Raw genomic sequence first — 72089 nt, forward strand, 5'->3', positions numbered from 1 at the left:
ATAAAGGGTATTCAAATAGGAAGAGAAGTCAAATTGTCTCTGTTTGCAGATGACATGATTGTATATTTAGAAAACCCCATTGTCTCAGCCCAAAATCTTCTTAAGCTAATAAACAACTTCAGCAAAGTCTCAGGATACAAAATCAATGTGCAAAAATCACAAGCCTTCCTATACACCAATAATAGACAAACAGAAAGCCAAATCAGGAGTGAACTCCCATTCACAATTGCTACAAAGAGAATTTAATACCTAGGAATACAACTTACAAGGGATGTGAAGGACCTCTTCAAGGAGAACCACAAACCACTGCTCAAGGAAATAAGAGAGGACACAAACAAATGGAAAAACATTTCATGCTCATGGATAGGAATAATCAATATGGTGAAAATGGTGATACTGCCCAAAGTAATTTATAGATTCAATGTTATCCCCATCAAGCTACCATTGCCTTTATTCACAGAATTAGAAAACACTACATTAAATTTCATATGGAACCAAAAAAGAGCCCATATAGCCAAGACAATCTTAAGCAAAAAGAACAAAGCTGGAGGCATCATGATGCCTGACTTCAAACTATACTATAAGGCTACAGTAACCAAAACAGCATGGTACTGGTACCAAAACAGATACATAGACCAAGGGAACAGAACAGAGGCCTCAGAAATAATGCCACAAATCTACAACGGTCTGATCTTTGACAAACCTGACAAAAACAAGCAATGGGGAAAGGATTCCCCATTTAATAAATGGTCCTGGGAAAACTGGCTAAACGTATGCAGAAAGCTGAAACTGGACCCCTTCCTTACACTTTATACAAAAATTAACTCAAGATGGATTAAAGACTTAAAGGTAAGACCTAAAACCATAAAAAACCCTAGAAGGAAACCTAGGCAACACTATTCAGGTCATAGGCATGGCAAAGACTTCATGATAAAACACCAAAAGCAATGGCAACAAAAGCCAAAATTGACAAATGGGATCTAGTTAAACTAAAGAGCTTCTGTACAGCAAAAGAAACTATCATCAGAGTGAACAGGCAACATACAGAATGGGAGAAAATTTTTGCAATCTTCCATCTGACAAAGGGCTAATATCCAGGATCTACAAGGAACTTAAATAAATTTACGAGAAAGAAAACAACCCTATCAAAAAGTGGGTGAAGGATATGAACTGATAATTCTCAAAAGAAGATATTTATGTGGCCAACAAACATTTAAAAAAAAAGCTCATTATCACTGGTCATTAGAGAAATGCAAATCAAAACCACAATGAGATACCATCTCATGCCAGTTAGAATGGCGATCACTAAAAAGTCAGGAAACAACAGATGCTGGAGAGATGTGGAGAAATAAGAACACTTTTTACACTGTTGGTGGGAGTGTAAATTAGTTCAACCACTGTGGACGACAGTGTGGCCATTCCTCAAGGATCTAGAACCAGAAATACCATTTGACCCAGCAATCCCATTACTGGGTATATACCCAAAGGATTATAAATCATTCTACTATAAAGACACATGCATACGTATGTTTATTGCAGCACTGTTCACAATAGCAAAGACTTGGAACCAACCCAAATGTTCATCCATGATAAACGGGATAAAGAAAATGTGGCACATATACACCATGGAATACTACGTAGCCATAAAAAAGGATGAGTTCCTGTCCTTTTCAGGGACATGGATGAAACTGGAAACCATAATTCTCAGCAAACTAACACAGGAACAGAAAACTAAACACCGCATGTTCTTGCTCATAAGTGGTTGTTGAACAATGAGAACACAGGGACACATGGAGGGGAACATCACACACCCGGGCCTGTCAGAGGGTGGGGGAATAGGGGAGGGATAGCATTAGAAGAAATACCTAATGTAGGTGATGGGTTGATGGATGTGGCAAACCACCATGGAACATGTATACCTATGTAACAAACCTGCACTTTCTGCACATGTATTCCAAAACTTGAAGTATTAAAAAAAAAAAATTAAAAAAGCCTAAAATAAGATAAAATTTTTTAAAAAAGCAACAAAGTATGAATAATTTGCACTATTGTCCAATTCTACAATAATTTCCCCATAGAGAATCCTCTGACAAAAAAAAATCCCATTAATTTTTCAATTCCTCATTGTAGTTCTTCTTTAAAGAATATAATTTACGATACAATAAAACAAATGTGTATGTTTAAAAGTTTAAACCTATCTTCAAAGTTCCCTGAAGATTCATTCTCTTGTTTGACATTGACTTGACTACTGTAAGTAAATATTTCAAAAATTTTAAAATATCTTTATAAGGAAGCACATGAAGTATCTTATCTTAGCCCAAAATGCAAACTAAAAAGCAGCTCCATGCCATGTTTTTGCTAAATGTCATCACTTAGATCTCTAACTCACCAACCAAGACTTGAGCAAAAACACAAATAGACCCAAACAAGACTTTGTAAAGAGATTCAAAAAATATTCAGGCCTGAAAAATGTGTTCCTGCCCACATTATTGGCCCAGCAAATACATCCCATCTGGGCAAATGATCAGAGAAGTGCTAAAAAGAAAAAAAAAAAATTAACCTCCTCAAATGTCTATAATTCTGAGCACTGAAAAGCTTTTTTTGCTTAAACCAAAGAAGTTTGGCTTCTTAAGGTTTTTATGCAAGCCTTGCAGGGTACCTAGAGACTGAACCCAGAATAATTCACCAAAAGCAAAAATTTCTTATTTTCTTATGTTTTATTTTTAAGATATGAGAAATTCTGATGTCTAGTGTAATCTGCATCTTTATTTCTTCTAATGTGAAAATAATGTGAGTTTTTCCTTTAAGATTCTTAAGGTAAATGAGAAGCTCCAGAAAAATGTGTTGTGCTTATCCTGTGACTGTTTCCCTAAGCACAGGCCAGACTGGAAAACTTGGAATTAATTGTATTAAAGACCCCAGTCAGATTAGAATGGGAATGGGTTCTTAGGGGAGGCATATTTGGGGTTGATTTTGATCAACTATTAACAGCATCGCATGGACTGGTTGATCAGAGGAACTGGCAAATCTTCTAACAAGGCCCTGAGGCAGTGAAACCAAAACAGCAAGTTTATATAGCAGAGGTGCCAGGAAAGCCAGGTGAGGAGGTTGACCCACAAGCTATGGGGTGGTCTAGGTGGGAAGGGCAGAGGAGACAGTCATGCCACTAAGAAGTGGCAAGCCTGGAGTTTGAAGGAGTGGACAAAAAAAAGAGAGAGAGAGAAAGGTTTCTGAAAGAAGAATAGAGGACCCAGAAATAAATATTTCCCACATCTTATGTTTATCAAGAGTATTCCCACCGATATCACCAGGAATGAAAACATAAACATCTGCTTCAAACATAATCACTGCAAAGAATTGGAAAGTGGCTGATACAGGCCCCTTCTAGTGGTTCGCTGGAGTCTATAAGAGCAGAACAAGAAATAAAGAAAAACTCCTCCTCAGGTTACAGTTACATGTTCTCTTTGCCCTTCCCACCAAAGACTGATTTGCAGAGGTCATTGCCTAAGCAGCAAATATGCTATTTGTCAGGTAATAAAGGCAAAGTTAAAGATACAAAGATACAAGAAGCATCTTTAAATTTATAAAATAGAACAAAGAACCACAAAATAGGGTCATCGATATCAAGCAATTAAAAATTTCCTAAACAAAGAGAGCCCTGGATTTCAAAAGCACACTCGTCAATTACAGACAGACTAGCCCAAAAGATGACTAAGGGATAGTATCTGGAATACAGGTTACAGAACGCCTCTCAAATGTCTGAGATACACACATTCCAGAGTATGTGGAGCCCAAAAGATGACTAAGGGACAATATCTGGAATATAGGTTAGAGAACACCTCTCAAATGTCTGAGATACACACATTCCAGAGTACCATGAAAACTAAACAAACAAGAAAGCAACACTTAAACACCTGAGATTTCCCAGAATTTGTACAAAATAGCGTGCTAACTCACTCTGGAAAGCACAGCCTGCTTATCCTTTCAGATATAGAAGGGAAGATGAATCGTTCACTGCTTTCTCTCTTCTACCTCCCCCTGAGTGTTCTCCACATTTAAGAGAAGGTTTTTGCTAAAAAGTAAAATACTCCTTGGCATTAGGAAGAGCAGCATACTTTGCATTCTTTTTTTTTTTTTTTTTCAAAATTGAATCAAAATCTCCTTTGAAAGCAAGGATTGTTCTATTTATTTGCTTTGTATCCTCTATGGTCAGAGCTCTATAAAAGAGAATCCAATCAGTTCTGCAACAATAAACAGAATGTCTCAGAAGGTATCACCAAAATCCTTAAAGCACTGTTAACTTTAAAACCTATTATTATTATTAATTATTATTAGAGAAAAGATCTTGCTCCATTCCTCAGACTAAAGTGTAGTGGCGCGATCATAGCTCACTGTAACCCCACACTTCTGGGTTCAAGAGATCCTCCTGCTTCAGCCTCCTGAGTAGCTAGAACTACAGGTGCATGCCACTATGCCCAGCTAATTTTTTTAAATTATTTTTTGAAAAGATGGGGTTTCGCCATGTTGCCTAGTCTTGAACTCTTGGCCTCAAGTGATCCTCTGGCCTCAACCTCCCAAAGTGCTGGGATTTACAAGTGTGAGCCGTCACACCTGGCCTTAATTTAAAAATTAATGAAAACAATTAATTCTACTTTGGCATCAAAAATAATTGCCTAGGCCAGGTGCAGTGGCTCACACCTGTAATCTCAGCACTTTGGGAGGTCAAGGCAGGCGGATCACCTGAGGTCAGGAGTTTGAGACCAGCCTGGCCAACGTGGTGAAACCCCATCTCTACTGAAAAAAATTCAAAAATTTGGCAGGCCTGGTGGTGCACACCTGTAATCCAGCTGCTCGGGAGGCAGAGGCAGAAGAATCCCTTGAACCCGGTGAGCCAAGATCAAGCCACTGCACTCCAGCCTGGGCGACAGACTGAGACTCTGTCTCAAAAAAAAAAAAAAAAAAAGAAATAAAAGAAAAATTGCCTGCATAACACTTTGTAGAAAGATGCAAAATGTTAAAAAAAAAAAAAAAAAACTGATCTATATTGCCATATTAAAAAAAAAAAAAAACACGTTGGGAATTACCATAGCAGCCTTTACCTGCTTCTCTGTGCAGGGCCCCCTAAGGTAGAATATAAAATGTCATTCACTGTTCCCTGCCTTGAATATCAGGTCACAGTCTGCTGTCCCTCCTTCCCCTAGGGCAGCATATCCTCACCAGCAGCTCAACTGTTCTGGCAAGAGCAGCCTGTAGCCTGAGCCGGGCTTTCCCTCTCATCTCCTCTTCCCCTCAGAAAGGTGTTGCAAGAGCTGCTCCCTGCTGCCCTCTGTCTTCCAAAGCTCAATTTGGTTAATTCCTCCACAGCTTGTCTTTTTTTCCCCTATCTTTACTCACCTCCATAAACACACTTTTTCCTCTTTTCTCCCATCCTTGCCCAGTTACCTGAGAGAAAAAAAAATATGGCGCTATAGTGGATACTGTGATTTCAGGACCGAAACCAATTCCGCCAATGGCTGTGGTGTTGATGGCTGTATTAGTCCATTTTCACGCTGCTGATAAAGACATACCCAAGAGTGGGTAGTTTATAAAGAAAAAGAGGTTTAATGGACTCGCAGTTCCACGTGGCTGGGGAAGCCTCACGATCATGGCAGAAGGTAAAAGGCACATCTTACATGGCAGCAGACAGGGTAGAATCAGAGAGCCAAGCGAAAGGGGTTTCCCCTTATAAAACCATAGGATCTCGTGAGAGTTATTCATTATCACGAGAACAGTAGGGAGGAAACTGCCCCCATGATTCCATTATCTCCCACCAGGTCCCCCCAACTACACATGAGAATTACAGGAGCTAAAATTCAAGGTGAGATTTGGGTGGAGACACAGCCAAACCGAATCGGCGATTGTGGTAATCAGGAGACATCGTCCCTGGGATTTGCTCTCAGCGGGGGAGTTGCATGCTCCAAGTCACACCTCTCCTGAAGTGGCCCCTATCCATTCACTGATCAATGAGGAGATAGACAACTGAAGGGTTGTGCCTGCTTCAGGGCTACCCTGCCATCAGCCAAGTCCTTTGCGGTACCTGCATCTCCTCTTCTCCAGTTCTGCTTCCGTTACTCCACAGGGGTTGATTCTGAGCGGCTCCCCAGTCATCTATGCTATCTCAGAGTCTGAATTCCAGGAAACTGATCCAAGATACCCATCCTCTTTTTTCCCACATTCTTTCTTTCTTGTTGTTGTTTTTATAGAGACAGGTGTCTCTAGGATGCCCAGGCTGGAGTGCAGTCGTGCGATCACAGCTCAGGGTAACCTTGAACTCTGGGGTTCAAGTGATCCTCCAGCCTCAGCCTCTAGAGTCACTGGGACTACAGGCATGATCCTTCACGCTCTCAAGGCTCTGTATTCTTTCTTTGTGATTAAAAATGAACCTTGGGGTGGCTGATCAATGCTAGTAAAACATGGGTGTCAAAGTAAAGTTTTAAGTAAAATTATTCCTTAACTTCTAAAGCCTTCAAATGTGCTGAGAATTTCCCCCTCGATAATCTCCACAAGTCTCCAACGTTCTCCTCTCCTCCTCTAATTAAAAATGCCATCGTCAAAACCATATTGTAGAAAAAAGAAATTATTTTTATTAATTTGGTTATGTTCAGTTATTAATGGATTTGCAAACACAGTCTGCATACCTAAACTACAACATTTGGTTTCTCTGCTTCTTTTCATTGCAAATGTACATTAGTTCATCTAGGTTTGAATTTAAGTTGATTTCTATGAGCTGACCCTTTGTCCCTTTTCTTTTATTATTTTTGGTAGAAAAATTATTTTTAAGTTCAAAAAAACTGACAGTGAAATAAACTGTTGGAACTCAAATCGCCTGAAAGTGGGAGTTCACAATGGCTTCAAGTAATTAGCTTTGGAAAGACAGAGAGGCCTCACACCATAGCAGGGACATGAAATGAAGCTTCAGACTCCCCCACCCCCTCAAAGACACAGCTTCCCAGTAGCTGCACTGTGTAATGGCAGAAGGGTTCCAGCTGGACTGTTGCATTTTAATTTCCCTGCCTCCAGATCACTGCTTGGACCACACCTTCATGACTAAACAGTCCAGCCACTCATAGGGCAATTGGGACAATGAGGTCATATGTACCATGGGCAACGACCAGCCATTCTTCCCTGCTTATCAGGGCATGTGAGGACACCTACTGCACAGTCCATAAGCTTCTGCAAGCTCTTTTTTGGGAAGTAAAATAGGACTGAATATTTCATTACATCTCTGAGTGACTTAAAAAAAATTTTTTTTCATTTATTCTTTTTTTATTATTTTTTAAGTTCCAGGGTGCATGTGCAGGTTTGTTATATAAGTAAACATGTGCCATAGTGGCTTGCTGCACCTATCAACCCATCACCTAGGTATTAAGCCCAGCATGCATTAGCTCTTTTTCCTGATGCTCTTCCTGCATGACTTCCCCTAATAGGTCCCAGTATGTGTTGTTCCCCTCCCTGTTTCCATGTGTTCTCATTGTTCTGCTCTCACTTATGAGTGAGAACATGCAGCGTTTGGTTTTTCTATTCCTCTGTTAGTTTGCTGAGGATAATAGCTTCCAGCTTCATCCATGTTCCAGCAAAAGACATGACCTTGTTCCTTTTTATGGCCGCGTAGTATTCCACAGTGTATGTGTACCATATCTTCTTTATCCAGTCTATCATTGATGGGCATTTGGTTTGATTCCATGTCTTTGCTATTGTGAATAGTGCTGCAATGAACATATGTGTGCATGTATCTTTATAATAGAATGATTTATATTCCTTTGGGTATATACCCAGTAATGGGATTGTTAGGTCAAATGTTATTTCCAGTTCCAAATCTTTGAGAAATTGCCACACTGTCTTCCACAATGATTGAACTAATTTAACTTTAAAAAATTTTTATTGGCAGTACTCTCTGAGAGACTAGAGTTATACATTAACAAGGCCAGACCTTACCATTTACATGAGAGCAAAGACTAAAAATTATAACTGCAGACCAGAGACATACCAGCCAAAATGATGTGGATGGGCAGACCTTTTTCATAGCAAGGCTTCTAGGAAGGAAGCAGCGTGTTCACATGCATTCTGACACAGGCTTCTTATCTCTTCGTGGCTGAGTAGCAAACAATTCAAATACTGGCTTCTTTGAGGAACACTAGTTCAGAGAAACCAAAAGTCACAGCACTACCAAAGCTGCTGATTTTGAGATGCTGACGCAATGTTTTGCTCTTCTTTAAGTAAGGGAGAATTTCCTCTTCCCCTTTGGCATGGATAACAAAGTAATGCTGCCTCCTGCTCCCAATGACCCCTCTCCTTAAGACTCAGTCACAAGCCCACTGCACCTGGGCCCGGGGACAGTCTGGAAAGTAGATACCATGAGTTGTTCCACATCTCTTACACTCCAGCAGCAAGGGGCTTTCTCAGTATAAGCTCCTTTGCTATATTATTATTTCTCTTAGAAAGTGTTGTTTCCCAACCAAGGGTCTGGCCATGCCTGGGATGCCTGGAGGACCATCAAATGTCACCAGCCTGGAATGCCTGGAGGACCATCACCTCTACCTCCCCCCTCAAACCATGGCATTGACTAACATACTTAAGGAAACAAGATGCTGACAATATCGGCTGGGTAGACCCAGTTAATTCCCCGCTAAGTACACCCAATTGATTTCCCTACCTTTGAAGGTGCATTTTATAAGGGCATTAGAAAGATTTGTTGATAACAATAAAGCCTATATTATGGAATTAACTATAGTTTACTAAATAAATAACACAATCATACATTTACACACACAAAAAAATGCAAATGATATAGTACTAGCACCAGGGTATGACACTGATATTCTCTATCAATCCTTCCTCAGTAGCATATTCGTAAATTCCACATGTAGCTAAAGAAATATCTCTCCATTTTTTTTTCAAATTATCTTCCACTGTTCTGCTGCTATGGCGGCATTGCTTACTGACTATCTTTACCTCCATATGAGTTCGCATCCCATTCTGTACCAGACCATTACTTCCTTCTATCAGGGCTTGTATTCATCTGTTCATTCATTCAACAAATACAGTTTAGGGTCTTCCATGTGCTGGAGTATTGTTGTAGGTATTGGTGATACAAAGATAAAGCAGATACAGCCCCTTCTAGTTTCTCTAGGATCAGGCAGCAGGGAAGACTGAAAAAGGAAATGAATCTTGTACTGAGTTTTTTAACTACTTTATTTCATTTTGTGTTTGTCTTCAAGATCATTTTATTGTCAAGTACAATTGTTATTTTTTTTAGACAAAGTCTTGATCTGTCACCCAGGCTAGAGTGCAGTGGCATGATCTCAGCTCACTGCAACATCCACCTCCCAGCTTCAAGCGATTCTCCTGCCTCAGCCTCCCAAGTAGCTGAGACTACAAGCACGTACCACCACATCCAGCTTATTTTTGTATTTTTAGTAGAGAGAGGTGAGGTTTTGCCACATTGGCCAGGCTGATCTCGAACTCCTGACCTCAGCTGATGCACCTGCCTCGGCCTCCCAAAGTGCTGGTATTACAGGCACGAGGATTTTAATTGACATAAGCAAATGAGAGAAAAACAAAGGTAGATTTGTGAAATAAAAGATAAATTTATGCCAAATGAAAGCAAAGGAGGTTCAGGTGCCAAGTGTTTCTATAGTTCAAATGGAGAAGTGGTGGAGAAATTGGGGCCACTCCAATGCCTCGTGCAACAGCATAAGCATGCCAAATTCCATGACAGCCAGTAATACATTCACACTGTGAGTAGCAGAGTAGCAGTTTAATTTTCTCAAAACTTCATCTGTCACACAAATTTATGTTGTTAATTTGAGTTTTACTGGTTTTAGGGTTTTTTTCTTCAATTTGTAAATTTGTTTCAGTTTTATAATTAGAAGAGCTATAAGCATCAGCCTTTATACCTAGTTTTATGTTTGCACTTATGTAAGTAACATTGTCATTAAATTAAGTTAACGATGACACTGAGGAAAACTGTTCCTCATGTTCATATAAGCTTTGGAAACTAATCTTTTACATTAATAGTGGTTGTTCCTAGCCATGGAGTTATCATTCCAGCTCCTATTGATGGAGTCAGCCCTGTTTTCAATTTTTTAGTTGATCTGAGAGATGAAAGAAATGGTCCCTTTTTGTTATCTAGAGGCTTGAGGGGACACTTCTGGCCTTCTATGTGCAGGGACTATAATTTCCCTCAAACTTATCAGTGAAAGAAAATGGTCAGTTGAGAGTTGGCAAACATGCGAAAACAATAAAGCAGAAAAGAAAACCCAATTCAGTCCATTGCCTTAAAAAATAGGGAAAAGGCTGTGTTTTCTGATAACATATCTCGTGGGAGATACCAAGGGACTACTGCAGTCCCCATAGGCACAGGGAGAAGCCATGTTTTACATTACAGGTCTAGAAAGTGAAATTGAACATTGCAATCTATACCTACCCGTCTGTCTCCCTATCTCTAAAACACACATACGAAGAAAACAGTTTTGTTCTAGATGGTGTCCAAAGGTTTGTCTTCAGACCTGCGCTGGTCTATGGAAAAATTTTCACTGGTCTTCAACAAAACGAGGAAGATAAGGTCAACACAGTGTTTATATAAGTATGTTGGTGTAAGGTTACCAGCTGTTCCCAGGAAGAACTGTTCTTTGTTCTAAGATGTGATGTAACCCTAGCTACACACATGCTTAAAGCAAGCATTTCCTCCAGTTTAGGAATCAAACACATTCATGGACTTCTGGCCTTCCAAAATCACAAAGTACTGCAAAATAATGTTACATGCTAGCATTTTAAAATATAATAAAATTATTATATTATAAAATTAAATTTATTTTATAAAATGTTGAATAGATGAGAGTTCATTTTTTATTTATTTGGACATGTAAAAAAATTACTTTTCTGTTTTGTTTTTGCTTTTTGAAGTTTCACTGGTTCGTGAAAGTTCAAGAACCATAGAGTAACGACAAGAGCTGCGACTTAGAGGTAAAGAAAATGGGGTTCTAACCTCAGCTTCACTACCTCGGGAAAGCTGCTTAGCCTTTCAAAGTCTCAGGGCCCTCATACAAAAAAGAGACGATAGCATCTTCCTTCATAGAGCCACATGTGAGGATTCATGAAACACACATAAAGCATCTGAGCACTTAATAAATGGAAGTTATCATCATTGGTAGCTATCAGCTCTTGGTTTTCTTTCTTTCTTTTCGTTTCTTTTTTTTTTTTTTTTTTTGAGACAGTCACTCTATCACCCAGCAGTGGCACAATCTCGACTCACTGCAATCTCCATCTCCCAGGTTCAAGCGATTCTTGTGCCTCAGCCTCCCAAGTACCTGGGATTACAGGTATGTGCCACCACACCCAGCTAATTGTTTGTTTGTTTGTTTGTTTGTTTTTGCTTTTGTGTTTTTTGAGATTGAGTCTCACACTGTTGCCCAGACTGGAGTGCAGTGGCGCAATCTTGGCTCACTGCAACCTCCGCCTCCCAGGTTCAAGTGATTCTCCTGCCTCAGCCTCCCAAGTATACACCTAGCTAATTTTCATATTTTTAGTAGAGATGGGGTTTCACCATGTTGGCCAGGCTGGTCTCAAACTCCTGACCTCAGGTGATATGCCCGCCTCAGCCTCCCAAAATGCTGGGATTATAGGCATGAGCCACTGTGCATGGCCCAGCCCTTGGTTTTTCATACATTCGATATAAATTCAGTGATCAAGATGTGTAACTGAGAAGACTCAACATCCTTTAAAATCAGACAAAGCATAGGACCACACTTCCTAACCTGAATGGTTACTTTATTTTTTCTGAACTAAAACCAGTCTCTATCTACACATATATCAAAATAGATTAAAGAGAAAGAAATTAATACATTTAGTGTCTTTTTTGCCTACAAAAAAAAACCCAGCTACAGTATCGAAGCTGATGTTTTTGAACTTAATTTGACATCACTTCAGACAACAGCTCCCAACATCCTTTGATGAAAACCTATTTAACTGGGCATAGACATGCTGAGACAAAACAATACACCATATTTTTTAAAATAAATTTTCAACATTACAAAAAAACTTTAGAGGACCAAAGGAAACAGGAACTAGGATACTTGCCCAGAACAACAAGAAATGATTACTTAAAATCAAATATATTTCTGTCATTAAAATTTAATGTATGAAGCTCACTCCTTTATATGAATTATTTCAAAACACTATAAGGACATGCTTAATGGGCAGATAATCTTCACTGGTCTTATTTACGTAAAGATTTTTTTTAATGATAAATAGGTCTAAATATAAACTAAGTTCTTAAGAAAATATAGATGTTAATAGATTTAAGTTGAGGAGACTACGTGTTCTTCCTTGTTTGAATAATGTTCAACGACTGTTTTTTAGCCACTGGGAAAATAGCTCAGTTTTATTCTAAACAGACTCCAACTGAGAAAATAATACAAGACACTTCTTTGTTTATCTGGAGATTTGAGAGTTCTGGAAGTTCAGGCAGGTTTCATGAGTGAAAGAATCAACACTCTTTCTTTCCATAGACATGTCAAATTAGTTGCTCCCTAAATCAAAACATGGCATGGTACAAATTGGGGTCTTGATGTGGCACATTTCTGACATGCTCCTCATGAATACATGTTTTTAATTCAGCAAGTTATTCATCTGGGCTCAGCAAATAGGCCCCTTACCTGTTCCTTAAGTCTTTCTACTGAGCTGTGTTTTCTTTTCCCTTTGCAGTTTGCAGTGACTTAGCAACTGATAAATGAGCCCTGGCTTGAGCACCATTTGACCATTAAATAATGCCTAGGGAACTATATTAGGTGAAAATTATGGGCTCTGTACAGAGAAGGCCAGAGAGCCTCTAGATAACTTCAAACAAGGGCATCAGATGGCAGAACTCTCTACCCTCTACTGCATAGCCCACCTAACTTGGTTTTGTTTACCCCTAACCCAAGCCAAGTGACATCACATCGCTCCCCTAAATCAGCTCCAGAGAACTTTTTGATCCCTAGTATTCCCTCATGGTACATCCTGCAAACATATATTAATCTCAAAGAAAAACAGATCCTTGCCTTAGGAAGCTATCTTTTTTTTTCTTTGAAGATAGGCTAATTTCAGATATAATTTCTGAATTGAAGAGTTGAGATTATAATGTTATTTTCTTTTTCAATTTGTTGAACAGCTTCAGTGAACTAAATTTGGCAGAGATCTGGCAGAGAAATTGTTTCACTCAATCCTCTCAATGTGCAGAGGCAGAATTTCCCAGTGTGTGTGTTCTCACTCGTGTAAACACAGATAGCCACTTGTTGTTGCACCCTAAGAAACGAGACCTCTATGTATCCCAAGGATTTAGTTCTTAGAGATAACTCTATCCTCACAGCCCAAATGGACTTAAAATTTGAACTTTTCAGAAGTAAGTTTGAAAAGGTGGAACAATCAAAACCCAAAGCAATGCCTTTCTCCATTCCCATGAGATTGAAAGACGGTAGTCAAGTCTTTTTAATCTTGTAAAATTCCATGCATTAATCCCTTTATATGCAGAAGGTAATAAATCACAAAGTTATTTCAAGCATTCACTTACTAAATTACTTTCTTCTTTTTTCATTTTCCTCCTTAATTTGATAATGCTACCAATTAAAATGCTACCTATTGGTTTAAGAAATCTATAGACTTTTAGATGGTTTCCATTTTGGAAAGAAATCAATACATTACAGAAACAGAGCTCATTAGTGGCAAACAGTCAAAGGTGGATTCTATTGACATTATCCAAATCCTACTCATTCCCTAAGAATAAACTTCAATCCTGGCTTCTCCATGGAAATTCTTCCCAATTACCCAGTTTGAAAGGGTCGCTTACTTTCCTGAAATGCCGAGTAACTTAATATTTGTAATTAGTCAAGAACAGTCTAGGAACATGATTATATTGGTCTCTGGAGGCTTTTTACATTTTGAATGTCATTTTACTTCTAATGTCTTTTTACCTTGTCCCCTCATCTAGCTGGTAAGCAAACTCCTCTCATGCACAGACCACGATTTACAATTCTTTGTATCTCCTTCCCATATAATCTCTTCATCCAAAATAATACTTGTACTATCACATGCCAGTCAGTGTACTGAGTAAAAGGGGCACAAAGACATCATAATTAAGTTTTTTACTTCAAGGGGCTTAAATTCTTAAATTCTGATATGAGAAGAAAACATGCAAATGCAAAAACAATTCAATAAGACAACATGTCAACCCCGTCTCTACAAAAAATGCATAAGTTAGCCGGGCATGGTGGTGCATGCCTGTAATCCCAGCTACTGGGGAGGCTGAGGAAGGAGAATGGCTTGAGCCCAGGAGGCAGAAGTTGCAGTGAGCCAAGATTGCGCCATTGCACTCCAGCCTGGGTGACAGAGTGAGACCCCATCTCAAAAAAAAAAAAAAAAAAGACAACATGTCAAAGAATCCCGAAGGGAGAATATACAGGGAGTGGCACAGAGGTGGAAAGAGTCAGTTTTGTAGGTTGTCTATAAATATATGTTGATATAAATTAATATATCAGACAGACATTTGCAGCAATTTTCATTCATTTGTTCCACAAATACTTATTGAGTATCTAAAATGTGTCACCCGTTGTGCTTAATGTTGAGGATGCGAGGAGGAACAAGACACATGTGGTCCTTGTTCTCACGATGCATAGAACTTTGGGAGTTTAGACAAAATACAAATAAGCAAACAAAACGGCTGTAAATTTTGATAAGTGCTTTGAAAGACACACAAAAATAATTGAAATAGAGAATAATAAGAAGCAAACTCCTTTAGTAAGAGTGACCAAGAAGTGTCTCTCTGAAGGGAAGCCAGGCCAGAAATAGTAGAGGGGAAATTATTCTGAGATGGAGAGAAGCATGTGCAAAAGTCCTGGGGAAAGAAAAGACCAAAGGAAACTCTCTATGGCTGGAACAGGATGTGTGAGGAGGCAAGAGGTTCAGATTACATGGTTTAAATGGAAAAATATGAATAGTTTCTAGATGAGGTCCTAAAAGAAGTTCACTCCTGGGGCTGTCTCCTGTATGAACAGGCTGTCCCATGTTATCTAGGTGAAGAGGTAGGAGGGGACCCATCTTAACATTAACATTAGTACTCTACACCAGCAGTCTTACTTTTAATGCCACATAGGGGCCAGTTTGAATGCTTGCACTTGTATTTCAACCATGCGTGTGTGTGTGTGTGTGTGTGTGTGTGACCTGCATCTCACATTCTTGTTTGGAAGCGAGTTTACTTTTTTATCTAAAGTGTTCCAATGAACTATGATCATCACCTGTTAACTATGATCAGCCTTCTGTATCTGTGGGTTCTGAATCCATAGGTTCAACCAACTACAAATCCAAAACATTTGAAAAAAAATTATGTCTGTACTGAACATGTACAAGCCTTTTTCTCATCATTATTCCCTAAACAATATAGTATAACAACTACTTACATAGCATTTATATTGTAGTAAGTATTATAAGTAATCTACAGATGATTTAAAGTGTACAGGAGGATGAGTTTTGCATAGGTTATATGCTAATACGACACTATGTCATATATGGACTTGAGCATCTTCAGATTTCAATATCCAAGGGAGGTCTTGAAACCAATTCCCTGCAGATACCAAAGGATGACTGCACATCCTCCTTTGGTTAATTTTCTATATTGAGTCCAGGAGTTTCTACCCTTGGTAATAATAAGAGGAATAAACTAAATGGATTATTTGGATAATCCACTGTTATTATCTTTATTCTCTCTATGATATGCTGACTGATGACAGAATTAGCACACCTTCTCTGGACTATTGGCCTCAAGACTGCATTCTGTTTTGAGATTTAAAAAATTTAACTGAGATTTTTCTAAGGGAATAGAGGGAATGCGCTTTTTCTCTTTTCACTCTCTTTTCTTCTTGTTTTAGAAGCCTGAATCTGGCTGGGCAAATCCTCATTATCTGCAGGGGATGAGGCCAGAGTTGGAGGAGCAGGACCTGCCAGGGTAAAAAGACAGGTGGAGGAGCTGGCAGGAAGCTGGGCAGAAGTCAGCTTCAGGAAGACCTGCCAGCGGTTGAGCTCCAGCTGCTATGTGTAGTTCAGGAGCTGGGTGGCTGGATCCAGCATCCACAATTAGGCCTGGGAAGAACAAGGCAAGCCTCAGTCCTAGGGGAATCAAACTATGGGAAAATTATCAAGCAAGAACTGAAGTACAAAAATTAAGGCTTCAGAACTGGGACAGAAGGTTGGGGACAGAATAGTAGTAACGAGAGAGATGTATTCTGAGCCCCAGGGTGCTGGGATGAAGTTCTTTAAATTCTGGAGTGAGATTCAGCTGGAATATTCTGGTTAGTATATTGAAACAGTACCGTCCTGGCTGGCAATGAGCTGCTTCTTGTAGCTCCCCCTTCCCTCTCCTCCACCCTCAACAGGTGGCCCCTTCCCCTCGCTCTGTTTCAACCACCTACAAACACCTAGGACACTCCCCCGACAGCCACTGTCTAATATCCAAGAGTCCCTTCCCAGTACTTCAACTCAGTACACAGGGAGCACCGGCCTTCCTGTGGGCAAATGCTGGCCAGCTCTCTGTCCGCCATCACCACCCCAAGTTGTGGCTGCCCATCAGCCTTTCCCTGGAGTTGCCCCACGTGGTTCTGTGTTGCGACTGCAGCCTCCACCCTAGGCTGCCACCACCTACCCATTGTTCAATATATTTAATATCGCCTGCACTTAAATCTCTACTATTTAGGCCAGGATTAATCCTAGACACACACACACATTCACATACCCCCCCACACACGGAAGGTTAAAACTACAGTTAAAAGTGCTAGGCCAGATGAAGGCAATAAAATAATAACATCAGCTGTGGAGAGAGAAAAAATGAAATAGTTGGAAACCAAGCAAGGTCTGATACAAAAAAATAAAATAAAATCTGAACTTTGTAGTTCTCAGACACAGATATACAGAATAATTACATCAGAGGGCCTTAAAATGCAGATTTCCAGACCTCAAGACCCGGGCTGAATCAGGAACTGTGAGGGTCCCTCGTGGAGACCACTATGCACAGCAGAGCATGGCTCTGCTCTAGATTATTTCTTTAAAAAAAAAAAAATGGAGTCTTACTCTGTCATCCAGGTTAGAGTGCAGTGGTACGGTCTCAGCTCACTGCAACCACCGCCTCCCGGGTTCTAGCAATTCTCCTGCCTCAGCCTCCCGAGTAGCTGGGATTACAGGCGCCTGCCACCACACCCAGCTAATTTTCATATTTTTAGTAGAGACAGGGTTTCACCACGTTGGTCAGGCTGGTCTCAAACTCCTGACCTCAGGTGATCCACCTGCCTCAGCCTCCCAAAGTGCTGGGATCACAGGCGTGGGCCACTGTGCCCGGCTAGCTCTAGATTATTTCTAAAGCATTATCAACCCTGTGCGGATTTCTTAAGACCTGCGGCCCACCGATCCCACCTGCAGACTTTTTTGCTGATTGACCCAGCTGCCAAGAGTTGAGGTAAAACTGAAAAGAGGAAGCGTAAAAATAACCAAGACAAAAATTGAAATAAATGACAAATGAATGAATACTGTATTAAGAAAAATGTAAAGCAATCTCTCTACTGGGTCATATAAACTATTGTCTTCAAATTATTTTTACTACCAAATGAGGTTATAGGTTTAGGGTTTTTTGTTTGTTTTGTGAGGTTTTTTTTTTTTACAAGCAAAGAAACAATGAAATATTATCTTCAAAATGTACTTTCCTTGAGTCCGTATGGCTATTTACTATTCAAGATGACATCACACAGAACAAATGAAAAAGAGCTGATTGTGAAAAATTATCTGTGAGAATCCTACTGGGAAGAAAAGTCCACGTGAAGAAAAATTGTAAAGGGTTTAGAGCTCATGAAGAATCAAGTGAAATAATGTTCAGTGCAAAATTTATCATGTGATAAAAGTTTATGATCATCTGTAATACTCAAAATAAATGGAACAAATCAATGTCAGTATACCTGCTTTCCTTCCTTTTGTAAGAAGTCTGTACTCTCTTCTGTACATTCCTGCCAGCCCGGCAGGGTCTGTGGCCCTGTGACCTCAGCAGCTGGCCTCTCCCTTCCTGCCTTCTCCTTCCTGTCCTGTCCCTCCACACATCCACACATCTGGATGCCCCCTCAGGTCAAGCAGCGGCCTGGCTAAGCAGCCAGAACCAAGGCTTGGATTCCACAGGGCTGCAACTTGGGTACAGCTGGAATAAACTTATCTGCTAAAGGAAGTCAAGACTCAAGTTCAGGGAAACCCTGGTCTGAACACCTAGTCCAAAGGGCTATAGAGCTGTAAGTGTGTTGTCAGGCTTCTGCCAGTCAAAACAATAGAAAGTACAAGAGCAGGCCGGGCGCGGTGGCTCACGTCTGTAATCCCAACACTTTGGGAGGCTGAGGTGGGCGGATAACCTGAGGTCAGGAGTTCGAGACCAACCTGACTAACATGGAGAAACCCCTTCTCTACTAAAAATACAAAATTAGCCGGGTGTGGAGGTGCATGTCTGTAATCCCAGTACCCAGGAGGCTGAGGCAGGAGAATCGCTTGAACCCGGGAGGCGGAGGTTGCCGTGAGCTGGGATAGCACCACTGCACTCCAGCCTGGGCAACAAGAGCAAAACTCCGTCTCAAAAAAAATAAAAAACAAAATAAAATAAAAGAAAGTTCGGAACTAAAAGGAAAGTTCTGAGAGTGCAGCTCTTTCGTGGTGACAGGTTTCTGAATGGGCTGGAGGCGGGATGGGACACCTACCGGGTAAGTCTTCCCCTGTCTTCCTCTGTCTCAGCACTGACCATGTTACTGCCTTACTGGAAAACCTCAATGCTCCTCATTCCCCATCCAATAAAGGCCCCTCATGTTCTGGCACTATGTTTCCTTTCCAATCTTATCTCGCATTATTCAGTCATGCAATCCCTGAACGAAATTTGTTAAGTTCCTAATGTATGTCAGTTTCTTAAGTGCTAGAGTCGGAGATGGTCAGAAGCACTGTTTTCATCTTCCCTAAATCCACAACTAGAAGGCAGGCAGTCCAGAAACCAATCACTTGGGTGTCTAACAGGTGTGTTGAAATTACGTGTTCAAAATTGATTTGATCTTCCCTCTCAAACCTGTTCTTCCCGCAGCCTTTCCCACTTCAGCAAATGACAATGGTCTTCCTTCCATTTCTTCAGGTCAAAGTCTTGGAGCCACTCTTGACTCCTTTCTCTTTCTCTTGCAGCTTGTTTCAGCAAGTCCAGCTGGCTCTGCCTTCAACATACAACCAGGATCTAATCACCTCTTACCAACTCACTGCCACCACCATGACCCAAGCCACCATGCTCATTTCCTGGGTTACTGCTCTAGCCTCCAAACTGTCTCCCAGCTTCCATTCCTGCCCCTCTATAGTAAACTTTCAACATAGCAAGCAAAGCAATCCTTTATATTTTAATATAAGACAGGTCATGTCTGTAGCCTACCTGCTCAAAATCTTCCACTGGCTTCTCATCTCATTCAAAATGAAAGCCAAAGGCATTCAGGTTGTGTCTAGGACCATGCATCCTCTGGCCACCCACTTCTTTTCCCATTAAAATTACTTATTGTACCACCCACCACTCTCCTTCCTCTCACTCTGCTCCCACGGGTGTGTTTCTCAAACACCATCATGTCCCACCTCAGGCTCTTTCCTCCGGCTGCTCCCTCTGCCTGGAATACTCTTCCCTAGGATAGGCTCATGGTTCACTCTCTCACCTCCTTTGGGTCTCTGCTCAACCATCACCTTCCGAGAGAATTTCTCCAACCACCTTGCACAAAATAACACTATCTTTCCAAAGCACTCCCTACTCTCCTTACTTAATCTGATTTATTTTTCAACATTGTACTTACTGTCATTTGACATACCTTCTATTTGTGTTATCTGTTTATTGTTCATCTTCCCCATTTGAATAGAAGACACAGGAGTTCAGAGACTTTGTCTGCTTTCTTCACTGCTGTCTCCCCTGCACTTAGAAGAGTGCCTAGCATGTAGTGTGCTCAATAAATACATATTGAATTGATTAGTTAACTAGCGTGAATAGAGAACTGTTTTCTTTTCCTTCCAATTCCTGGATTCAGTAAAATCCTATTCATTTAATAAAATCCTACTCATCTTCAGTCTCAGTTTAACGGTCACCTCTTCAAAAAGCTATACCTGACTCACCCTAGAGAATTCGGTTCCTCTGGCCTGTGCTTGTGATAGTTCATTGGCTGGGTGGAACATGAGTGAATGGAGTGGTGGCATTCCTGTCGGCCTCCATCCGCCAGTGTGTCATATTTCCACCTCTATTACTCATCATGGGTCTTCTGGCAGCCAGTGACTAAACCAAGTCACACAGCCAACTTGCTTTCAGAACATGAAGTTCCACTTCAGTATTAGGCTACTGTTGAGTCTCCCCCTCACTCCATCCCAGCTTGTACTACCCAGCCCTCCTCCTGGCCCCAGGCAGGGAGCTCATTCCACAGATCTTAACTCTTTCCCCTCACAGCCTGACAATTCCTCCCTTCACCTTCCATAGCTCTTTTCCCATGAATTTCTTAAATGAAACATAGTGAGGTTATTGTTCACTATATTGGCTTGCTTATAGACATTTTAGAAAACCTCATATTGCATACGAAGATAGTCACTTAGATATGTACAAATATGGCATTTGAAGTGTTCCTACAGAATTCTGGGCAACAAGCTCATGGTCCCTAAAATGATCCACTGTGAAATCAAGGATGACTTAACACTTTTTATCTCCAGTTCTTTTGCCAGAAGCATAACATATTACAAGTTCAACAAGAGCCACTTGATGGGCATGGTAGCTCATTCCTGTAACCCCAGCACTTTGGGAGGCCAAAGCAGGAGAATCACTTCAGGCCAGGAGTTCAAGACCAGAGACCAGCCTGATCAACATGGCAAGACCCCATCTCTACAAAAACAAAACAAAACAAAACAAAAAACCATTAGCCAGATGTGGTGGCCTGCACTTGTAGTCCCAGTTATTCAGGAGGCTGAGGCATGAGGATCACTTGAGCCCAGGAGGTCAAGGCTACAGTGAGCTAAGATCGCACCACTGCACCCCAGCCTGGGTAACAGAGCCTTAAGACCCCATATCAAAAAAAAAACAAAGAACATTTACTTAACCTCAAAATCCATCTCTCTAAAAGAATAGTTCATCAATGAATCAATCATTCAACATCTAATATGTATCCAATATTGGGTTATATGTTTCTCTTATTAGAGGAAACCAACACATATGAAACAATGGACAGTGTAGTGGACATCACATGATTTGTTCTGCACAGAATCTGTTTTCCCTTCTGGTTTCCCTTTGGGAAAACACATGTCTCCTCCACTCTCAGTCCACTTGTTTTGGGCGGAATTGAACCTACGTTCAGTGTACGAGTAAACAGTGATCCAAGCCTGGCCAGTCAGAGCATCCCAGCCATGGCCACAGTAATTGGCCCAGGGATGGGCATATAATCCAAACCAACCCAATATGAGTAGATTCAAATACAGTATAGTAGTTAAGCAGAAGACTACCTGGGTTCAAATCCTAGCTTCACTAATTACCAGGTGTAAGAACTTGGCAAGTTATCTGCTCTCTGGTGGCTCCAGTTTCTTGGGTAGGAAATTGGGAAAGTAATTTCTAGCCATAGGATGGTGAGACAGTTTAGATAAGATGATAAGGGCAAAGTGCTTAAAACCATGCTTGGTACATATTAAACTTTCCATGAGTGCTAATCAGCTCCATTTTTGGAACTTTTTTGAAACAGGATCTTTCTTCTGGGGCCATCTTGCTAACATACAGCAAGAGCCTTCCTGAGTTAAGTCAAACCATAGAGGAGAAGCAGCTTAGGAGAAATGATGAATCCTGGCCACATCAATTGAGTCCCAAGATCTAGATGTGCCTGATATCAACTACTCCCTGGACTTTTTGTTACGTGAACCAATACATTCTCTCTTTTTTTTTTTTTTTTTTTTTGAAGTAGGTTAATTTGAGTTCCTAACTCTTGCCTGAAGGAGCTCTGCCTAATACAGGCAGTGGTTCTAGGCAATGTGTAATTAAGTGCTAAATGGGTATCATAAACAGCAGAAGAGAGCAGAGTGAGGCAAGTTCAACATGCGCTACTGTAAGTAGTGAGGACAGGGATGGGGGGATTTCACCCACCTCAAATTCTGCCAGCTCTGGCAGCTGTGTCAGAAAATGTCTGAGTAGTAATTGAGATATCATTGTCCCAGAAGCAGTATATTTGCTGATCAAAGAAAAGTCACCTTCTAGAAAAAATAATGTCATTACAGAGGTTTTTCTTTAGCACAAATCTCTCCCCTCTCCTCATAGCTAGAATCTAGCACTCTATCTTTTGTCCATGTGGAAATGACAACTTCCAAACCCGCAAAAATGACTCTTTCCAATAGAGTGAAGAAAGGCCTTTGGTTTTATATCTAATAATCATGTTAGCTGGATGTAACTGACATTTTCAGAAAGGACAACTTCAGAGTGATTCCTTCCAGGAAATTAGAAGGCACAGAAACCATTGCCTTATCCTGAAGTTTCCATCCAGGGCTCCGTGGGCGCCTTTAGCCCTGAGTTCAGGGAGCTGTCCCTCATCTGGAATTGTGCATGTTTACTGTAATCCTCCTCTAGAGTTTTCTGGGAGGAAATTCATTTAACATCCCTCCCTCGACCTTTCTTTTTGAGCAATTTGGTGTATCCACCTCTCACCCTTTCCTTGAAGAAATCCAGCTATCTATCCTTTTTTCTATGTTGAAAATAAAAGAAAATCTGTCTTTTTCACAATGCAGTGAGCAGGTTATATACAGCATTACAAAAGCATCATTTCATAGGCCTAGGGTTTGAAGTTGATAAGAGGTTTTCAGGAACAAAGGGGTATTTCAAGTGAGTGAGCAAGACAGACAGAGTGAAAGTGAGAGTTATAGCCAGTCTCACTTCTTCCAAATTACTTCCATTTTTCTCATGGAACAGTCAGCAGAGACATTCTCATTTAGAAAGTTCATTACAATTTTATTACCAAAAAATTGCTCAACACATACCAACAACCATAAAGGATATACCGAAAGTGGAAATGCCCACTGTGTTACTCTTAAGGTTAGTGTCTGTTGCCAGATTCACCCTTGCTTTATTAAGGTTGCAATATTTAGCTTTTGGGTTTACTAAACGAAAGAAAGAAAGAAAGGAAAAGAAAGAAAATATTAGAAATATTTGGAAAATGCCTTCTAAAAAGAAGATGTAAAGACAATAGATCAGAATATCAGTGCTAACTAGGATTTCACTGTTTATTTCTTCTATACAAACTTTTTTTTTTTTTTTTTTTGGAGAAGAGTCTCGCTCTGTCATCCAGGCTGGAGGCTGGAGTGCAGTGGCGCAGTCTCAGCTCACTGCAACTTCTGCCTCCTGGGTTCAAGCTATACTTATGCTTCAGCCACCTGAGTAACTGGGATTACAGGCGCACATACCTTTTAAAAAGCAGACCGCAAACAAATTTATATGCACAATTCCCTGCCATTAATACAAACAACAAAAATGTTGGAATCTACCCTCAAAGAAGGCTCAGAAGTGATTATTCGTGAAAGTCATGAATGTCTCTTATTTGTCACCTGCTCATTGCTGGCAGTGGTGCCAAGACAAAAGCCCTGAGCTCCTCTCTACTCTCTGTTAGAATTATCTCACTTCTTCTCATGGCTATTGCTCTAATGGCTGTAGGTTTGAACACAGACTAAATGATTTTCTCCTTGACTTGCTGAGTATGGATAAACTGGAAGGAAGAAGGGTTGAAGGAGAGTCTGGTAAGAGGCCTGTGATGCTTGCAGGCTGCACAGGCTTGAAGCAGGTCAGCTGCACTGTGGCGGCTGATGACATCCTCCTGGAAGGATGCTCTGCCTAACATTCAGTAGCTCTTGCCTGTAACTGTGACGCCTAAAGCTCAAGCAGCATAGGGCTAACTGCCTGACTTTTCCTAGGCCTGAGACTTTGAGCATTGACAGTTTAAAATAAATTCATCCAAGACTAGAAATGCTATGAATGTACAGGTGTGATTAGGCACAATTAAAAGGAAATGAAATGGGCCGTTTCTCACCAGGTGCAGGTAGTTTATTACTGTTCAATTAAGCCAAGAGTAAATCCCCTGTACTTTCTTCTCAGATCCTGTAAAGACACTTTCCACATCCTCCTCACTGCAGTTTTGAGACCATCTGGGGTTGCCAGTATCCTTCGACTGATGTGGGACCAGTAAATCTCAACTCCACCAAATCCAATGCCGCCTTTTAACAATTATATCTCTTTTATCGTCGTGAAGTAGAATCCATAGGTAGTATATCCTATGATATGGCTTGGATGTGTGTTCTCTCCAATCTCATGTTGAAATGTGATCACCAGTATTGGAGGTGGGGCCTAATGAGAGATGATTGGGTCATGGGGGTGTGTCCCTCATGAATAGCTTGGTGCTATCCTTACAGTAACAAATAATTTCTCATTCTATGAGTTCATGCATTATCTACTTGTTTAAAAGATACTGACACTTCCTTCCTCTCTCACGCTCCTTCTCTCTTGCTTCCTTTCTCTCCATGTGACGCATCTGTTCCCCCTTTGCCTTCTGCTATGAGCGGGAGCTTCCTGAGTCCTCACTAGAAGCAGAGGCTGACGCCATGCTTCCTACACAGCCTGCAGAACCGTGAGCCAATTAGACCCCTTTTCTCTGTAAATTACCCAGCCTCAGATATTTCTTCACGGTAATTCAAATGGACTAATGCACCCTATCTACCAACTAAAATTTTAAAATAAATAAACATCACGAGTAAACTGAAATATCAAGGAGACATACAGGGAAGGTCATTTAGAATATATTATCACAGCTGCACTAGAAGACATCTACAGTTGTCAGACACTGCCTCTAGTCATAAAACTAGAATGCTACTGTGAATGCTACTGATGCCTTATCCCATGAGCATTTGGAATGCATCTGAAATGGTGCACTTCTCATAGTCAAGGTCCAAAGAGAACAAAACACAATATTTGTAGTTTACCCAATAATTACATTCTTGGAAAATTCAATGTTTATTAAAACTATACAGAAAACAGTTTGCTTTCATATGTTAAATAGAGTTCTGCTTTAGACTCAGATAATTGCAAACATGCTTCTCATCTGTATGAAAGTTCAGGGAGTTTAAGTTGTACAGGACAGTGCAAAGCAGGTTCACTATGCACTGGTTACCACTTCGGCCCACTGAGTCTTGGGCTGCACTTACACTACTTGCCCAAGTCTGCTCAGACAGAACATTCACTCACACAAATTACATGAAGTTGGTTTATTACTCACAGATAGGTGACAAGGGTCACCAGAAGCCTAGGAGTCATTTCTAGATGGATGGAGTCTCATCTGCATGTGTCCCCTTTGTTGAAGGGCCTCAGCAGGCAGCCCAGTCTGGGTTTTATACCCCAAGATAACATGACACACTGGACTAAAGTATTTAAGGATATCCTGTTTTCAGGGGGGACTAGAACAGAGAGTCCAGGCTATTCTGGCTGGTTCCTCCCTATCACAGAATGTTGCATTCCCAACACATTCTAAAGTTACTCATAAGAACTACAAGGAAGAAAGGAAGGAGAATTGGGTCAGTCTAAGGCCACCCAGAGAACCATCCTACAGACAGGGGACAATACTTTGTTCCATAGGATAAACCTCAGTGTTACAGGACATGTGGCCACTGGCCTCTGGCAACCACTGTGACACCCAGTCCCTCCCCTCAAACACACAAATCTCCAAAATGACATCCAGGATCCATACCCTCCATCTCCCACTGGGGACATTTTGGTGATCTCAATGCAGTTCTCTAATAAACTCATCTCTGCTTAAAAATAATGAAAATCTTTATTTCTATAGGAGATGGAAACTTAAATATCTGTTCTAATCCTTTTGTTTGAAAGAAGAAAGCTGACCGAATTGTTAAGTTATGTCATACAGTGACACAGTGGCACATTCAGAGCTGGAACTCAGGTCTCCTAAGGCTCTCCTGAGTCCTATGGTCATTCCCGAGTTAAATGTTGACTGTGAAAATCATCATTTCTTCAAAGAATCACTTTAAGCAGCTGTATTTTATTTCACTAAGTTTACAAAGTGCATTGCTTGTTATTGCTCTTTCCCCACACACCACCTCTATCTAGAAAATTGATTCTGCAATGACCATGAATAACTAGCGATCATGTAGAAAAGCAAGTCAGGTACTTGGCACAAAGTCACCCAGTAATAGGGGCCAGTTTCCTTTTGAATTCCTCAGTTGGCGACACAGGATGGTATTATAGTTTGGGAACCATTCAGGAATCGTTTTTGGTAATTTTCAAGACCTTCTCCCACTGTGTGAGTTTTGAGAATCTTCAAAACAGTCGAGTGAGGTTAGTATTTTTATCCCCTTCACAAATAATGAAACAAGTCCCCGAGAAGTGAAGGAATTTGTCCAAGGTCACGTAGCTTACAAGTGAAAGGTCAGAATCTTAGCCGAGGTCTCCTTATCTCCAAAACCATATCCCTTCCGGTAATCTGTGCTTCTTATTCTCAATAAATATGCATTCCCTCTCCTTCATTTTCGTTTCCTTCCCGAGGCAGTGTTCTATTTATTCTTTTTCATTTATTGGTCAAACCAGACAAAAAGAGAAAAATATCAGCACTCCTGTATATCTACAAGATAGAAGTACTTTTAATAGTAAAACAGGATCTCCTTCATTTGAGATCCTTTGTTTGTGTTGTTAAATAATATGGCTACTGTATTGCTTAAGAAACCAACTCTAACTTAAATAAATAAACAAAAAAGAAATCAATGCAAGCATATTGGGATGTCTTGTGGAATCTAAGAAATAGTGGGCAAATCAATTCTCAGAGAAGTGGAACAAGGAGAGCCAGGGACCTCACCAGCAATGGTCCCTGCATCTTCTCTTGCAGGCCTGGGATCTCTGTAGGTGTGATCCCACTTCCTACCACTCCTGGTTTCTGTGTCTCTCATTTCAAGTTCGAATCTTCATAAGCATTAACCTGAATTACCCTTCTTGGGACCAGTCACTTAGGACCAGTATGTAAGGTGAAGTAGAAAACAGCAGCAGCTGGGAGTCCACTCCTGTGAGAAAACCAGACATTTCTCAGAGGAAAGAGACAGGACAGCCAAATCATTCATTGTTTATACAACAGAAAAGGGCAAAGATGAGAACATGTTAACGAGGAAAATCATCGAGACCTGATGAAAGATCAGATACAAATGTACAGAAGTCTAAATATCTAGGTTTCAATTAGATATTGAAAGATAAAACAAAGCAGTCACTCTTATGTTTTCCTCTATGTAAAAGACCTTTAAAAACGTAAGTATGATCTAAAGAAAACTATATCTGAGGCCCAAGATGAACTCTGAGCTCTCAGCCAATCACTTAGTATCTTTAAGTGGCTTGTATTCATAGGTATGAGCTGTCTTGTACCACCTCCACCTCCTTCTCACACCCCCATCAAACTGCAGAATTTATCTAAAAGGAAAGAGACATAAGCTAGAGTGTGGAGCAATGAGGGAGACACCACAAGCCAAGGAAAAACCAAGAAAGGATCCTGGAGAGGTGGCCTAAGACATTGAAGTCTCCAGATCATTTTAGAAGGGACCTACAAATCCCCACTGGGTGGAGAGGAAGCTGAAGGTGTCTAGTCACTTACAGATCAATAGTAGGTGCCCATGAAATACTAACTGATTGATTGATTGACAGCTCAGAACCCACTTTGGTGGGAAAACAATACTCAACGTTATTTTTAGCCATTGGATAAACTAGCCAGCTTGTTGATTCACTGCATTTTTCATTTATGATCTAATTGTTTTGGCATTACATAGTCACATCCATAGAGCATTTCAACCTTGCAAATGTGTTCATTAAATTTTCTTATTTCCAGGGGCAGAGTGTGCCTACAAAGCTCATAAATATTAATGCTTGCATCATACTTTTCCCTCTCAATCCCTCTCCCCATATAGGTATTACTGAACAGCTAATGGGAATACATAATACTGTGTAATTACTTTTTGTTTTTAAAAGTAAAGGTACAAATTCAGGTGTCTGCGCTAGAAGCAACAATCTAATTTATACTCGTAGGCCTATATCTCATAGTGCCACACATTTATGCAAAGAACAAGCTTAAGCTCACATTTAATAACTCCAAATGAGTTGTTTGGCACCTTTAAATAGAAAATTGGCATATAAAGGACACCAGGGGGAGGGGGAGGGAAAGCCATCTATAGATCTTTTTCTCCTTCCTGCTGTCCCTTTCAGAATAAATTATGGCCTTTTATTTGACTCACAAACCTACTAGGGCTACTGCTGTAACAGTGCTTGTAATTTGTCCTTGATGTATGTACCTAACACAATGACAGTCTTTAGACAATAAAGAAGAGTCAGAATATTCCTCAAAGTAATTACATAGTTCCCATCTGCAATTCTGATATCACCTCCCAAAGCATCAAAGAGCTTGGGCTGCTGTGTATAGGAATATGCATCACCTTATGATGTTCCTGCAATTATTATTTATATTCACTGGAGACTATATACACACCTCTTTCCCTTTGTCTCCCCTCACCCCCAGCCAACCCCACTGATCTTTCAAACAGTCATCATTCATACAAAGAGGTTTAATTTACAAGGAAAATAATACAAATACCACATTTGCAAATAACTTACAAAAGGTAAGTCTAACAAAAGACCTAATCTCAGCCAGTCAGCTCATTTCTTTAATGGTCAATGGAGACAGAAAGTGCAGTAAGGGAGACCTCCCTTCTCAGCAGCTTAAGCCTGATGCTCTCCTGGGCTGGACCATTCTCAGAATGAGACCACTCAAGAGAGTTTGCTTATTCTGGAAGCATAGTGGATTCCCAGTAAGAAGATCTCTGATCACACTGCTATAACAAAATACCATGCATTGGATAGCTTATAAACAACAAACATGTATTGCTCACAGTCTCAGAGTCTGGGAAGCCCAAGATCAAGGTGCTGGAAGATTTGCTGCCCAGCCTGCTTCCTGGTTCATAGCACATTCTCACTGTGTCCTCACATGGCAGAAAGGGCAAGGGAGCTCTCTAAGGCCTCTTTTTTAAGGGCACTAATCCCACTCATGAGGGCTCATCCTCATGACCTCATCACCTATCAAAGGCCCCACCTCCTAATACCACCACCTTGGGGGCTAGGGCTTTTAACATATGAATTTGGAGGGGCCACAGACATTCAGACTATAGCCATCTCTCTCCTTAATTTCCCTAACCTCCCTGCCCGAGCTTTTGTGTTCTCTTTCAAGACCTCTTCCACCATTCCCTCAGTTGCTCTTCTTTGAGTCAAGCACCTTTGTACCAACCCAAAAAGCATGCCTACTATGGGTGGAGCAGTGCCCTCACAAGTCATTACCTTGACTGTATTGCATTAGAGAGCTGGAGAGGAGGGTGAGAAATGCACACTGATCTCAGAGAAGTTTGTCAGTTCATATTTCTTGGCCTTTTTTATCTACTATGATATGTCTGACAGAAAATGTCCATACACGTGTTACCTCTTCATCAATGACTTTTGTCTACTTCCCACTGCTTAGACCACTTAAGTTGCCAGCCATGACTTATGTGCAAGCTAGCTCTACCAATACCCTTTTCTTTCCCATTGAACCAGAAGATATGATGGTAGGGACCATCAGCAGAATAGGACAGACACAAATACATTATAGTATAGTGGAACAAAATAAGCGGATATATATTTATTATAAACAATGGCAACTTTAAATAAATACCGATAATTATGGACACATAAGAAGGATCCAAGCAGTGGGGGAAGAGTGGATAAAGATAGTGGAAATCCCTTTATGGAAACCCCAATCAAGATGGAATAAGAAACCTTACCTACAGAATGTTTAAAAAAATATATTCTGACACTTGTTAGAGACAGTAAGAGGGAATTTATCCAAAAAGTGCCTACTGCAATGAAGTTTTGTAGTAGGAAAAGTGGGAATTTATAGCCCAGGAGCAGGATGGGGATCAGTGGATGAAAAACTGCTGGTATGATTTGGCTGTGTCCTCACCCAAATCTCATCTTGAATTGTAGTTACCATAATCCTCCACTTGTCATGGGAGAAAGCTGGTGGGAAGTAATTGAATCATGGGGGCAGTTTCCTCCATGCTACTTTCGTGATAGTAAGTTCTCATGAGACCTGTTGGTTTTATAAGGGCCTTCTCCCTTCATTCAGTTCTCATGCTTCTCCTTCCTGCTGCCACGTAAAGAAGGACATGTTTGCTTCCCCTTCCACCATGATGTATGTTTCCTGAGGCCTCCACATCCCTGTGGAACTGTGAGTCAATTAAACCTCTTTCCTTTATAAATTACCCAGTCTTGGGCAGTTTTTTATAGCAGCGTGAGACTAGACTAATACAGTAGATTGGTACCACAGAGAGTGGGGTGCTGCTGTAAAGACACCTGAAAATGTGGAAGCAACTTTGGAACTGGGTAACAAGCAGAGGTTAGAAAAGTTTGGAGGGCTCAGAAGAAGACAGAAAAATGTGGGAAAGTTTGGAGCCTCCTAGAGACTTGTTGAATGGCTCTGACTAAAATGCTGATAGGAATATGGACAATGAAGTCCAGGCTGAGCTGGTCTCAGATGGCAATAAGGAACTTGTTGGAAACTGGAGTAAAGGTCACTCTTGCTATGCAAAGAGACTGGTGGCATTTTTCCCCTGCCCTAGGGATCTGTGGAACTTCGAACTTGATGATTTAGGGTATCTAAAGGTGATTTAGGGTATCTGGCAGAAGAAATTTCTAAGCAGCAAAGCATTCAAGAGGAAGCAGAGCATAAAAGTTAAAATTTTTCAGTATGATGATATGACAGAAAAGAAAACCCCATTTTCTGGGAAGAAATGCCAGCCCTGCAGAAATTTGCATAAGTAATGAGGAACCGAATGTTAATCACCAAGACAATGGGGAAAATGTCTCCAGGGCATGCCAGAGACCTTCATGGCAGCCCTTCCCATCACAGGCCCCAAAGCCTAAGAGGAAAAAATAGTTTCATGGGCCCATCCAAAGCCCCCCTGCTCTATGTAGCCTCAGAATGTGGTGCCCTGCATCCCAGCTGCTTCAGCTTCAGCTGTGGCTAAAGGGGGTCAACGTACTGCTCAGGCCATTGCTTTAGAGTGTGCAAGCCCCAAGCCTTGGCAGCTTACACATGGTTTTGGTCTGTGAGTGCGTAGAAGTCAAGAACTGAGGTCTGGAAACCTCCGTCTGGATTTCAGAGAATGTATGGAAATGCCTGGGTGTCCAGGCAGAAGTTTGCTGCAGGGGCAGAGCCCTAATGGAGAGCCTCTGCTAGGTAAGGTTGAAGGGAAATATGAGGTCAGAGCCCCTACACAGAGTCCCCACTGGAGAATTGCCTAGTGAAGTTGTGAGAAGAGCGCCAGCATCCTCCAGACTCCAGAATGGTAGATCCACAAACAGCTTATGCTATGCCCTTGGAAAAGCCATAGACACTCAATTCCAACCCATGAAAGCAGCTGGGAGAGGGACTGTACCCTCCAAAGCCACAGGGGCAGAGATGCCCAAGGCAATGGGAGCCCACCTCTTGTATCAGCATGACCTGGATGTGAGACATTGAGTCAAAGGAGATCATTTTGGAACTTTAAGGTTTAATGCTTGCCCTATTAGATTTCAGACTTGCATGGGACCTGTAGCCCCTTTGTTTTGGTCAATTTCTCCCATTTGGAATGGGTGTATTTACTTGATGCCTGTACCCCCATTGTATCTAGGAAGTAACTAACTTGCTTTTGATTTTACAGGGTCATAGGCAGAAGGGACTTGCCTTGTCTCAGATGAAACCTTAGACTTGAACTTTCAGTTAATGCTGGAATGAGTTAAGATATTAGGGGACTGTTGCAAGGGTATGATTGTGTTTTGAAATGTGAGGATGTGAGATTTGGGAGGGGCCAGGGGTAGAATGATATGGTTTGGCTGTGTCCCCACTGAAATCTTATCTTGAATTGTAGTTCCCATAATCCTCACATGTCATGGGAGAAACCTGGTAGGATATAAATGAATCATGGGGCAGTTTCCTCCATGCTATTCTTGAGATAGTGAATAAGTTCTCATGAGATCTAACGGTTTTATAAGGGGCTTCCCTCTTCGCCCAGCTCTCATTCTTCTTCTTCCTTATGCCATGTGAAAAAGGATATGTTTGCTTCCCTTTCCACCATGATTGTAAGTTTCCTGAGGCCTCCGCAGCTCTGCAGAACTGTGAGTCAATTAAACCTCTTTCCTTTATAAATTACCCAGTTTCAAGCTGTTCTTTGTAGCAGCATGAGAATGGACTAATACAACTGCTAAGAGGAAGCATCAGGGGTAAGGAAGATTCTGGCTCAATAGACTTGACAGGATTCTTGCTGAAGGCAGGACAGGATAGTCAGACATCACCTGGGGGATGGTGATATCTGATGGCTAAACCCACTTACTAGGATTCTTGCTCTTGAAAATAGGCCCAAGGACAGGACCCAGTAGAAAAAGGGCATAGAGACCACAGTTTAATTAAGAAAAGGGTCTTCGTCAGTAATCACACATTCCCACCTAAAGGGTTTTATCCTGAAACGCTTCTCTGTTCAAAACTTTCAAAGCATTGTTCTTTGTCTTGTGATAAAGCAGGAGGTATTGTTTTGTTCTAAATATAATAAGAATAGAAACAAATTAAAATGTTATACCAAAGCTCAACTGTGCAGGGAAGCATTTCTATCATCTATGAATGCATGTTAGGTGGACATCTTGCCACACGCTTTTCCTGTGGCATGGCTATGTAAAGCTGACAATAGGAACTTGGCACTGGCAGCTGAGGGGTTAATATCACTATTCCAGGGCCGCCCTGAAAACAGCACACTTAATTGGTCAACTATTTTTCCTGCTTCTACTACATGAACTGATGGTATTACACACATGTTTCAACTTACTCCACACTGTGCCAGTTATTGCAAATGCATCACAATAAAGAGGTCTTGTATGAAAATACTTGAAACTATTTAAAGTAACTGCAAACACATGCATACTTGTTTTGTTACATTTTCTCCAATTGTAACCAGGGGCCATGTCTGTCTCTTTTTTCTCCATTGTTTTCCCCCTTCCGTTATGCATTAGAGATGAATTTGTATTGCATTGTGATTTCTTCTTCACCTAAAAACTATCAGAATTGTATTCACCCTAGTGCATTGTGCATAGAGCAGTGTTTCTCAAAATGTGATCCATGGAACGGTCTGTGGCAAGCTTAACATTTTTGCAGGTAGAATATCATTTTAATGAATACCTTCCAACACTTGATTTAGAGGTTAGCACAGTTAGCACCCTATGTTAGCACAGGCTGACACAGCTTTGCCCAGATGGCTACTATAAATTGTATTTTAGTGTTAAATATATGTTAAATAGATTCATTTATAGCACATATTTATTTAAGGATATATTTGTTAAACAACAACGAAAATCGTCTTTTTAATCCAGAATCTGTGCCAAACTATATATTTCAAATATGAAAGTTCATAACTTTTTTAAAAAGTATTGGAATAGCATTTATCTCTATGTTTTGTTGGTTGTTCATAAAGGCTGTTTTGCTTTTTATCCTGATTTCTTTATCACCAATATTTCTTCATATCTTAGAAAGTGAACTGATTCCCTTTTCTCACTTTTCCCTTCTGTCCTATCTAGCTCAGCATATGGTGTTATCATTGTTTGCTTAGGTAATGAATTTTTCCAACTTTATCATCTCAAATCAGATCTCAAGTTTATCCATGTTTGTCCCTTAGGTCCTGGGAAATATAATGTACCATTTGGATTCTCCGAGAGACAGACACTGAGGGGAAGGTAGGCAAACAAAGGGTTTATTAGGGGGAAGCATCCAAGAAAGAAAAGGAAAGAAGGCAGGATGGGACAGGGGAAATGGTCAGATGGTGACGTAGAGCTGATAAAGTCACTCTCTGCCCAACAGGGAGCAAAATTGTCTGTTAGAGCAGTCAGTCCCATTTTGGGATGGAAATTCCATCAAATCATCCTTGTACCACTGTCTTTCTCTGTCGTTGTCTGGCAACTTCCCCAGAACAGCAAGACTGCATTGCAAAAAGCTATGTACTATGTGGGTAGTATCCTCAAGGAACTACCCACTAACCACAGTCCTCTGGCAGCAACTCCTTTCTTGAAGGGGGATCAGAGTGGTGCATCTCTGTGTCTGCCACAGAAAAGATTCTATTTAAATTAATTATTTATTTTTGTAGAAAGACAGTGGTCTATGTTGCCCAGGCTGGTCTCAAACTCCTTGGTGCAAACAATCCTCCCACCTCAGCCTCCAGTGGTATTACAGGCGTGAGCCACTGAGCCTGGACTCTATTTTATTTTAAACAAATGACAAATCGTCAACACAGAATTTTGAAAAGAAAGAGAATTTCTAAGACTAATAGATTAAATATCGCATCAGGATACATAAATACACACATTGCAATATCATTATTTAGTTTTCAGTTTTCCAACACCATACACAAATTTACAAATCCATGTATCTGACTTGTTAATATTTGCAATCATATTTTGTTCATATAAACATTTTAAAATGCGCAATGCTAGAAATCCAGTGGGCAAGCCATAAATTGGCACAAAAGAACGGAGAAGAAAAACACAAGTTCTTTACATACAAATATGTGTTTTATTTGCAAAGAAAAGCTTAATTCCATGTAGATATTATATATTAACATTTAATAATATATTTATTAATATAAAATGACACACTGGTATTGGAAGAACATGTAAATACCCAACATCAAGTATTTCACATATATAGAATGTTTGGGAAGTGATTGGTGCAGTGGGGTGGAAGAGGGGTTCAGTTTATCTTAAATAGTTTTATAGAAAGTACACATTTATTTTTAAGAATTCACACAGCAAAGTATTGGACCCATAAATCTTCAGGCATTTCAAAATTATTTTGAATTTTCAAAAATTATGTAATAATTTATACTGTGTTTTATATTTATGATTTTTTGTAAGTACTGTGGGAATTGGTGAGCATTAGTTGTCCACGGACACCAGCTATTAGGGAATACTTACCATAGTTAATGTTTAACATCTGCATTAATACTACATGTACCTACTAATTAACCCCCTTTGTGTGGAATGTTTATGGTACATGACATTCTCTAATATTTTCCTCAAGATAATACAAAAGTTAATGAGAACTGCACATGTGCATCAAGAAGAGAATAGAGCCTTTGTCCTAATCTTATTAAGTTGCTCCAGATGTGATAATATTGTCCTGTCTCCAAATGACTTTCTTTATTATCACTTTAAACGAATAAGATTTAAAATTAGAAAACAAAGTAACACAAGCAAAGAACTTCCTGAACTTGCATTTATTTTTTATTTTCCTTAATAATCTTAAATTTCCTTTGGGTAAAAGAACGTGCTTGCAGAGTCATTACATAGCTGATTATAGATCTAGGGACATTTTTCTTGTGCATAAAGCTGAGTTATAAAGTTCAGATTATTTTCAAATCCAGAAGAGAACCAAATATTGATTCTATCAAGCATTATATCACCCATTTTAAAACATTATCTGCTGAGTGACAACTATGTGCCTGTAGTATACTAAATGCATCCAAATATAGTGATCATTTAATCATTTATTCATTGGACACACATTTATTAAATTAAGCACCTTCTGTAGCAGGCAATAAGAATACAACAGTGAGCAAAGCAGGCATATATTCTTTGTGCATCTTTCAATCTGGTGGGAGATTCATAGAAGATAACTCCATCAGTCATCTATTGCTGCAGAATAAACTATCCTAAAACTCTGTGGCATCCAACTATATAAGCATTAATTATCACATTTGTTGGTCTGTAGGTCAGCTGGGGCGGCTCAACTCCTTATGTCTCTCATTCTTCCAGGACCAGGAAATGACCAAGTGCAGGTCCTTCTTAAGGCAATGGCAGAGGTGCAAAAGAACCAGTCCTACTACACAAACACACTTCAAACCTTTGCTCATGTCCTATCCACTAACATCCCATCGACCAAGTGAAGTCCCATGGCCAAGCCCAAAACTAATAGAATGGAGAGTATACCCTGTCCACAGTGAGACACTGAGAGGAGAAAGAATTTCTGAACAATAATCCAAACTATCACAAATAATGATAGAATTGAAAACTCTGGCAGCAAAGTGACAGAAGTTTGAGAGTACTTGGTCAGGATCTAACAGGAGGGCTGGATTACATCTGGGGTCAGGAAGACTTCCCTGAAGATAAGAGACATGAGCTGCAAACTGGATAGGTCAAAAATAACTAGGTAAAGAGGAAGGTGGGGAATGACCCAGGTGGTGAAACAGTGGGTAGTGTGGCAATTTCAAGGAACAGGAAGGGAGCCCTGAGAGCGCTGTTCAGAGAGTGAGGAAAAAAGTGGAAGAGCATGAAGCTGGAGAAGTGGGTCAAGTGAGATCTCGCAGGGCCTTGCAGACCGTGTTCAGGATTCCATCTTTACCCTGAGATCAATCAGAGGCGATGGAGAATTTTAAATAAGTGAGAGATGTGATCAATTTCTGTTTTGGAAATTAGTTGCAATGAAGGAAACAGCTGGGAATGGACTTAAAGAAAGTCATCTGCAGATAGAGGGTAATCAACATCATTGGCATAGATTAGGGGTTAGTCTACTGCCTATTTTTGTTAACCAAATTTTATTGTACCACAGCCACACTTAATCATGCATAGATTGTCTATGGCTGCTTTTTTGCTGCAATGCAAAGTTGAGTCATTGTGACAAAGACCTTATGGCCACAAAGACTGAAATATTTACTGTCTGGGCCTTTATAGAGTTTGCCAATGCCTGCATCGTTGAGATAGCTTTAAGAAGAATCATAGAGGAAGCGGACAGAGGACCTAGGATATAGCCTGATAAAGAAGAGAATGATGAGACATCAAAAGAGACTGAAAGGCAGGGTGCGGTGGCTCACGCCTGTTCCCAGCACTTTGGGAGGCCGAGGCGGGTGGATCACGAGGTCAGGAGATCGAGACCATCCTGGCTAACACAGTGAAACCCCGTCTCTACTAAAAATACGAAAAAATTAGCCAGACATGGTGGCGGGCGCCTGTAGTCCCAGCTACTCGGGAGGCTGAGGCAGGAGAATGGCGTGAACCTGGGAGGCGGAGCTTGCAGTGAGCCGAGATTGCACCACTGCACCTCCAGCCTGGGCAACAGAACGAGACTCCGTCTCAAAAAAAAGAAAGAAACTGAAAATCCTGATCTGCCAACAACAGATTTTAGCCCCATTTTACGGATTTAGAAACATAGGTTCAGAGAGTGTGGTAGATTGCAACATACAGCCAGTTTCCTCCCCTTCCTGTATGCATATCCCACTGTAATGTGACATTGCTGCTTATCCTATCAAAAGGTGAAGGATTCTTCTCCACGGCTTTGGTTCTGGGTGGTCCTGGTGAATAGCTTTCACCAATAAAATGTGGCGAGAGTGACACTGCAGGAGTTCCAAGTCTCAGCTTTGAGGCCTTAGTTTTCATTTTCACTCTCCTGTTCTGAGACTGTCATGTGAGGAGGCCTGGGCTAGGTGCCTTGAAGATGAGCATTCACATGGAGAAAGAGGAGCAGCCAACAGCCGGCAACACCCTCCCAACATGTGCATGAGGCCATCCAGGACTCTCCAGATCCCAGGAAGCAGCTGCCTGGCTGCAGACACTTGAGTGATCCCAGGCGAGCTTAGCAGAAGGACCACCCGGCTAAGTGCTGTCTTAATTGTTGACCCACAAAATCCTGAACTAATGAATTCTTGTTTGAAGCCACTAAGCTTTGGGATAGTTTGTAACACAGAGAGAGATAATTGAAACAAAGACATTAAGTGACTTCCTAAGATCACATGGCCATATACCCATTATGTAGCAAGCTAGGATTGAAACTTTGTCTTAGGACTGCAAGTTCCCAACGTGCTCTCTATTCATGTCTATACATGGCAAAAAACAGCAAACCTATGATATTATGTTAGTCTGTCTTCCTGATGATCTGTCTCAATGCAGTTATTTGACTGATTCTAGAGTTGGATAACTTGTTATTATGTGAAGGGGATTGAGAATACCCTCTTGTATAAAACAGAAGACACAGAATACAGAAATATTGTGCCAGCTTGCCAAGTGTCTGAAAATTCAAACATACACAACTTTATTAGTTCGTTTTTGCTTTTTTTGCCTTTATTCCTTCCTTCCTTCTTTCTTTCCTTTCCTTCCTTTCTTCTTTTCTTTCCTTTTCTTCCCTCTTTTCCTTTCCCTTCCTTCCTTCCTTCCTTCTTTCCTTCCTTCCTTCCCTTTCCTTCCTTCTTTTCTTTCCTTTTCTTCCCTCCTTTCCTTTCCCTCCCTTCCTTCCTTCCTTCTTTCCTTTCCCTTCCTTCCTTCTTTTCTTTCCTTCCTTCTTCTTTCCTTTCCTTTTCTTCCCTCCTTTCCTTTCCTTTCCCTCTCTCTCTCTCTCCCCGCCAATCTAACTCTAGAAAAAAAATTTACTCGGCCTTTTACCATCACAGATACACTGTTTTTATTTAGTATAATGCCCTTATTGAATTGGAAATAAAATCCCTAGGAAGAGAGCTATCAGACATTTAACCCTGCAGTAGGTAAGTTTGTCTATAAGTGGTTTCCAGCAAATGCAGCACAGAATAACTAGGCCTTATATAGAATACACATGGCCAGGACAACCACTGCCTGGACGTAGTTTAAGAGAAACAGACAGAGAGAGAGAGAGAGAGAGAGAGAAATACCCCACAGAGTAGTACAGCCAGGAGGTAATATGGAGTCACTGGGAAATTGACCATTAAGAATGGAAAGAGTGGGCTGGGCGCAGTGGCTCACACCTATAATCCCAGGTTTGGGAGGCTGAGGTGGGCGGATCACGAGATCAGGAGTTTGAGACCAGCCTGGCCAACATGGTGAAGCCCCGTCTCTACTAAAAATACAAAAATTAGCTGGGCAAGGTGGCATGTGCCTGTAAGCCCAGCTACTCCAGAGGCTGAGACAGGAGAATTGCTTAAACCGGGGGGGCAGAGGTTGCAGTGAGCCAAGATCATGCCACTGCACTCTAGCCTGGGCGACAGAGCAAGACTCCACCCCTAAAAATAAAAGACTTGAAAGAGTGGGAACAAGGGAAGACAGAAGACCTGGAAGGGCTGAAATCTTCCCTCACAGCTAAGTCAAAGGAGCAACTATTTAATCTTGAGCAAGGAAAAAAGTAAACAAACAAACAAAGAGTTAAAGAAAAAGAGTGAGAAGGACTCATCCAGCTTCCTAGAATCCAGATCCATGCAAACAGTCATATCTTGTATAAATGGTGAAGGAGATAAACTTGGCTCTAGCTACAGTATACCTCCCCATCTTGTACCCCCCAATTTCCTGGACCTCGCTAAACAAACTCTACCTCCTAGACCTCTCCCCCCGCAAATCCCTGTTCCTCACTAAACGTACTCACCCTGTTCCCCTCAAGTCCCTGGTCCTCACTAAACATGTTCTACCTCCTCACCCTCTACTCTGTAAGCCCCTGGTCCTCACTACACTATACCTCCCCACCCTATAACCCCCAAACCCCTGGCCCTCTCACTAAACTATACTCGACCTCCCCAACCTGTACCCCTGCAAGCCCCTGGTCCTCACTACACTATACTCTACCTCCCCACCCTATACCCCCCAAGCCCCTGGCCCTCACTACACTATACTCTATCTCCCCACCCTGTACCCCCCAAGCCCCTGGCCCTGGCTAAACTGTGCTCTGTCTCCCCACCCTGTACTCCCTGAGCCCCTGGCCCTGGCTACACTATATTCTATTTCCCCACCCTGTACCCCCCAAGCCCCTGGCCCTGGCTAAACTATGTTCTGTCTCCCCACCCTGTACCTCCCAAGTCCCTGGCCCTGGGTAAACTATGCTCTACCTCCCCACCCTGTACTCCCCAAGCCCATGGTCTTCACTGCACCTCTTCCCACAAATGCCACCTCTGTCTCTGGAACTCTCCTAACCAGTTTTTTCTGTTGTCTAAGAAAATCCTCTCTCAGGAAAGCAGCTCTTGCTTATTTGGATGCTAATGAGTTTAAATGAACAAGTCTATTTGCTCCGAGAAATTGTATCTGAGGTCTTCTAATTATGGGGGACAAAACACTGTATTAATGGAATTTCCAGGAACAGTAAGCATGTGGGAGAAGCTCTTTCTAGAGCTAGAGAAGGCGATGAGCTAGATCCTTATCATGTTTGGCATGGATACACACTCACTGCATTTAGGAATAAAGGCCTCTGTGAGAAAAGAAACCAGTAAATGACAGTGGTATGACAGGCTGGTAGTTTGGTAGGATTGTCCTGACTTTGTATCCAGGTGAAGATAAACTTGGAGGAAAGTTGTGCGGGAAAGGGAGCTAAAATCAAGTTACATGCTTGCTAACAAATGCGAGAGATGGTTAGGAACAGACTGGGAGATACTGAAAGGAAGAGTAACTGCCCTACAGATACAAGTATAAACCAAGCACAGAGGAAAAGAGGTGAAGCTGAAAGCATCAGAAATGCCAAATGAAAGGATGATAATGGACGGAGAACAGGACTCAAAGAGACACTGAGTTATACTTATCAGAATGGCTAGCATCAAAAGACTAACCACACCAAATGTTGGCAAAGATAAGGAGCAAATATTACTCTTATGCATCGCTGATAAGGGTATCAAATGGCACAGCCACTTTGGCAGTATTATTAAGGTTAGACATTCATCTACCCTATGACCCAACAATTCCTCTCCTAGGCATTTACGCGAGAGAAATGAAAACATATGTTCTCAAAAAGACTTACATAGAAATGTTTATTGCAGTCATATTCGTAACAGCCAAAAACTGGAAACAGCCCAAATATCCATCAACAGGAGAATGGATAAACAAATTGTGGTGTATTCACACTATAAAATGACCCTCAGTAATAAAAAGAATGAAATACTAATATATGCAACAACACTGACAACTATCAAAAATATTGTTAAGCCAAGTGTTGGCAAACTGCAGTCCAAAGGCCAAATCTAACCCACCCTCTATTTTTGTAAATAATATGCTATTGGAACCCAGCCACATGCATTTATTCCCATATTGTCTATGGCTGCTTTGGTGCAACAGCAGACTTGAGTAGCGGAGACAAGACCAAATGAATTGCAAAGCCAAAAGTATTTACTATTGGGTCCTTTACAGAAAAAGTTTTCCAATCTCTACATTAAGGGATAGAAGCCAAGCAAAAAAATAGTATATACTATATGATTTCATTTATATGAAATACAAGAACAGACCAGAACTAATCTATGGTGATTATGGGGTGTATTAGTTAGGGTTCTCCTGAGAACCTGAACCAATGGGATATATAGAGATTTGTTATGGGAATTGGCTCACATGATTATGAAGGCCAAGAAGTCCCATAATCTACCATCTGCAAACTGGAAAACCAGGAAAGCTGGGGATGTAATTCAGTCCAAGTCCTAAAGCCCAGGAATGAAGTTGGGATGGGGACTGGTGTGAATCCCAGAGTCAAAGGGCCAAGAACCAGAAACAAGAATGTCTGAAGGCAGGGGAAACAATGGGGTCCCAGTTCAAAGAGAAAGAAAGAGAGCTGGCTCTTCCTGTGCCTTTTGTTCTGTCTGGGCTCCCAATGGATTGAGCATTGCTGCCCATGTTGGTAAAGGTGAATTTTCTTGACTCAATCTACTGAGTCAAATACCAGTCTCTTCCAAAAACAATCCCACAGGCACCCCCAGACATCTTGTTTTACCAGCTCTTTGGGCATCCCTAAACCAGTCAAGTTGACACATCTAATTAACCCTCACAGGTGGAGAAGGAGCATTGACTGGAAAGGGGCTTAAAACACTTCATAGTGATAAAAATGTTCTATCTTGTTTAGGGTGGTAGTTATGCATCTGTCTACAACTGTGAAAATATCAAACCTAAGATATGGGAATTTTATGAATAAAGAAGTTTTTCTTTGAGAAAATTCTGAAATAAATCACTTAGCCTGATCACAGGGAAACAGAATTATAGAATAATAATAATAATAATAAAAACCTTTGAAAATCCAGAATAAAAGACTGAGTTACAAAAATAATAATCTCTCCTCCTTGAACCTCCAAAAAAAAAAAAAAACTAAAATAGTGAGAAAAACATGTGATAGGAAATCAGGAGATCTAGAAGTCCTGGTTTTCAAAGCCAGAGTTTTGCTAGTTTAATGAAGAACTTGTTCTTTGTTGATGCACTGATCTTCTCAAGGCTTCACATGTTCATCTGCAAGCTGCAGTTATTAGACTAGACTGTCACTGAGGTCCCTCTTAGTTCCATTGCCCCATATTTTATGACTCACACGTCATTAAGATGACATAGTCCTCTCCTGTAGCATTGGTCCCAACTCCCCACCAAGGTGTTTGCTTTAAATATCCAGCTAATTGTGGCAGCTCTCCACAACTGAGAAAATATTCTGTGTTTTGTTTGTGCTGCTAAACAGTCCATGGAAAGCTGTTAACTCCCTTTGGTTTACAGCTTTTGGTAACAGATAGTAAAGAATCTAGGAAGGAGTCTCAAACAGGACTATTTCAAGCAAACTAAGGTTTGATCAACTAGAATTGATCAAGACAAACACTGTCTTTTTACACCATTACCACGAACATTGTAATTATGATGCATAAAAGGCAAGTGTGGATCAGTCATATGGGGCAACTTGGGGCAAAGGTGCTGCAAAGAAGATCTGTGCTGGCAACATGCCATTGTTTTCAGCCCCTCTGAATGCCCCTGCTCCTCTCCACCACCCCTTCACCACCCCACCGCCCACCGCCAATACCATACCACAGGACCTAACTGGGGAAGTTGGCCTCAATGTATAGAAAGTTCCCTGGTATCCTGATTTTATAAATCGAATTAAATCATGCTATACCTTGCTTTCTTTTTTAGACAGAGTCTCGCTCTGTCACCCAGGCTGAAGTGAAGTGCAGTGGTGTGATCACGGCTCACTACAACCTCTGCCTCCCGGGTTCAAGCGGTTCTCTCGCCTCAGCCTCCTGAGTAGCTGGGATTACAGGCACGTGTCACTACTCCTGGCTAATTTTTGTATTTTTAGTAGAGACAGGGTTTCACCATGTTGGTCAGGCTGGTCTTAAACTCCTGACCTCGTGATCCACCCACCTTGGCCTCCCAAAGTGCTGGGATTACAGGCATAAGCCACCATGCCCAGCTATACCTTGCTTTTTTAGGTGCAGACTACAATACAACCCCGTGAGATCTGTTTTATGGAATTCAGAATCAATTTGGCATCACTGGCCCTATTTTTGCCCCTTTAGATAGATCATTTTCCACAACAGTCAAGACACCCACACCATATTTTTCCACCATACAGTGGCAGAAAGCTACCATATTGACTCTCTCCATTCATTCACCCAACAAACATGCCTCTAGTGTCTCAATAAGCCATGCAATGGGTTAGACATTATCCCTGGCATCAGGGAAGTCACAATCTGGTAAGAGATGGCTATTGATAACATCACGTAGCATGGTGACCAACTGAGAAAATATTCTGTGTTTTGTTTGTGCTGCTAAACAGTCCATGGAAAGCAATCCAGCTTCTGTTCCCATTGCCTATTTCTCACCACGTTGGTAACTAGGTCTTTGTTTATGAGATCTAAGTTCTCTGCACACCCCACAGAGAAGATAGAGCTATTTCTATATTTCTTAGCTTTAAAGAAAAACACACACATGCAAGTTATCAGATACCTGGAAAGTCAAGCCCAGGGTTTACAAATTCCCATCTGCAAAGGCCAGAAACATAATGTGAGTAAAGTAAGCCTGGTATAAGATGACAAATAACAACTGATCTCCGCTTCAGTGATGAGGACACAACAGAAAGAAGTGAAGAATGTATAGATGTGTAGAGCAAATGCCAACCATTTTCTCAGTGCCAGCTGGCTGCTGCCAGGAGAAATAGAGATCCCACCATGCTGGATTTGCTGAATTCTCAATAACACCTGGACACATTCAAATAAAATCTTCATTTGTAAATGACAGCAATTCATTCAGATTTAAAACTCTGTGCAGGATGCCACGGCACACACCAATGAAAAACAGTAAGAGGGTATGAGGCTGAATACAACCCAAGTGTTACCTTTCCACCTTTGGTACTAGGTGCATTGAGAGAATTAAGTGCCCATCGAAGAGAGGAAGGGTGGAGATGGGAGTAGCCAAATGTCCTGAGCACAGCCAGGTCCCCTGCAAAAGGGAAGGAGAAGAGACAGATATTATTTATTTATTTTTTTTTTTTTTGAGATGGAGTCTCACTCTGTTGCCTAGGCTGGAGTGCAGTGGTGCAATCTTGGCTCACTGCAACCTCTGCCTCCCAGATTCAAGCAATTCTCCTGCCTCAGCCCCCCAAGTAGCTGAGATTACAGGCGTGTGCCACCATGCCCAGCTAATTTTTGTGTTTTTTTTAGTAGAGATGGGGATTCACCATGCTTCCCAAGCTGGTCTAAAACTCCTGACCTCAGGTGATCCGCCCACTTCAGCCTCCAAAGTGCTGGGATTACAGGTGTGAGCAACTGCACCCAGCCTGAGACAGATGTAATTTAGTGAAGTAGTGGTGAGAGCCTGCTCAGGGTAGTGCACCTGAAGGGCCAGGCTGTTGGATGGGGACAGGTGTCTTGTGACTGAAGAAGTAGCACCAGGTGCTATGTCTTGGGAAGTTCAGCAAAGTTTTCTGTGATTGAGCATGGCATAGCGCCATGGAATGGCTCCATGGAAGAGATGGAGTTGTTAGCAGAGCCATCTACCTTTGAATAGACCTATGGGCTTGAACCAGGAACCGCCTCAGAGGAAGTCACCCCGGAAGAATGACCAAGACTATGCCCCACTTTCCTGGACCATATAAGCCCCAAGTTTCTCATAGCATCTAAGAAGAAAAGAGGGAGTTCTTTTCACCCCATCAGCCAAAATACCAATTATTGACTTCTCACAAGCCCCCATGAGGAAAGAACCAAGTGGATTTAATTTGATATAGAAAACTAAAGAAATTGGCATTTCTTGTACCCAAATAGTCATTAAACAATTCATACAATTCTACATAAACCACTGGATAAAATACAATGGGTTAGATACAATGGGTTAAAGGAGTGATTATTTCTGCCTGAAAGATTGAGGAAGGCTTCTCATTTCAACTTGATCCCAAGCCCCTCCTCTGAGGCACTCCAAACAGGAAGGACTCTCAGTGGGACGACAGAAAGCAGGGCAGAGCCACAAAGCTTCTACCTGGAACATTTCTCTTGTCAGTTTTATTGGGTGTTGTATTAGTTTCCTATTGCCACTCTAATAAATTACCACCAACTTACTGGTATAAAACAACACAAATGTATCACTTTACAATTCTGAAGGTCAGAAGTCTGCAATAGGACTCATGGAGCTAAAATCAAGGAGTTGCTGGGCTGTGTTCCTTTCCGGAGGCTCCAGGGAAGAATCCTCTTTCTAGCCTCTTTTAGAGACCCTATTTTCCTGGGTTCACAGCCTCCTTCCAGCTTCTAAGCCAGCAATTGCACCCCTCTCACTTCTTCTGCCACAGTCCTATCTTCTCCTTCTCTCACCCCTGCCTCCTACTTGTAAGGACCCTTGTGATCATATTGGGCCACTCAGATAACGCAGAATAATCTCATTTTGAGGTCACCTGATTAGCAACCTTAATTCCATCAACGGCCTTAATTTCTCTTTGCCATGTAACATAACATATTCACAGGTTCCAGGAATTAGGACATGGGCACCTTTGGGGTCTCATTATTCTGCCTGTCACAGGAGCCCTGTCTGCAAAGCTCACATGCCTCTTTTCACCACCATCTTAAATGAAAGTCTACTCATTCTCTGATGCATAAACTCACTCTACTGAACCCCCACCTCATGCACCAGATGACAACAGAGAAGAAACCAAGAGAAGGTCTTTGTTCTAAGCAGTAGAGGCACAGAGTTAATGCTTTCCAAGACACTAAAAGGAAATCCGTCTTTAAAATTCATGTCTGCCTTGGCAATCAAAGTAGCTCAAGGGACTCTTAGTGACTCCCTTGCGACAAACAGCAGGCATTGATCAGACAGCTGGCAGATATTAGCAGGGAAACCTATGGCTACAAACAGAATGAAACCTCTGATGTTGTTAGCACTCGGCTCAAACCAACTTAGCCAGCCAAACCCAAATTTTAATTATCCACAAAACAGTGAAGGCAGTACAACCACTGTTGTACAAGAATTCTAGAATTATGAAACTTTTCTACATACTTAGAGCTTTTATAATATTTTCATCCAAAAATAATAACCTAAGGAAACATACAAATACTTCTGGTAATACCACACGCATTTGTCTTTGCTTTTTACTAAAGAGAGATCACCTCAATATGTTGGCAGAGCCACCCACCTTTGAATAGACCTATGGGCTTGAAGCAGGAGCCATCTCAGAGGAAGCCACCCCCAAAGAATGACCAAGACCATGACCCCTCTTTCCTGGACCAAATAAGCCCCACTTTCTAAGATGAGGCTTTAGAAGATGGCAAAAGTATCAGCCATCTTCTACTTTCCACTCATTCTCATTGGCTTCTAATGTCCTCAGAGGAATGTTGGGACAAGAAGCAAATTAGACATTGACACTAAATCCACATATGAAGTAGTCATAGTACAGAAAGAGCCATATGCAGGTACTAGGACACATGACCTTGGATTTTGGATCTGACATCTCTCTTTTGGATCCTATCCATCCAGTACCATTTTTTAAAGTGACCTATGTCCCGAGGCTCTATACAGAAGGTCAAAGTGACACTTAGTAACACTGAGTATACAAAATGTAGCAAACAATAGCAGTAGAAAGAACCATGAGATACTTGTTAGTATCTCAACTAAGGCTTTGATTTATGTAATTGCATAAGGTTTTTATAAACCATTGATAATTATACGTTGTTGCTTAAAATATGGATAACTTTAAAATGGAAACACAATGAAAGTGGAGCAAATTAATTATTATGATGTAAATGCTATAATCTAAATCTCTCAAAACAGGAGGTCTAGAGAGGAAAAATAATAAAACAGTAACCATTGTTGTAACTCAATCACCCCATTTTATAGATGCAAACTCAAGCTTCAGTGAGCTAAAGTTCAGTTAGTGAGTAGCAAGCCAAGACATGAGTCCAAGACGCATCTCTTTATTCTCTGTCATTGTTTTTTTTCTCTCTCTCTCTAAAAAAAGTGCAAGCATCTGAGTAGCTATTTTCTCATGCTCTGTGACATGCCAAGATAACTGAATAGAAGTGTTCCAGAACTCGGCACTATGGGACTGTAGCCTCCCATGTGATGAACTGGAGGCAAGAGTGGTCAGGATTAATAGCCACTTCATACAAAAACTAGCTTGTCAGACTTTCTGGGTCCTGTACACCTAGCAGATGCATTTCCCAGCATGGAAGATTAGTGCCTGGAATTAGTTGGCCTGGATTCCCTATGGTTTCCAGTGTCACTGGTGAGAGAAGAGTTACAGATTTATTGCTGGACTATAGCAAAATGAAATCATTGTTTGGTCATCATTTCAAACCAACATACAGTCTTACATTTTTCTCTCTCTCTCATAAAAGTCCCTTGACACATTTCCTTCCTTCTTCAAGCAACCATTATCTGCACTCTAAAAAATGAGATCAAGAATAAATGTTTATGTAGTAAAGGTAGTCTCCCTGACTATTCAGCATTTAATGATAACATTTGTTTTTTAATTCCTTTCTGTTGGAAAAATGCCTTTATTTGTAAATAGTTGCTTAGCAACATTCTTTGTAAATGCTCATATCTCATTTGGAACACCTATCAATTGGTTCCGGAAGTCCTTAAATTCCTTGGGGCTTCTGCAGCATTCTCAAAACACGGAGAAAAGAAGAAGAAAACATGCAAGAAAGCTGAATCATTCCAGTTCTCTAACTACAAGAAGAATTTAATAAAAACGAAAAGTTACCTTCATTTTGGATGGAACTGACGTGATGCTAAAGAAAAAAATATGAAACTAAGATGCAGGGAGATAAAGAATATTTTGTACATCTATGAAAGAGTCCATGCCTAGAGCAGATCAAATCAGGAGTGGGAGACTGGGAACGTATAAAAAGTTATAGAACTTTAGGGTTTTATCATTGGTTTATCACTGAGACTCTCTGGTGTCAAATGCAGTCCTAACATTTTACACCTGGTAAGAAAGAATCACAATTATGATTCTCATTAGAAGCCCACACCCTGAGAATGTGTGTGTGTGTGTATGTGTGTGTGTGCGTGTGTGTGTGTGTGTGTTGGGTAGGAAAGGAAATACAGAACCCCAGTGAGTTTGTGACATCACTTGGTAGAAGAAGCGTAGGTCCACATCACATGGTACAAGAAGTGTAGGTAAAGAGATTTCTCCTGAAGTTGGCAGACTCAGGCCAACCATGGGGAAGATCTGACTTCCTTCTGCTGGATCTTTCCCATCCAGTGCCATTTCCTCTCTTTTCTTAGTTCTCTGTGTACCAAGGCTCTGCATGGAAGGTGAAGCCACACTTAGGATACAAGGGTCGCCCTGCAGTGGAAGCCCAAGGCTCCCTTGTTGAAATTTTTTGACACTGCTATGAGCGTTATTCGATGGACAGCTCTCCCTCTGCTGCACCCACTCTTGAGTGCTGGAAAAGAAAAAAAAAATACTCAGGAACAAAGGAAGATATGGAAGTATGACACTCTGTGAAAATCAGGCAGAATATGCCTAGTAGCCAGTCTCCAAAGTGGCTCTGTGATTCCTGTCTCCCGGTGTTCACAGCCTGGTTTAGACCCTTTCCACATTGTACCAGGTTGGTCTGTGTGACCAGAGAATATGACAGAAGCTATGGTGTGTCACTTCCAACATTAGATTCTACATGACATTGCAGCTTTTGTCTTGGTTGTCCTCTTGTTCTCTGTCTTCCTTAGAACACTCATCCTGGAAGAAGCCAGCTGCCATGCCTTGAGGACACTTAGCCCCAAGGAAAAGCCATTAGCAAGGAACTGAGACTTCCCGTCAACAGCCATGTGAATGGGCCTTCCTGGAAATTGATCCTGCAGCTTCAGTCAAGGCTTCAGACGATGCAACCCAGATGCTGAACCAGAAACACCCAGTGAAACCACGCCTAGATTCCTGACTCTCAGAAACTGTGAGAGAATAAATGATTGTTTTAAGCCACTAAATTTGGGGGCAATTTGCTATGTAACAATAGGTAACTAATACAATAAGTTAAAATGCAACATTTGAGAAATTTAGAACATAAACTCCTTGATGATAATGTTATATTTGTTCTTTGGGAGAAAAAAAAACTGAAAAGAAATCTCTTCATCTTATTGTGAGGATGTAAAATGCATCTTCCAGCCACATTATATTCAGTTTTGAAATCACTTTTATCCACCCAGTTATCAAGGACCTTGTATATACATTCTATTAGGATAAAATGATAGAAATATAAAGATGTGGTAATATCTTCAAAATGCTTAAACCAAAAGTCCGAGACCGACATCTTGCAGCATGTTTTTTGTTTTCGTTCTCAGCATTCATTTGCATTTTATTTAACCCAAGTTAATAGCTATCTAGGCTGTACATTTTCCATTAGACCTTTAAGATCCATTCTTTTCTTTTCTACCTTAGTTTGTACTTTGATGCTGGCCTTTGGGGACTGAATCAATATGCCCCTCTGCCCTCTGACTTTCTCTTGGTTTCAGCCAATGGAAGAGCATGCAGGAGACCAGAGAGTGAGAGAGGAATAAGATGAAGGTACCTCTACCATTGGCTCCTTCCCTACCATGGATTGGCTACTTCTCTTCCCCCAAGACCATGCTCTGGTCAGGCAGTCCCGCCTAGCTCTCTCCCATAGCCACAGCTGGCCCCCTAGGGCTGAGGAGCGGTAATGTTTCCTGCTGTTGCTAATCCCGGGGTGCTTCACCATTCCTCAACAGATGAGGGAAACCCTACTCACACCTTTTTAAATACTTATTTTATTTATTAATGACTTGGCTTGAATGTGCCATGTATTCCCTACCAGGGCTGAACACTACACCAACCTTTTTAAAATGTGAGATTTCCCGAAAAGGTTAGAATTATCACACTCATCTTTAAAGATCAGAATATCTGGAATGCTGGGTCCACATTCCCAAGCAGCTGGCATCTATGCCCTTTTGACAAACAGTGGTCTCTCCAGTGACCCACCAGTCCCCACCATTGCCTGTTGAGCAACTCTCTTGATCAATTCCAAACATGTGTAGGATGTGCTTGCACCTTTATCCTTATTGGAGCTTGTGAATGCAGGCTAAACTGTGGCAGGAGAGACAGTGTTTAACACAAATCACTTTATGTAGTGTGGAATGTTGGTGCCAAATCACTTTATGTAGTGTGGAATGTTGATGCCAAGAAGTGATCCAGACAATAAAGACAATGGCAATTAAGTGGATGGAACATTCATTTCTGTGTGTGAGAACTTATATAGGGGACTGGACCTTGACACTTCTCTTTGAAGAACAATACCACACTTGAAACTTTATGAGGTATGGGCTAGTTAGGAAGTGTAATCATTATTTACACCATTGCTTGCACAGGAAAATAAATTCTGGGATCCAAACAACTGATTTAACAGTAACATTTTTATAATATAACCCATTAATTAAATTGGTGACCTCTTTATAAGTAACTCTAAGTATCAGAATAAGTAGCTTTTAAAGAAGATACATCAAAAAAAAAAAAAGTCTAGGATTAGTGACCTTGATTCAAAAGATTTTAATAGTAAAACATTAAATCTGGAGGAGAAAATGATGTTCATTATCAGCAACACAATTTAACATCATTATGAATTAACTAATCAATGCAATTAGGCAATAGAAGCTAATGGGGTATAAGTATTAGAAAGAAGTCAGAATCATCACTCTTTGTAGATGATATGAGTTTAAAGACAAGAAACACCAAGAAAATTGACATAACAGGTACTCAAAGCAATACCAGAATTTGTAAGGTGATGAATTACAAAATTATTTTTAGAGCGAATGACTTTTCTATATGTTCATACATTCAGCAAATATTTTCCAAATACTCATTATTTTCCATGCAACATTCTAGGCATTAAGAATACAGCAAAATAAACAAGCCAGATAAAGCATCTTTCCCTTAATAAGGAGTTTATCTTCTAGTGAGGAAAGGCATACAATATATAACGTGCAAAATTTATATATACAATTAAATAGGAATTTGTGTTAAGGATAAAATAGAATAAGGAAGGAGACTATAGGGTATGAGAGGAATTAAAATTACATATAGGTGACTAAGGAAGGTTTCATTGAGAAGATGACACTGTGCAAAGGCCAGCAATCTATGGCTGTATCTGCTGGATGAGGGCACCAGGAAGAAGGTACAGCAATTGCAAAGGCTCTGAGGCGGGCCCAGTTAGAAATATTACAGAAGGACTATTCCATCCACAACAAACAAGAAAAAAATAAAATACCTAAGAGTAAATACTAAAAGAAATGTCTAGGATCTTTAAGAAGAAAACAATACTGTGTAGAGAAACAAAAGCTAAGCAAATGAAAAGTGTATCCACCAGGGTTAGATAAAGGAAGAAGAGCCGTTATACTATGAAATGAAGAATTGATTATAGAGTGAAACTTTACTCACTTGTGGAAGGAGCTGGAGAAGTAAAGACTCAAAACAGGAAATTTTAGGACCAGAAAATGTCACTCCTCAGCTCTCCTGAAGCAGTATCCCAGATGGAAAGTCAGAGTACTCAGAGGAATTGAGAGGCAAGATACATACACCTGCTGAAAGTGGTATCAGGAAGAGAGACTAGTGTCTTAGCCTCCAGAAGGCCATTGCTTCCACATAGCCATCCCATCTGTGAGCTCACAACCAAATATCTGATGGTGGGACTGGGTTTGCTCTTGGTCAGCAGGGCCAGAGTCAAAAAGAAGAGCAGAACATAGAGTGGGGAAGAGCAAGAACTCACTGCAAACAAACTAGACACCACTGGCACCTCTTGTGGCTTCTAACCATGACCACCTTCAGAGACAACGGCTATTGCTGCAAATGTGCCTTCCATGTCCCACATACATTTCCCTTTTGCCAACTTCAACCTGAAACTACACATGGAGGGGGATTCTGGAAAACAGCCAATTGGACATGAAAACCTTCTACCGGAAGACAACTTGGGATCTTAAAATAAAAATATTTCCCTGCTGGGCACAGTGGCTCACAACTGTAATCCCAGCACTTTGGGAGGCCAAAGTGGGCAGATCACCCAAGGTCAGTAGTTCGAGACCAGCCTGGTCAACATGGTGAAACCCTGTCTCTACCAAAAACACAAAAAAAATCAGCCAGGCATCATGGGGTGCACCTGTAATACCAGCTACTTGGGAGGCTGAGGCAGGAGAATCGCTTGAACCCGGGAGGCAGAGGTTGCAGTGAACCAGGATGGCGCTACTATACTCCAGCCTGGGCAACAGAGTGAGACTCAGTTTCAATCAATCAATCAATCAATTCCATGTTGTAGAGATGTCGATCATATCTAGTATTTAAGTTTAATACAATCCCAAATACCAACAGAATTTCAGGGAGGTGGGGAGAGTTGTCAATAAATGTACCAATAAACTTCCACTAGAAAAATTAAAATGTAAGAATAGTCAGGAAAAATTTCAAAAAGAAGAGGGGCATCTGACTAATAAGATGTTAAAACATATAATAAAATTACAAAAATTAAATCTGTTTAGTATTGGAGAAAAACCTAATCAATGCAAGAAAACGCTTGAGAAACAGATCTAAATATACATGGGAATTTTAAAGTAAAAGTGGAATTTCAATTCAGTAAAGAAAAGTGAATTTTAAAAATGATGTTGAAACACATTTGAGGAAGACCTTAAAGCACAGGACAGAAAACCTAGAAGCCAAAGAAGAAAAGACTAATAAAAAATGACTACATTAACATAGAAAACTTTTTAATAGAAAAAAATATATAATAAACAAAGTTGAAAGACCTACAGTAAACATTGGAAAGCATATGTACACAAGAGTTAATTTATTTTGTTTAAAAAGAATTCATACCAAAGAAAGAAAAGAAAAAGGACTAAGACAAAATTTTAAAAGCAGAAGATCAACAGTGCAATAGAAAACTGGAGATATGTATATATACGAAGTTTACCAAAAATATATAAACAGCCAATAAACTATTTGAAAAGATGTTCAACCTCATTGATAATTAAAGAAATGCATGTTAAATGAATCATAAAATGTTATTTTTCACCAGTCCAGTGAGCAAACACTAGACAGCTTGATCTACCCAGTACTACCAAGAGTGGAGAAAGAGGCACCTCATACTCTCCATTTCTCAGGTCACTTCTATCCCTCACATAAGTGGCTTCTCTGGGTTGGTTTATCTTCCCTTTATCTCTTCATTCCAAGCATGAATTCAGTTCCTTTCCTTTTCAACCCAAAGGGCAGGTAAGACAAGAATGTGCTGTTGAACAAAACTTCATGAGTGATTGAGGAGTAGTATAGATAGAATTTGGAGAGTAATTTTAGCTGCTACAAAACATGGTTACTCACATCTTGACCCTACTCCTAAATTCCCATCTTACTCTTAAATGTCTTCCATGAGACAGAGGCCAGCTTGCCCCTCATAATCTAGAATCTCTAGGTCTCTCCCATCCTAAGCTCCATAAAAGCTTCAGCCTCAACCCCAGGAGGGCCTCCCTTACTCCAGTCTGAGGGACACTCATTTCAAGCCTCAGGATGACTGACAGTGGGAAGATTAACTCTTTTTCAGTAGACAAAATCACAATAGTTGATGGTATATTTCTCAAAATCTGTTGATCAGCATCATGTGAAAGTTATTAATAGCTAATTTTAATCTATATTTAGGAAAAACATTTCTTTAACTCTTCAAGCATATAACTGTCCATCTCAAAATTCATTAAATTCATAGTACTAAATTGAACACTTAAAATCTTCCATTATATCCTCTGAAGTCAGATCCATAGTGACTTCAAGTTTTCGTCAAGAACTCTAGGTGAGCACTTGCTTTACACTCATTCTGATGACAAAGCCAAAACAAATTTGCTCCAACTGTGAACTAGTAACTCCACTGCCTCCAGTAACCAAAAGTGAAGGATGCTCCAAAGGGCAGTTATCTCAATAAAAGACAGTCTAAAATTCCGTCTTCATCAAACATTCATCTTCATGTCCATTCCAATTTTCTATACTGTGCATACATTATTTCTTTATTTGGAACAAATTAATGAATGCCCTTTAAAATAATCCTTTAGCCATTTGAGTTTAGAGGACAAAGCATATTTCCATGAGTATAACCATTCTGAAAAACTAACCATCCTCTACAGAATCAATTATAGACAAACTTGGGACTTGATTAAGGTTCATCTTGGGGCTCATTTGCTTCCCCTTTGGGTCTCCTCAGCCCTTCTTCCTGAAGCATCTCTTCTTTCTGGTTCTTAACTACTCACTGAGCTGTTAAACTAACCCGAATATGACCCAGTGCCTTCTCTATTGTGTTACGACTAGGTTTCTTCTACCACTAGTTGTGATTTAAATCAGCAAATCAAAAATCACACTAAAATTTTACAAAAGCACCTTTTGTGTAACAGAGGGGACTTCAGACATTCGTGATGCTGCAAATATCACCACTGAGTCTATTTGTAAGCTTTCTCCTTCCCCTCACCTTCCATTTGCTTCTTCTATTGCTACAAATAGATAGAAAAGAGAGTGTTCTGATTTTGTTAAGAATTCAAGAGCAGAGGGTGGTTGTGGTGGCTCACACTTGTAATCCCAGTACTTTGGAGGCTGAGGCAGGAGGATTGCTTGAACCCAGGAATTCCAGACCAGCCTGAGCAACATGGCAAAAGCTCATCTCTACAAAAAATGCAAAAATTAGCCAGGTATGGTGGCATGTGCCTGTAGTCCCAGCTACTCAGAAGGCTGAGATGGGAGGATTGCTCAAGCCTGGGAGGCAGAAGTTGCAGTAAGCCATGATCATGCCACTGCACTCCAGCCTAGGCAACAGAGCCAGACCCTGTCTCAAAAAAAGAAAAAAATAAAAAAAAAAGATCTCACTTTTGAAAGAATGCATTCATATTGCAAACCAGGCAATCAAGACAGCTGCAAAGAAAATCTCACAACATGGAAATGAAGACCCATCCCACATTTATCATGGCCCACAGCTGGCAACTAGGAAGCTTAAGATAAGCTTTGTGACATATTTTAATAAATCTTCACAAATAAACCATCTCAACTCAACCCATGCTATCTTTTCCTCTCCTTTGTTTTTCCCACATAGGAGTTTTTCTACCTCTGTATGTTTTCAAAATAAAGAGCTCTTTTCTCAGTCATCATCAACAGTTACTATTAAGAATTGCAGATGGAATACAATCTGTTTAGCTTAACTGAAGGCTGGCCCTTGTTCATAAGAGTTCAGACACTGCTTTATTTACCTTCATAAACATTGTAACTTGCCCACAAAGAAAAGTACACATACTCACAGTGGTCTTTCTGAAGAGCTTTCTCTTTCATGATCTAGAAGGGAAATTTCATGTCGGGGTATAAAAGAGAGGAAAATATTTGGCAAAAGTTTGAAAACGTGATAATAGTTTCAAAGATTCTAGAGATAAGATTAGGAAGTTTGCTGAACATTTGAAGAATAAAGCAGTGCATTAATTAAGGAAATTTTATTTGATTTAGGAAAGATTTCTTCATTAAACATGTTTATGCAATTGCAGTTCCCAAAGTAGTTACGCTATTAAATGAAATATTTTGTCTTTTCTATAGTATCTTTGCATATACTTTGCCCATTTATCATTATTATGGCAGGCAGCCTCTAAAATAACCCCAGGAATCCCTGCTTCTTTGGTATTTCCCAGGTGACCTCTTCCTCTTGAGTAACTTGTTCCTAAACAATAGAATACAGCAATGTTGCACAGATATCACTTCTGTAATTAGGTTATACAAGACTGTGACTTGCCTCTGGCTTACAGACTGTCTCTGTAGCTGGCTTTGATGAAGTGGCCAGCCATGTTAGAGAAGCCCACATTGCAAGGAATTGAGGGTGGCCACTGGCCAACAGCCACCTAAGAACTGAGGCACTTACATTCAAGCAACTGAATCTTGCCAACAATCACATAAATGAGCTTGGAAGTAAATCCTTCCCCAGTTGAGCTTTCAAGTGAGACGCCAGCACAAAGAGACCCTTTGATTGCAACCTTGCAAAAGACCATGCGGCAGAGAATCCAGCTAAACCATGACCAGATTCTTGACCCAAAGAAACTGTAAGGCAATAAATACATGTTGTTTTAAGTCACTAAGTTTTAAAATAATTTGTTCATGATGAGCCTCAGAACATGCTACCCCAAAATGTGTCACCTTGGCATATTGAGTATTTTAAGCTGGAGGAATTTGAGACAACAGCAGAAATAAGAAGGTCTCTCTGATCTCCCACTTCTCCCCTGATACAGGCCATACAGGAATTTTCTGACTTTTTTCTAAAGTAGTTCATCAGATCCTCATTCCAGAGAGGTCCTCCCTGTACCTAAAGGAAAGGAATGAAGACACAGAGGTGCCGAGAAGAATCTCAGTAAACAAGTCGTGCTAAGTTCTCTGTCCCCCAAGTTTATTACCATTCAATCGCACCCTTTTGCCCTCCAGTCATACAACTCCCCATAAAAATACACAGATTTACCTGTTTCTTTGGGTCTACATTTCTAAAGGCTCTCATATCATGTAAAACTTATTTAATTAAGCCTGTATGCTTTTCTCTTTTTTTCAGTTTTCTTTAAACCATTTATTTTATTTTATTTTTACTATGCAACAACAATGTCAACATTTGTCATATTACTAATCACTTTCACAATGGCTTTCTGAGTTTAACGAGCAATCTGAATTAGGTCTTGCGTTACCAGTTGAAGATGGTGTTCTTGTATTCCACAAATGGATACCTTTCCTAGGATCAAAATTATTAATGTCTGGAGAATTCAACTGAAAGATCAGGACATCCATCATACTTTCAGCCTTGATTTCAGCATGCATATGTGACTTGGTCTGTTTCATCTGATTAAAGCCACGTTCTGCTCCAGCTGAACTTGCAGGGAGGGTCGGTACTAGGTTGTACGCCTTTCTCTTATTAATCTGTTTTTTGTTATGGGGTGTCAGCCATAAACTTTGCAATGGGTGAGAAAAGAAACCTCTTCTCTCCTACATTACACAACAATAGATAACTAATACAAGCACTCATTTCTCTTTTTGGAAATATCCATGGTACCCACTATTTGCTGTAAACATAAGTTACTACATACTTGTGAAATGACTTAGCATTTTATTTCTAAGCAGGGGGGGAATTTAGCAAGGCCTGTTTGTTCAGATTCTTCTTGGTGCCTCTGTGTCTTCATTCCTCTCCTTTAGGTATAGGGAGAAACTCTCAGTGTCTGGGAATTCTGGTTCAGAGTTTAGGTAGGGTGCTTGTATTTATAATTATTAATTTGGTGCAAAAGTAATTGCGGTTTTTGCCATTGACAGTAATGGCAAAAATTGCAATTACTTTTGCACCAAGCTAATACCACTTATTTTGGCTTTAATTATCATGGCCTTGTCCACATTTAAAATGAAACTATCTGAAGGAAGTAACTCAGATACAAGGTTATCAATTTACCTCTTTATCTGAGTATATGAGTCAGTTGTTTCGTTTTAGACTCCTCTGAAACCAGGTTTTTATAAGAAAGGACTGGGTCCCTCATGGGGTAGAAAAGCTGCAAGGTTATCAGCTCAGAAAACGATTTCAAAATCATGTCATGTGCTTGCACTACCTGCTTCAATACCAAGAGAAATGACACTCAGGAGATACACAAAAACTCATATTCCCCCTTTTTGTGTTCTTTGCCATATCTTTTTACTATGCTTCTCATACACAACTAAATTGGATTGACAGACATTATGGAATCAGGCTTATACACAAATTTTCTTTGGTTCCATAAATGAAAGATGCAAACAGTTCTATTGATGGATGAAATGTAATAATGGGGTTCATTTTGCTGCAGAAGTTCTCATCTGGGACTTTTCCACCACCACCACTAGCAGCCCAGAGTGAGTCTGGAAATGCTTGTTTGCATGTTTGTTTTTGACAATGACTGGGCCATGGTGATTTTTATCTCAGACACCTTATTACTCTTCTGTGCTCTAGGCTTTGTCAGCACACTTCAGTCAACAGATACATATAACCAACGTGGAATCTTGGGAGGAAAATACAGAGTCTTGATCCCTTTCTTCCCAGAAGGACTCTAGCCTCCTTAAAGTGTCTACCCCTGCCAGCAAACTTCAAGCCACATTTATCAATTGTTTCTCAAAAAAACAAAAAGAGGAAGTTTAAGCTCCTCCTCACTGAATACCCTAGAATAACTGTCCTCAACTTTTTGGTACCAGGGACCAGTTTCATGGAAGACAATTTTTCCACAGATGATGGAGGGGATGTTTTGGGGATGATTCAAGTACATTACATTTATTGTGCACTTTATTTCTATTACTATTACATTGTAATATATAATGAAATAATTATACAACTCACCATAATGTAGAATCAGTGGGAGCCCTGAGCTTGTTTTCCTGCAACTAGATGGTCCCATCTGGGGGTGATGGGAGACAGTGACAGATCATCAGGCATTAGATTCTCATAAGGAGTTCATAACCTAGATCCCTCACATGCACAGTTCACAATAGGGTTCATGTTCCCATGAGAATCTAATTGCCACCGCTGATCTGACAGGAGGCAGAGCTCAGGCAGGAATGTGAGTGATGGGGAGCGGCTGTAAATACAGATGAAGCTTCGCTCACTCACCCACTGCTCACTTCCTGCTGTGCAGCCCAGTTCCTAACAGGCCACAGACCAGAACCTGTCCACAGTAATCATGGTAGGTAAGGCTTACTTACTATATTTTAATGTACCTGGCATTCAGCTAAGCACTTTATGTGTTTCATCTATTATAATACACATCCCAATTCTATGTGAGAGATATTATTTGGATTCTCATTTTACAAACAAACAAAACCGCAAGCTTAGATAGGATAAACAGTATGTGAAGCAGAGTGTCACAAGTTTTGTTTCCCAAGAAGCAGACTGCAGTGATTAGCATGAAGGAGGTTGTCAGGGAGTAGAGTACTGTTAGGCTCCATCCCTGAGGAAGACAGATGGAGAAGAAAGAAAAGATGAGCTGTGGTGGAGCCTCAGCAAAGGCTTCTGCCAACCCCATGGGCAGCTCTGTGGCTGGGATGGCCCCTGCAGAATCACCTGAGTTTGGGCCAGGAAGCGTTTTGACCAGTCATTGGATACAGGCTACCCCAGGAAGGCTAAATGGCCTTGAGCAAGATTGATTTCTTCAGCTAAGGCAATTCCTGAAGGGGATTGGCAGCTGAGAGGTTTCTACCACTCCCAGCAGCTGAGAAAATACATCCTTCACTCCTGCAGCGGGACCTGGGCAGTGCATCCAGCAACCACCACAGGCAGCTAACTGCAGTTTAAGTCTGTTGCTCTAGGATGTTAAAGAATTGCTGTTAGGAAGAAAATTGTTATTTTTTGTTTAGAACAGCCTCTTTGGTTATGAAAAGGGAGGCCCCTCTAAACTTACATAAATGAAAAAGAACACAAAGAAAGTGCCAAATTGCCCCACATAACACAGAAGCAGGGCTGTGGGACTGGCCCCTGGAAGCTTTGGAGGTTGTAAGGGCCCTGAAGACTCAAGAAGAGGAGGAGAAAAGCCCCAGCAACAAGCAGCAGGTGACAGCTGGAGGCATGGATTGCCTGTGAAAGGCTCCCACGTGAGGCTGGCCACGAGTCATCAAATATTTAAGCGTAGGTTGTTCGCTATTCTAACATTCTGTTTGGTTGGTGATCCCCCTCTGAAAACTTCAGTAAATGTCTGCCACACAGCACGTCTTTGTTAGTGAAGCTTTGGAGAACAATAGAAAAAGCTAGTCCATGCCCACAGAGAAGCTGGGAAGCAAGCTGGATAGTTGAAAATTCAAAAGGCAGGAAATTATGAGCCTCCCTGAGAACCTTGGAAATACTGGAAAGGGTACTGAATCTTGTACTGCATGTGGGATTGGGAGCTATTCAATATATTTGGCTACTAAAGGAAAGGATTATACTCAGAAAACTGGAGGGCTTTGGAATATCCAGTTTATACTTTCGCAAAAGGAAATATGATCATCTTTGCTTGGGAAAGTCAAGAAAGTGCTTCAGAGAGGAAAGACACATGAGCTGGGAATTGGAGGAGGGGTAGGAGATATATAGGTGGAGAGAGATAGAGCAGGTGGAATAAAAATGCATCCCGGCCCAAGGGAATAGCATGTAAGGCCTAAGGAATAATAGAAACTGTGCCAAAAACTCCAGTGAATCTGGAGTATGGAACTTCAAAACAAGAAAAGAGAGATGACTCAGGGCTTTATATGCCATGCTGCAGAGGTTGGCTTTCATTGTAGAAGCTCCTGCTTGTCAACGAGTTCACATCTACCCACTAGAGTAAATGCGGTAGGCCAGGACTTAAAGAAAAAAATGCAAATAAATGAGGCTCATCTTTTTGAAACATAAATTTTACATAAAGATTAGAAGAGACGGACTTTTTTTAAGATTAAAACAATATGGCAGTATTCTGCAGTAGAATACAAAATTTCCACAGTTTTTTAAATAAAAAATAAGGTTTCAAATAGATTTCCTGATTGATTTGGTCAGTTCTTGCCATATTCTCTGCCCTCTCATATGAAAGTAACTTTGATGAAACTCTATTTTTTCCTTCTATTTTTTTTTTTACAGGAGTCAGGAGAGGTGGGGGGGATGGGAATTTCTGATGAAACTCTTATGTAGGGTGCTGAGAAGTTTTAAGCAGAAGAGTAAAATTATCATCAATTATATTTAGCTTTGTGTTGTTTCTATTTCATATGTTTTAATTTTATGTCCTCCCTTCCCCAGATTTTGTTGTCCTTTATAACATGGCAAGAGGATAGAGAGAAAGAGAGACAATGACGAGAACAAGATGGAAACGGTGCACACGTGCCGCAGGCTGGCTGTGCAGGATGGACCTTGTGGGACATCTATCTCTTGGTGGTATTTTCAATGGGTTTGTCATTGGTTTGCTTAGTCCCTAACTTTGCTACCTGATTATCTGGGTGTTTTTTTTTTTAATAACAGCTTTATTGAGATAGGGTGCTTAATACCTAGGTGATGGGTTATAGGTGCAGCAAACCACCATGGCACACGTTTACCTATGTAACAAATCTGCACCTCCTGCACATGTATCCCACAACTTAAAATTAACTATATTAAATTAAATTTTTTAAAAAATGAAGTCCTGATACATGCTACATCATGGATGGATCTTGAAAAACATGCTCAGTGAAAGAAGCCAGCCATGAAAGGCCATATACTGTATCATGTCATTTGTATGTAGGTCCAGAATAGGCAAATCTATGATCTGGGTTTTATCAGGCTGCCAGTTCATCCATGATTGAGCAAATCCCAGAGAACTGAGTCACACTCATTAAGCCAGAAGATTTTTTTCACAAAACTATTGACAACATGTATTAGTCTGCTTGATGAGTTGTCATAATAAAATACCATAAACTGGATGGCTTAAACAATAGAAATTTTTATTTTCTCAAAGCTCTGGAGGCTGGAACCCAAGATCAAGGTTTCAGCAGGGTTGGGTTCTATGAGAACTGTCTTGCTGGCTTGCAGGTGGCCACCTTCTCATTTTGTTCCCACGTGGCCTTTATTTGCTCCCTGCACTTGGAGAGGGAGAACTCTCTCTTCCTCCTCTTACGAAACCATTCACAAGGGCCCCACCCTCATGACCTAAGCTAACCCTAATTATTTCCCAAAGTCCTCTCTCCAAATACCATCTCACTGGGGGTTAAGGCTTCAACAGGGTGGGGGACACAATGTACAGTCTATAACGCAATATATCCAATATCAAAAAGGAATGTATTCTGCTAGCAGAAGAAAGATGAATAACACATTTTCTACCTGAATTGCCTATGTTTAAAAATCCTAATCTGTGTAATATTTTGGAGAAGACTTGCCATTGCTATTTGGTTCAAATTCAAATGGACTCTGGATGGGGTCAACTGCAACCTTGCAATGGGGGGTGACTAATGGAAGTAAGGGACGGGTAGACAGCAACCACTTATTCAGAGAAAGGTTTGGAAAAGCATCAGGATTCCTCCTCCTTCTTCTGTAGTTCTAGCTCAGAAATCCCTACAAAGGCTTAGCTGCTGGCTCTGGACGTCCATCTATGTCTACCTACAAACACAAGTGGACCAGGCTAGTTCAGAGCTTCAGACACCTGGGACACTGGGATGACCTTTAGCCACAGGGTTGAAAGCACTGTGGGCATTATAAATTGGGGCATTGCATTTGAAAGAGAATAAAAGAGCCTATACAATCCTTCAATCAATTTATGTTTTCTTACATCCTGAAATATTCTCCTTATGGAAATTTAAAGAATCAGAGTACGTTCTAAGGAAGGCATGGGAGGCGTCACTAATTTTGGCAGATCCTGACACACTGTGGTTCCCCTGTCCTTGAGAAGAGAAATTTGCATTCACACATTTGTGTGGTGAACACAATCACAGCCAAGGGAACTAGATGGTCTGTGACAAATGTCCCTCAGGCTGCTGCATTTGGGGAGATGATATCTGCTTCACTAAGAGGCTGACCTCTTTAGGTGTACTGAAGGCAAAGAGGCCTCAGCCAGACAAACACTAGCACTACCCACTTTTTTTTGGCCTTCTTTTTCTAAACAGCATACAGACTAATCCCTTCTCTTATAAAACTACTTCAGGGAAAGTAAAACAAGTAGAGCACATATTCTTTCATATTAACTGCATTTTAAAGTCTGCAGTGAGATTTGGGGAATTCCATAGCCCAATGAACCATAAGGGTGCCATTTTCTGCCCTTTCCTTCAAATTCTGGAACGTCCGGCTCCTTATGGAGTGACTAGAGTTTGTGAACACAGTGAAAGCCAAGCTTTTGACAAATGCTGTTTTATAAAATAGGTGAAAGTACACAAAACATAATAGTTTATCAATAATCAAATACCTGATGATGAATTGATACTTGACTGGTGATATGAAAAATGGAATTTGTCTTTTAGATAAAACAAGCTCATAATAAAATCCTTCAATAATTAAAGCCCCTTGGCAAATGCCCAAGACCCTCCTGACACTGAGCAGAGCAAACAGCTTTTACTGAGGTCCCAGAATTCTTACTCTGAGATATCTTTGTCCTTCTAAACAATTAGCAGCTCTGTAGAAGGGCAATGGAATAACTGTCTGGGTGCCCCTTGACATTGAGAGATCTAAAGGAATTTTTTTTCTTTCCTCTAAAATCTACTGTGATCAAAGAAGACTTAAGGGTGTCAAGAATAAAAACAAGCTAACGCAATTTGTATTGAATTTTGAAAAATCTTTCCCTGTAGCCATGGGTAACTGGATAAGAAAACACTAAACAAGTCCCTTTGGGGATATTACATGATGGTATTCAATTTTGTATCCTGCCTCCTGCATTGGGGATTTCTTCAAGATACGAACATGCTCTGAGAGACAGACTTATATAAATAGAAGCATTACTCAGTGATGAGATTACCCTTGGCTATAAGGCAAAATTACTTCTAAATAGATCATGACATTAAAAAAATGATTTCTGGTTTCAGTGCTAGAAGAAAGCAGCCTAAGTATTTTAAAGGCTACTCATAAAGCTCCAAAAAGTCACATATGAAATTATTTCAGATACAGAAGGAAATTGTAATGATGAACATATTCAGTTTACCTTTGACAGAACCACTAAATTCCTCCCTACACTCCCCACCCTCAATCCCCTACCCAGACATCAGGGCAACATAAGGAATCATATTAGAAAGGGTAGTTTTGATTTATTGCTACAAGAGATGTGGAAGAGAAACTTTACGTGATTAGTTAAAAATTTCCCCCACTGGGAGCAAGGCTCCAATGTAACTCTAAAATCAGAACTCCCTCTGTTAGCAGGCTATGTACTTAATTAAGGTCTGAACTGTCAATGTTCAATATGCTAATTATGTGCTTAAGAACACTGATTATAATTTTTAATCTATCACTCTGCTGGATATGGTACCTTCTGGATATATAATTACATAACCAAGGAATCTTAAAATACTCTCAGGTTGCCTTTTCCCAGTCAAGTCACATCAGTCATGTAGTTAACATAACTTTTGGCTGTATAACCACAAAAACATATTGGGATTCTTCCTCCATCTATGCCAGAAATTTTCAGACACATCCCTAATTCTTCATCTGAAATAGTCATCTTTTTTTCTTTCATCTAAGGAATTCTTCTTTACCATAGGCAGAATAATGTCCCCAGACACCTCAGTGCTGTAAAACGAGTTCCTCCCCTAGTGTGGATAGGAGGGAGGAAGACTGGCTCAGAGAGACCAGAGTGTCTTATCTCCAGTCTAGACTATGACTCCTGGAAATTCCAGGATGCCAGTATTCACAGTCCCTGGGATTTAAAAACAAGCATAAATGTACAAATGATACTCAACGGGTTCTGCATTTCCTCCCTGGAAATGTATATTTCAGACAAGTCAAGATTCTTCTATTCATATTAACCATTTCATGTCACGTCTTTTATGGGGGGCCACCAATATTGCTTTTCTCTGGAACATACCCCAACTCAGATCCGTGGTATTGTACGTCTAGAGAGACGGGCAGAGTGTGGAGTAAACTGAAGTCATCATGACCTCTGTAACACCCTGAGGCTTCTATGCCCCCATGGACATTCCACGAAGGGAAGGAACATTCTTCTAACTCAAAAAACCACCAAAGGAGAACAGGCAGGACGTCATACCTCGGCTGGTGGGTGCAGCGGGAGCCGCACGACTCACCTCAGGCCTCTTCCCTGATGGGCATGATGGTGGCCAGTCTCCAGGACAGTCCCAGTTGAAGCTCCAGATGGAAAGGGGATCAATCCGTCACCAGCTGCCTCCCTGGCCACAATAGCAAAAGGGAGCAAGGACTCAAATGGACCTGTAAAAGGAAAATAAATCTTACAACCCTAAAATCACCAAGCCAAAGGGAAAATTAAGCTGAGAACTGCTAGTCAGGCAAAGCCTGCCTCCCATTTTATTCCTAAATAAGAAAGCCACAAAGATTTAAAAAGCTACACACCTCCCTCATATTTGTCTACAAGGAAATTCCTTGTGGGCCTCGAGATCTTTAGCCTAAAACGGTTCTGTTGAATTTCACCCTGGCAATGTAAATTGATAGCTTATCTTCACAGGTGCCAAAGGACAGATAGAGCTCAAAGTCTTCCCTCTGCTCACCTGAGACAGATGCAATTTGGATTCTTTCCTCTGCCCTACTGTTTCTGTAAAAATGCAGATTCACTAAGCCAGACTAAGGCATAAGTGACTATTCCTCTACCTCCCTCTCACATGTAAATTGTGTATTCAGTGACAGGCTAATCAGAGAATGCAACTGTTTGTCTCTTAACTGTCTATGACCTGAAAGCCCCCACACCCCCACCCTTCAAATTGTCCTGTCTTTCCAGACCGAACCAATGTACATCTTACACATATTGACTGATGTCTCATGTCTCCATAAAATGTATAAAACCAAGCTGTGCCCCAACTACCTTGGGCACATGTTGTGAAGACCTCCTGAGGCTGTGTCATGGGCCTGTCCTTAACTTTGGTAAAATAAACTTCCTAAATGGACTGATACCTGTCTCAGATACTTTTGGGTTCACAGACCCACTGTGACCCTCTTTGAAACTCTGAGAAACTCTTCGCTTGCACAGGGAAGCTGTGCAAGGAGGCTCCTTGTCAGCAGACGAGGGAAAGGAGCCCTTTGGATGTGCCCTGGGCTGAAGGTGGCTGCATTTTTCCTTAGACTGCTGAAGCCTGAAACACTTGGGTTTCACAAGTAATGGCAAAACAGTATGAAGGGGGCTGTCATTGGGTTAGGGCTCAAACAACCAGAAAACAAAAGAGAAACAGGAGGTGATGAGGACAAGGGTTTGGGGGAGTCAGGTAAGGCTTAAGAGGAGATCAGCCTTAAGTGAGGGCAAGAAAGAGAAGCAGGAGTAGCTCATCAGGCTGACTAGGGGGAAGTTGCAAAGGCCCAGAGCAACACAACCACAGAGTGAGTTTGGAGATTGGAAGGTGGGTCCATGTAGCTGCAGAGGTGGTGGCTGAAGAGAGGAGATGGCATCTAGAGGGAGCCCTCAAACCCATTCCACAGGCCCTGGACTTTTCTCTAAGTCACAGGAAGTCACCATCAGGTTTAAGCGGCAACTCCGTCTCCTGAGATTTGAGTTTAGGAAAGATTGCAAGAGCAGCATGGTGGAGGGAAGACTGAGGAGAACAAGGCTAGAGACGGGGTCTGCTCCACTGTCCAGGGAAGAGAGGAAAGAGGTCTTTGCTAAGGCAGTGACAGGCAGATGGAGAGGAGTGGACTACAAAAAAAAAAAGAAAAACTTCCTCTAAGCAAGAGGAATCAAAACATCTTACCTTAATAAGAGATTTGATGGTTTCCAAACTCATATCCAGCTCAATTAATCTTCACACAAACCCACTAAGTCAAGTAAAGCCAATAGTGCTTTACTTCTAGATGAAGGAATGGGTTCCAGGTGGTTGATCAGAGGTACGAAGTTCCCCCCAGAAAGACTACACACCCAAGCCTGCACTTTCCCACTGTACGACCATGCCTGGCACTGATGAGCTTCTATTTTGCAAAGCTGATAACTACAGTCAGAAAAAGTACATGTGATTTGAGAGGAATCCCACTGGCAAAGCGACCAAGTCAAGAAAGAAGAATTCTCAAGGAAAGAATAGTTCTTTCTGTTGGCCAGAAAAATAGTACTGCTCTTACAGCCATTTTTAGAACAGTTAAATAACTTTTAAAATTACATGAAAGATCCAATCTTATTTGAGGGTTTTTTATTGTTTTGAAATATTTTATTATTTTGTATTTTCTTTTCTGTGTTCTAATAGGGCCTATTTTTACCCAGAGATATGATTTAGAGAATTATGTTACTTGGGAGAAGTAAGATATTTTATTTATCTCAGAGATACATAAAAGTGAATTAGCCCCTTGAATTCAGAAATCTGCATACCTGTATCTCTTTGGAACAAGCAATGTTAAGAAGCTAAATACATTAATAAGTGTTCTATCTACCTAAAATTCACATACACTGTAATGAAAGAGTTCTGTGTTCAGCCACTTAACTGAGTATGTTTTATGCTGAAAACATCCAGAGACAACATGCCAAGGAGGAGGGAACAGTAAAGATTTTTATAGCAAACCCATGATCTTTGAAGAAGAAAATCCCCTACTCCCTTGGCAGTGACCAAAAAAGAAAAAGCACAGGGGCATTTTCTTCAAAGGAGACCTCCAGGTGACTGCTCTAATGTGGTTAGCAGCGACTCATTGACTCCTAGAGGGTTATCCGGCCAGAGCTGTGCTAACTAGTGACATGTTTCCTTATCCACAGTTTGAGATGCTCAATCGTAAGATCATAAGGGAAGGAAAAGCACGAGGTACCTGAGTAACAGTTGAGAGATGGTATCTGTAAGCAGCTGGTTGCTGTCAGACTAGAACCAGGATATAAATCCTTTCCCAAGGACTGGCCAAATTCTTTGATCTTGCCCAAGCACTATGGAATTGACAATCAGAATACACTAAAGTGAATTCTTTTTTTATTTTTACTTATTTATTTATTTTAATTTTACTTTAAGTTCTAGGATACATATGATACATGTGCAGAATGTGCAGGTTTGTTATGTAGGTATACATGTGCCATGGTGGTTTGCTGCACCTATCAACCCATCATCTAGGTTTTAAGCCCCACATGCATTACGTATTTGTCCTAATGCTCTCCCTTCCCTTGCCCCACTCCCTGTGACAGGCCCCAATGTGTGTTGTTCCCCTCCCTGTGTCCATGTGTTCTCATTGTTCAACTCCCACTTATGAGTGAGAACATGTGGTGTCTGCTTTTCTTCTCCTGTGTTAGTTTGCTGAGCTTCTTCCATGTCCCTGCAAAGGACATGAATTTGTTCTTTTTTATGGCTGCATAGTATTCCATGGTGTATATGTGCCACATTTTCTTTATCCAGTCTATCATTGATGGGCATCTGGGTTGGTTCTAAGTCTTTGCTATTGTAAATAGTGCTGCAGTAAACATACGTGTGCATGTGTCTTTATAGCAGAATGATTTAGTGTAAATTAGTTCAACCATTGTGGAAGACAGTGTGGTGATTCCTCAAGGATCTAGAACTAAAGTGAATTCTTAATACCCCACCCAAATTTGTTCTTCCTCTCGTCTTTCTCACCTTTAGAAGTGTCACTATGACTCACCCTGGAGCTCATTTCTGTAAATGTCCCTTCATCTTCACACTCAATCCACTGCCAAGTCTCAATCCATCTAGAAATTTCAAAGCACTCCCATCACCCTCATTCACGAGCCATGTCAACATATCAAGTGCCTCATTGCTATTTCCTCCCTCTTCCATTCTTAGCTTTTCTACCTTTCTCCACACGGGAGCTGGAATAATCTTTAAATGCAAATTAGAAATTAAAAGTCTCTCACAGGTGTCCTTTGCTCCTAAAATAAAATACATACACTGTAGCATGTCCTATGCTAAGTCTTACATGTGATCTGGCCCCAGCCCTTCTCCAACTAATCTCATGCCTCTCTTCCCTGCATGCATTACTCTGCAGAGACACTACCTTTGATTCCATAAATATGCCAATCAATTTCCCACCTCAGGTCTTAGCCCATGCTGTTCTTTTTGCCTGGAATGCTCTAATCCCTGGTCTTTTTTGACTAACTTCTACATTTTACACAAGATAACTAAATTAGGGCTGAGTGTGGTGGCTGACGCCTATAATCTCAACACCTTGGGAAACTGAGGTTGGAGGGAACACTTTGGGAAACTGAGGTTAGGAGTTAGAGACCAGCCTGGTCAACATGGTGAAACCCTGTCTCTACTAAATATACAAAAATTAGCCAGGCATGGTGGCACAAACCTGTAGTCCCAGCTACTAGGGAGGCTGAGGCATGAGAATTGCTTGAACCTGGGAGGCAGAGGTTGTGGTGAGCTAAGATCGTGTCACTGCACTCCAGCCTGGGCAGAAGAATGAGACTCCGTCTCAAAAAAAACAAAAAAAAGTAACTAGACTAAAATATCCAGCTTTTCCTGGCCCATTAATCTAAATTATGGCACTCTTAATACACTTATGTGTATTGAGCTTCTCCTTGGCACTTATCCAATTTGAATGTCCTACATTCATTGTGTGCTTATCTTTTTAATGTCAATGTCTTCCACTATGCTGTAATATCCATAGAGCAGACACCAGGTGTGTCTTTCTGGTTTACCTCAGTTTCCTTAGCGCCTAGCACAATATCTAATACATAGTAGGTGTTCAATACCTATTTGTGGAATCTGTGAATGAATAGATGAGCAGAAATCATGGCTTAGGGATACCTTTAGCTATACAGACAGTTTTCATTTAAAAGGCACTAGTATTAATTCCACTTTTTAAAGATTAAATACAGATAAATATTACACTGTTGAGTTAAACGGGCTTATATTCAAATACTATTGAACCACTTAGTGACTGTATAACTTGGGAAAGTTTCTGCCTTCTCTGCATCTTGGGTTTTTAACCTGTATAATAAGGATAATGGGGCTTATCTTATAGTTAAAAGTGCTCTCTATTTTTCCTTACAACTTTATTGTACTTTCCAATTTTCCTACTGTTATAATCAGGAAAGAGGAATAAATATTATTTTAGAAAATGCCTGCCTCAAAGTTGTCATGAAGATTCTTATTATCTACTAATTTGCGATTCAGGTACCATATTAATTATCTATGCTGGGTAAGAAGCTCCAAAACTTGGTAACTTAAAACAACAATCTTCATGATTTCTCTGTGGCTCTGGAAGTCAGGAGTGGCACAGCAGGTCGTTCTGGCTCAAGTCTCTCATGAGGTTGCAGTCAGATGCCACCAGGGCTGCAGTCACCTGCAATCTACTGACTGGAGATAAACGACCCACTTCCAAGGCAGCTCACTCACATGGCTGGCAAGCTGGGCTGGCTGTTGGTTGGGGGCCTCAGCTTCTCTTCTTTGTGGAGGTTCTTAAGTATCCTCCCAGATGTGGCTGGTTTTCCCCTGGGCAAGAATCCAAGAGACCAAAGCAGAAGCTGCAAGCCTCTTAGGATCCAGCCTTGGAAGTCACAGAGTGTTTGTTACTTCCACCCTATTTTATTGGTCACAGAGAGTCAGCACTAATTCATTGTGAGAGCAGACCACACAAGGGATGGAAGACTGGAGCATTGGAGCATTTGAGAGGCTACCACCGACTAAGAACTCTCACTTCCACCTTTCTCCTCACAGGACACCCACAAACTCTCACCACTATTTCTTTCTTTTTTTTGAGACGGAGTCTTGATCAGTCGCCCAGGCTGGAGTGCAGTGGCGCGATCTCGGCTCACTGCAAGCTCCGCCTCCCGGGTTCACGCCATTCTCCTGCCTCAGCCTCCCGAGTAGCTGGGACTACAGGCACCCGCCACCACGCCTGGCTAATTTTTTTTTTGTATTTTTAGTAGAGATGGGGTTTCACCATATTAGCCAGGATGGTCTCGACCTCCTGACCTCGTGATCCACCCGCCTCGGCCTCCCAAAGTGCTGGGATTACAGGCGTGAGCCACTGCACCCGGCCTCTTGCCACTATTTCTAATACTGGCAGTTGCTAATTGTGATATGTCTGTTTTTTTCTTATTAGATACTGGGCTTTTGTTACACTGCCTCTGATAGAAGAAAATGTGTGCCTTTTGTATATTTTCAAAGATGAGTCTGTGTCAATGTCATTTACTTTAGATAATGGTTTCCTGTTTAATTTGCTTTCTCTAACTCTCACCACGATGTCATTTTTGTTCACATTAGAACATAATAATTAAAACAAATTCATCACTTGATCATCACAATGATCATGGGAGTGGTTACTCCTCACAGATCACTACTAACTGATTTCAACTGAGACAAAGATAATGTAACAAGTAATACCTTTGTAACCGTCATTCTGCTGTGGGAGCTGAAAGGGGGCATGCATACTCATAGAGTAAAAAAGCTAACTGCTGCTATCTAGAGACCTGATCTCTAGTCCCATATCCAGTGATACGGCATTGACTAAGACTGATTGAGACACTTGGATGCTCTAGCTCTTATTTACCCTCCTTACTAAGTAAGATTGACAACAAGTGTCTTCACCTTACAAGCACAAATAGGAATGCCTGTAAGCTAAAGACACAAACAACAGATTGCCTCTGGGGACAGGAACTAGCTATCTGGGAAAAGAGGTGAGAAGGGTATTTTCACTGTATACTCTTTTATATCATCTGGATTTTAAACTATTGAATGTACCATCTAATAAACATCCCAGCACTTTGGGAGGCAGAGGCAGGAAGAACACCTGAGGTTGGGAGTTTGAGACCAGCCTGACCAACCTGGAGAAACCTCGTCTCTACTAAAAACACAAAATTAGCCGGGCATGGTGGTGCATGCCTGTAATCCCAGCTACTCAGGAGGCTGAGGCAGGAGAATTGCTTGCATCTGGGAGGCGGAGGTTGCAGCGAGCCAAGATCGCACCATTGCACTCAATCCTGGGCAACAAGAGTGAAACTCCATCTCAAAAAATAATAATAATAATTAATTAAAATTATTGGAACAACTCAGCTTTTCATCAATAGAAGACTGGTTTAATCAAGTACGTTCCATCTAAAAAATGGAGTAGTCCTATTCAGCTAAATAGGGAATGAAGTGTGTGTGTGTGTGTGTGTGTGTGTGTGTGTGTGTAATTTATTGCTATGAAATTATCTCCAGGATATATTATTAAGTGAAAAAGCAAGGTTTAAAAAAAGT

Source organism: Pongo abelii, chromosome 11 (assembly GCF_028885655.2).
Source record: "Pongo abelii isolate AG06213 chromosome 11, NHGRI_mPonAbe1-v2.0_pri, whole genome shotgun sequence".
NCBI lineage: Eukaryota > Metazoa > Chordata > Mammalia > Primates > Hominidae > Pongo > Pongo abelii.